The sequence below is a fragment of the Sprattus sprattus genome (genome assembly GCF_963457725.1).
Source record: "Sprattus sprattus genome assembly, chromosome: 19".
NCBI classification, from domain to species: Eukaryota; Metazoa; Chordata; class Actinopteri; order Clupeiformes; family Clupeidae; genus Sprattus; species Sprattus sprattus.
In genome coordinates, this window is record NC_137917.1 from 19,880,636 (window position 1) to 19,952,724 (window position 72,089).

Genomic DNA, 72,089 nt, shown 5'->3' on the forward strand with positions numbered 1-72,089 from the left:
GGCCATCCATCCAGGTTATGTACAATTCTGTGTAGATGACGCAGTATCCTTATCCAGCAAAGTGCACATAGTGGTTGAATGTAAGTTATTTTTGTTTTTAAGTTAAAAGTCCTGCTGGGAGACTTAAGGGAGTGATTTGGGCCAATATGAGACTGGGAAACAAAACGATACTCAAGCCAGTTTGCCCTTCAGAATGCCTTTTGTAACGTCGTAAAGCTTAATTTGTGAACAGACTGTACTAGTGAGTCAACCCGGCCTTCAACTGTTTTTGTTGCTACCGTGCTGTTTTCTTCTATGCCTTCTAGATGCATCCATAAGCCATGGTTTATATGTGTGTGTGCGTGTGTCTGTGTGTGTGTGTGTGTGCGCGCGTGTGTGTGCGTGCGCGCGTGTGTGTGCGTGCACATGTGTGTGTGTGTGTGTGTGTGTGTGTGTGTGTGTGTGTGTGTGTGCACTGTACAGGCAGGAATAAAGAAGTGTGTGTACTGTGGGAGAGAGTGAATACACAGGCATAGGGAACATGCTGACTCATCGTGCCTGTTCTGTAGTCTCTACAATGCTAGAGAGCAAACAGACACCATCATCACCACCATACAGGCCATTTTAATCTGACCAATGCACTCACAACCGCCAATGGGTTTGAGAGCACATATTGGCAGTATAGAAACACATAGCACTTACAGCACTAACAGATTTGGCTTATGGATTACCAGCCAGGATTTTGTCTAGTCAGTGGGTATGTAAACTGTGGCAGATGCTTTTCAGATCTTTTTGATGGGTTTCAAGCTAGGAAGGGAGGCATCATACAGTGGTAACATTATTATGCCATACTTTAATACTACCACCAGGGGGCACTGAGTAGACAGCGTTTTAGCGTTAGTTGTTGAAGTGATTGCCCTCTGATATTGTTTCCACTAGGTGTGTTTAATCATCTCTTGCATACAATGAACATTGACATTGGCATTTTGTTGCCCTTTAAAAGTAGTTAAGCAGGATATGACACTACTCAATGTCATGATGAGGGGTGCCATTATTCTAAACCACTTTAGTCCACAAAGGAGCTTGAAATCTCCACATGCTCTTGTAGCTTTATGCTTCTTTTATGCACTTTATAAACATGTTTTGACATAGTACTATAGTACCCGTTTTGACCAAGTGCCTATTATACACGTTTCTCATTTCATTGTCCCCGACAAAGGTTTAGGATGAGATGCTTGTGGCAGTAAATGACTGTAAAAGCGGCGGCCATTCAATCCAGGCTTATCTATTTGTGTCTAAAAGGAGGAGCAGGTGTCCTGCGGTGTGGCTATGCAGGCAAACATGTGCCCTGTTGTCTGTTTTAATCTCTACCCATTCCGGTTGCCTCTGCAGGTGCGTCGCGCTGCGCTGACAACCGTCCTGCAGCAGGAGGAAGAACAGTACAGCAGAGAGCTCCGCCAAAAAGGCATGGCTGTCTACCAGCAGAGAGTTTAAACACACACACATACACACATACACACACACACATACACACACACATACACACACACACACACACACACACACACACACACACACACACACACACACACACACACACACACACACACACACATGTAGATTTGAACTTTTTAAAAGACCCTATCACTTTTCAATTAAAGATGGGTCATCAGTTGGTGCATTACCTAGAAGTGTGCTCAGGTTGACTAAGGGAAGGTGTGTCCACTAGCCTGGATACCAGCCTGAACTCCGCCCACAAAATTTTTGTTCTGGGAGATTCAGTCTGGAATCGAGTTAGTTGGGAAGGATTTAACGTTTCAAAAAGGTTGAAACGCAATCTAAACCAATCAAATTGTAAGGGCGGGCTTTATACGTTGATGGACAGATATAGATAGAATATACCGGAATATACATCGAACAAAGATGGCGCCGTCTCGGGAGCTTAGTGGGACATATTTTATATGATTTAAGCTATCTACACGACTTTTTTATGTCTACATTGACTCGGTTAGTTGTGTATACGCAAAACGAGTGTTGCCGAGGATTTTAGGTCCTAACTAAAGCACTCTAGACCATTATTGATCGGTTATGCTAACGCGTTGGCCAAAATAATCGTTGAAACTAATGGTAGCTTCTAGCCTTGAGTGCTAATTAAGTAACGTATTGACAGCGCATTCATTTTGAAAGAGGAACAGAGAAACGCGATCAAGGCATTTGTCGATTGAAAAGATGTTTTTGCCGTCCTTCCTACGGAAGCAGGTAAAAGTTTAATCTGTCAGATGGTAATACTACGTTGCGCTGATTGGTTCTAGGTATCCAATTCAGCGAAGAGGAATTTTCTTTCCTGGTTCGTTGAAACACGCCCCATAATCACAGCCCAATTGTCCGATCTCAGACTCATATTCTGACTAGAATTATGAGTATGACATCGTCAGGCTATGTGTCCACATCACTGGACAGGAAATGCAGGATTCAGTCACGCAAATTCTGGCTGTGAGGATTTATTCTGTCTGTATTCCATTTAAAGTTGGATATTTACCCACATGCAAAACTAGCAGAGCGCTGGTTATGTGTGAAGAATATCCCTAAAATAACTCCTGAGAAGCATTTTCCCAAATGAGCTTCCACAATTCCAGCTCCAATAAGCTGATTGCTAATGCAGTGTAACTTTTTTTTAATCTATTTTATTTTGTATTGGTTTAAATTACGGATTACAATATTTCATACATTCTTATCAAGCATATATGCCATAACATATCCCAAACATGTCATACCCCCCCCCCCCCACCCTAAACGCTGATTTACCCTAGATTAACATGATATTCCCATAAACATGAAGTTCATGCATGTTGTTCTAGGGGCACACATCCCATGACTCCCATCATGAGCAGCTAGTGGCAGTGCACCAGTGCTTCTTTAAGCCGTAGCCTAGCACTAGACTGCGTCACTAAAACTGTCAGAGGCAGAGACTGCCCAGTGAATAGTAGAACCATGGCCTACGTTTAATGTTTTTATATACCTACAATGGCCCTATCTTTGACATCACCAGCATATAAGTAAAACAACTTTTGTGAGTGAAACCTCCGGGTCTCCACCTCAGAAACAGGATTCTGCAGGACAGAATCACCTGTTGTACTGCTGAAGATAAGTCAACCATGTAGGGCGTGTCCCCCGTGAAGTCCCCAATTCCTTACGGACCGGCCAAACCTGTGAGACTGCTGTTCTCACCTCCAGCCATAGCACAAATCACACCTAGACTGAGTTCCATAGTCATGCGCATTCCTTTACAGAGCTTTCACCCTGTTACATTCAGATCCCAAGCCAGAGGATTTGCCAGGGGCCAGGGAACATTCAGGTAAAACATTAGTGAACAAAACTGGTTTTCCTGCTTGTGTTGGTAAATCCATCATGTATGGCTTGTGAAGCACTGACATTTCCTAAAGAGTGCCACGTGAGACTCCACTCCACTGCTTCTCATAGCATCAAATACAGTACAAGTGCATAGCGACCTCTTTAACAGGTGACCTAAGCATAAGTGATTTCCTTGGGCTACCAACAGTATGTTTGCTAGGTAGGGACTCAAATACAAATGGGCTTCCTTTTATTGTCTGTTATTTGTATGGTTTGTGTATATTTGTCTTATATTTGATTATGAATATGTACCCACAGACTGGCTTCCCCCCCACAGAAGGTAATGGGCATTGACTTATTGTTTGTAATGAAAAGGGAGGATAGAGGCGAGTCTTTTGGCCGCCTGAGGAAACACTGGTTTTGTCTGTCAAAGCTGTTGACCCCTTAGAATCATCACCACATTTCACCACACCTAAGTCGTTACAACACAGATTAAAAGTTAAAACACATCTACTCTATTATGAGCAGTTTTCTCCTTTTCGTGTGTGCGAGTGATATTAGTTCCTGACAGACTTAGCCATCACAAGAATCAGATCACACACAGGAGAACGTTATTGACACAGCTAGGATTGCCTCCAACTAAACAGACCTTCATAAATGCTCTGATACCTTATCTTAAGTACACTATGGTTATTATCCACCACAAACTATATTTGGAGGAGCATATTGATATCTCAGATCACACATTTAGTTTGAACTTATTTGGGAACAAGGTGTTTTCATTTTTGACATTTGATTTGAGAGACCTCAAGAAAGTGGTCAGGGTATTAGTATAGTAATAGTATATATAGCATAGTATTCTTATCTGTTGACATTTGCCACACTTTTCACTAACTTGGTCCTTACTTTCATTTTGAGTGAGGATGTACCTTTATTTCTGACTGTTCTCTGTGAGATACACAGGCTATATTTGTCTTGCTCATGTCCTCAAGGGGTATTGACCTTAGTGGCTATAAGAAATGCAATATAATACATAACATAGTACATGACTGACAAGACTTTTAAGAAGAATACAAACAAATGGGTGTAGTTATTACAGTTACTAATTTATTAGTAGTCATTTACAGTTATTCATTTGTCATGTATATGCTATGTGTTGTCATCAGTGTAATATTACATTATACTAAATTTAAAACACTTTTTGTTCAGCTGCATTTTGCTTGACACATTTAAAGATAGCTCTCATATCTGAACTAGCAGTGCTTGGTGAGCTACAATACTTCGGTGCAGAGCAAATCTTTAATTTTCATAATCTGTTACTACTCCACTGTGTATAAAAATGAAACAAAGGAGATGAACTTGAAAATACAATATGAACATAATATTTGTGTGTATTTGTATGTGTGTGTGTGTGTGTGTGTGTGTGTGTGTGTGTGTGTGTGTGTGTGTGTGTGTGTGTGTGTGTGTGTGTGTGTGTGTGTGTGTGTGTGTGTGTGTGTGTGTGTGTGAGTGTGTGTGTGTGTGTGGGTAGGTGGGTGTGTGTGTGAGTGTGTGTGTGTGTGTGTGTGTGTGTGTAAGAGAGCGAGTGTGTGTGTGTGTGTGTGTGTGTGAGAGAGAGCGAGTGTGTGTGTGTGTGTGTGTGTGTGTGTGTGTATGTGTGTGTGTGTGTGTGTGTGGTTATGGGTATATTGAACAGGTGGCTTTGTAGTGTGACATCTACACTCCACACAATCTCCTGAAAAAGACACAAAAGGAGGCATCTTAGTATTGTAAACATTACAATGTGCCAGGCACACACACACACACACACACACACACACACACACACACATACACACACACAGTCTCATCTTAGTATTGTAAACATTTCAATGTGCCAGGCACACACACACGCACACAGTCTGAACAGTTATAAAGAAGGACATCCTGGAAGATAGACATATGCTAAGTATTTGTATAGCTATATTTTATAGTCTTCTCTGTGCTTGTGAGACACCGAAAAGGTTTTATTAAAGAACGGACTACAGAAGCCATGTTCAAATGGCTACACTTTTGACTGTGCTGTCCCAAAGTGCTGATCCTCAAAAATTATATTCATGCTGTATAAAATGGCTTTGATAATATCTTATCAAGACAGAATTAGCATAAATGTATCTAAGCTTTTTTATTGGCTTACTGGTAGTCTACAGCTGATTCAACGTAAACACAAAAATATTATCTAAGTAATAGGCAATCATAATCAAGGACAGAGACTGGAGCATTTGTACAAATTCTGTAAATGCACTTTGGATTCTGGATTTAATGGAGTTGCACACACTCACACTCACACACACACACACACACACACACACACAAACACACACACACACAGCTCTTATTTACACAAAATACAGTAGTGAAAGTCCTTACTTTCCCTCTTCAAGCTTTGGGTCCACAAAGGCACAGACGGCCTTATCTCTGTCCAGTATCTGCTGTTTCAGGTTCTGGACCTCTTCCTGGGCCTTACTCCTCTCTGCATCCTGTGACTCTACATACAGAGTGAAACAAAAGAGGGGGATTTGGGTGTATGTAAAACAGAGAGAGAAATGGACAGGGAGAGATGAACTGACTAGAGAAAACGAACCTAGCAACAGGTTTATAGGTCTGACAGTGCAACTCTAAGCCACAGGAATGAAGAGCTATAACATGGATGGAAAAGGTGCAAAGGTTACCTTTTATTTTGATCAAGAGGTCAGACACCTCTGTCTTCTTCTTCTCCTTCGTTTCCTGTGATCAGAACAGAGCATTTTTGAATGCAGAACACTCTTAATGGAGGAGAAAATCATTAGAGTTGCAGTAAGATAGAGATACATGTCAGGAGAGAGAGATTTACAGACAAAAACATGACAATGGCAGGGCGACGATGATTATAGGAGTGTTTACTAATTGCTTATAAGCTTGATTGCATGTGCTGTTCAGTTAAACTGTGGAAGAAGGACCTGTGCGGTCGAAGTGTCAGCCTCTCAACCTAAAGACATTCCAGTATTTATCCCTTTATCTGTCTACCTGTGCTTTTGCCTCTAGGGCCTTGCATTCCTCCCTCTGCCCTGGTGAGACCTCATTTATTCTCATCTTTCAGGAGTGTATGTATCACCTTTGGGGGCAAATGTGTAGTTGAAACCAAACTAACAATTTCAAGCATAGAAAAGCCTTGATGACACAAAACAATGACACACAAACAAGTTTTTTTTACGACAATCGAATAGGGATTGTCGCACTTTAAAAAGTCCTAAAATAACCAACTCACTAAGGTAATGGAAATGATTTAGCCAGGATCAAATTAGCACATTGTGATACAGAAGGACAGTGTTCCCTATAAATATAGATGTTCAGTTAAAATAATTTTTTGGGGATTATTACATCTATATTGTCCTACAGGCGGAGATCCAAGCCTGATGGCTAAATGTATAGAGATGAACTAATCTTTTATCTGGTCATGTTCCTTGGGGAGGTGCAAGGATATCTCAGTGTTGAGTAAAAGTCAGCCCATGAATCTGTCGTGTTTAGGGAACATCGCAGGGTTATCTTAAGTCAAAATAACACCATATGATAATCATAAGTCAAGATGACATTCTAGGGCTTGTGACTGCTGATGGATCTCTGCTGTAACCCTTATTTTGACGATTTCGTAATTTTTATCCAAAGCGACTTACAAGAATGTATACACATTATAGCTTACATTTTTACACTGATGGCACACTGCACATCAGGAGCAATTAGGGGTTCAGTGTCTTGCTCAAGGACGCTTCGGCAGGGAATCGAACTAGCAACCTTCTGATTACTAAATGACCTCTCTACCTTCTCTACTTCTCTACCTCACTGTCGACCCATATCATCATTCCATCCTCATCCAACAGTCAAGTTCAGCATATTGCATAAAACAAAGTATGAATGTAAACTGCCATGAACAAAGACTGTTTAATTTCTAAACTATTATTACTGTACAAAAACAGCAATGGTAAGTTTGAACTATATTATGTGTATCTATGCATGTATAGGTATTTCAGCTGGGTACCTTCTCTTCCAAGCAGCTCTGCAGGATTTTCTCAGCATCCGCCATGGTATTCTTTGTCTTCTCAACTTGGTCCTTCAGGTTTTCTTCGCCTGTCTTCAGGGAGCTAATCTCACTGTTGATCGCCTGGAGCTTCATCTTCACGGTCACTATCTCGTTTTCCTTCGCCTGCACTTGTTCCTTGGCCCGGCTGAGGCGAGTCAGGTAGGTGCGGACGACCAACTCCTGCTTAACGGCCAGGTACGCAGTGAAGACAAACAGGGAGCATGTGAAAAAAACCAGAGCCGAAATAGCCCTCATCATCAAAACACACAGCCCAGGCAGAGGAGAGATGAGAGAATGAGGGAAAGAGAGAGAAAGAGGTTCCCCTCAGAGACCTGAGATATTGAGTCTAGAAGTGATTTGGCTGTAAGACACTCTCTCGCTCTGTCTTGCTACACTTTACTGCCTTTATCTCAGCTGATTAGTGGTAGAAGCTCTCCTCTCCGTGTCCGTGGAATCTGCTGTGCTGTTCTCTCCTTCGCCTACCTCTCCCTCTCCAAACAAACTAATGAGCCTGTTCCACCTGCTAGACAGGTGAGGAAAGCCAAGCCTACTTCCTCATCTCTCTCTCTCTATCTCTCTCACTCATACACACACACAGTAGATGTCCTTCTCTTGCTATCTGTCTTTTTATGCCCTTGTATTTGGTTGACATAAACATGATGATAAGGAAATGTGTCTGTTTTATTTCACGGATATTTCCACATGCACCAAATAAGCATTGAACTATAGCCCTTTGTTATGCTCTTCAACAAACATGTATTGTGAAGTTTAAATGCAGTCACACACATGTGCTACTTCTTCCCACAATCTGGGCCACAAGAAATGCAATGCAATTTAATGCAATCCAAATGACTCAATTGGAAGGCAATTCTCTTGCAATTTCTCTATGAATGAAACTTAATACAAATATGTTTTGTCAACACAAACTTGAAAAAGAAATCCCGAAGTATTCAACAACCGATCATGAAGTCGTTAAGATTTAATAATCTCTGAACATTGTCCCGCCATAAATTGAAAATCATGTAGCCTACTATTGTTCTCAACGTAATGAATGACTTATAGGCTTACAACAGCATTGCTGTTCAGATGCTAAATACTATTAGGATACTGCCATTCCACTGTAAATGTTACGAGAATGAAGCGTAATAATGTTATATAGAATGCTATTGTTGTCGTTAAGGAATATAGCTATGTTCTTTGAGGTTTTGATAAAAGATGACCTTCTCATTACTTGATGAGAATACCATAAGTAATGTCAGTGAAAAGGCGTGGACAGGTACATGAAGGTCACACCTCCAATAGCTTTCTTACCTCTCGTCACGCTTGTCAGACGCCGAATTCCACTTCACTCCGGTCTTCTACAGTTGGAAGACGAGACGACAGTGAAATGATGGTATCGTTATAGGAAAGAAAGAAAGAAAGAAATACAGTTTAAATTAAAGCGACATTTTGGGCAGAATTCAGGAAGTAAAGTACTGATCAGTTTCAGCGAAGATATTTCCGTTGTATGAATTAAGGCTTACCTGGCATTGCAAATACCAGACAGACAGTTGCTGAGAATAGACTTTTCCAGTGAATGAGACACATTTACTGAAGACATTTTGCATTTTTGCACATTCTGCATTTTGGGAGAGTATAGAAACTAAGGGCTTACAGCCTTTCTTTTCAGTGCCATGAATTTTGCATCCATTTGCTTTTGTGCGGTTGTGACGGGGAGCCTATGCTTGGCTACCTTCACCCATATGAGAAGAAGGGAAGAGACACGTCTGGCCAAAGAAGCCAACTTTGAGGACATCAAGAACACAGTGACCAAAGATGTCTTGAGTGAGACCATACAGCAGCTGTCCAAAAGCCAAGACAAGCTGGAAAAGATGAAGACGGATCTAGTGGCGCTCAAAGGAGTATTTGAGTCCAAGAACAAAGAGGAAGAGAAGATGAAACTTGATGTAGACGAGTGCCAAGGAGATGAGGTGAGAGAGAAGGGGGGGAAGGGGGATCCGGTATGGGAAGTTTTAACTGAGGGTGGCAGAGGCTGAAGTGAAGGTTGATGGTGAAGGAAGGCAGATAAAGCTGGAGAGACAGTGGGAGACATGACATGGGAGATGGGGTTGGGATGGGAATAGGTGGACAAATCAACAGACAGATAGATAGTAGGATAGGATGGTAGGACTAGGGTAGTTGGTGTGAGGAAAGAGGTGGGTAAGAATGCAGGATAGCATTAACCCTGACATGCCAGAGCAGAGTTTGGTTTAATCATTAATGAATCATTTTAAGTGGAAGGTAAAAGACAACAACCATTGATGCCAGTGAACAGGAAATGGATTAAACAGTTGAACTTCCCTTTTCTTTATACCTGATTGTTTTTTTAAAAGTTTTTTTTTTTATTTATAACAGATTTTTTTTTTTAAATACAGGCCTACATTTTAAGTAATTAGATAGAATATTTGTCGTAACTTTTTGATATTTTCAAAGCATGTGCAATTTTCATTGTGTATGTACATAAATCTTCCACCTTCTATTCAAACTTGTTGACACCACAAAACTTCAGTTTCTCTCCGCTTGCTTCCCAGGGCCCTGTTTTGAAACTAAATCAGGGTGAAATAATTTGTCAGATGACATGCTATAAAATATCTGAGGAGCTAGATTTTCCCGTCCTAGTTTTTCCACTCTGGCATAAACTCATTTAAGGACATCTCAGCTCACATATGTGTCTCAAAGACTGTCTAAATAGTCCTTATATGGCAGTCTCTACCTCGTTGATTTCCATTATAGTTCAGTGTTTGATTGTATTTTCTCAGTTATTCTCATTCCGATTCACTCTTTGGTCTTTTAATTGGTCTTTTTGGTTTCAACAGAAACATATCGCTGATGCACTTGCTGACCTAGAGGCTCAAATAGTCAATGGGAGAAGTAAGTCTGAGATCATCTGCAGCCTGACTGTAAAAAAAAACCTAACTTAATTTCTCTTAATGTGATGCAGAAAAACCTGTAACGTAGTCAACAGTTCCAACAGGATTAGATGTGTAATCTCCTCCAGGACTGCTGTGTTCATAGGTATAGGAGACTTGAGAGTGACATCTTGTGTCAGGGAACAGTCATTACAGATGTGAGTGCACAGTGTGACTGTAATGTAAAGGACATTATTTGCATAAAATTAGCTTTGCTGTGTTAACACTTGTACATATAAACCCTCCAATGTTAGTACAGGCATTCACACACACATATTTTTTTCACACAAAGTTAAACAATTTAATATGTTATTTTATTTATGTGACACAGATGAGTTTGAGAAACAGAAAGAGGACTGGAAAAATGTCTTAGCTTCTGTAAATCAAGAGGCGAGCCAGAAGAGTAAAGTATGTGAATACATCATCAAGACCGATCCGGAAGGAATGTAAGTGAGCCTGTAGTTAAAATTGCCCATAATATGACATCTCATTTTCAGTTTGAATCAAAATGTGGGTTTTTGTCATGTCATTTTATTTTCTTGCTGATCAACTTTACCCCTTTTAACATGAATCCACTGAGTTGGTAAATGTATTATAAACAGTATTGAGATGCAGACATTTAATTTAAGCTAATCAGTGAGGTTAAAGTAGCTTCATTAGATAAGTTGTGCTGTGTTATTTACAGATTTATATCAGTGCTGACCATATTAGTTTCACGCTCTATTAGTATAGAGGACCATTCGAAATTCTTGCTAACTACTTCAGTGTTCTAAACTCTCCATTTAGTGTGCTATGCAAAATCAAAATGGTGGAAAAGTAGGGAGATTACCTTGGGCAGGGCTAGTTTGCTTAGAGCTATTTGGTGGGGTAACTTAACTGATATAACAAGGTGCCTAACTGGTTGAGCAAGGCACTAATAGCACCAAGGTAAAGGAGGCAAAATACATAATGATGAAAAAGACTTAAATCACTAGCCTACAATACTAAAATGTATATATCTAGGCTACAAACTTTGGATAGAAGCATCTTCTTAATGACTTAATTTGAATGTACATTAATGTACTTAATGTCTCTAATTCTCTCAGAGTTGAATTTCTATGTTTAATACATTTGATCAGAGTTGAAATGTTCTCCCTAGATACTAGTCACCACATCCAGGAAAGCCTCAGAGAGTTTTTCTTAGAAAATCAAACGTACTGTGGACAGCTAGCTTACTCCAAGAAATTGTTGCTTACAGCAACAGAGTTGCGTCATCAGAAAGAAATGCTCTTCCATGAAACATTAGATTGGGATAAGCTGGGTAAATGTCAATATCTGTAACACTGTGATGCCCCTGTAGGAAACTGTGTGGGATAAAACCAGTCGTGCCAGCAGTGGCAGCTGTTGCAGCCGAGGCAGCCAAACTGGAAAAGGCGGAACCACAAGTAAAAGAATCAAAGGTCATGAACCTGGAAGGCCCCAAGGGAAGATGAGTGGCTGCCACCACCTCTGGGGCGCTACGGGAGACGGACTCCATTCAGGTCTGTAGGTATGGGAGGCCCAACTTGAGTGGGTGTCGGGGGATGAATGTAGGCAAACCTGAATCTCCAGCTTGTCTTTATGTCTTTCTTTTCAAACTGTAACCTGTGGGCAAGTGTGCACACACACGCACGCACGCACGCACGCACGCACGCACGCACGCACGCACGCACACACACACACACACACACACACACACACACACACACACACACACACATGTATAGAGTCAAAGAGAGAGAGGGAGAGTAGTTTGCAGAAGATGGTCATGTTTAATGTGCATCATGGTTCATGGTAATTTTCCTAGTCCCTTGCCCAGCTATGGGGTGCAATGTACTTGTATTATTTTAGTTTAATTTCTATTATTTAATAATCCCCCTCTCTGTCTCTCTTCTTTTCATACTTTAGACATTAACAGTCTGTTAAATCTTCACTTTTCTCTTCAAAGGATTCAAAACCATACCAGAACACTCTAGATAGATTCAATTCACAGACTATTGCGACCTGGTAAATGTGGCCTCAAGCAAGTTTGTGTGTTCTATGTGTGTGAGTGTGTATGTTTTTGTGTGTGTGTGTGTGTTTGTGTGTTCTATTTAGGTTTCACACATTGCAAAGCAGGAGCCTTCTCAGTGACATATGTGCGAAAAGTTCATTGCATGCCAATTCATCTCACACACACTCACACACACACACACACACACACACACACACACGCACACGTACGCACACACACACACACACACAAACACACACACTCACACATACACACACATACACACACACACACCCACACACACCCACTCCATAACCCCCCCCCCCCCCCCCCCCCCCCACACACACACACACACACACACACACACACACACACACACACACACACACACACACACACACACACACACACGCACACTCACACTCACACTCACACTCACACTCACACTCACACTCACACACACACATTCAACAGCCGACTGCATGTGAGAGGATACTTGCAGTAATGGTGTGGAGTGTGGCACTCACAGTTGTGGCTCTTTTTTTCATCTCCCTGTGTAGATGACGAGCAGAGTAAAGAGGACGAAGGAGATGACCTGAAACAGAAGATCACAATGGAAGTGGAAAAGGACTCCAGTGAAGTGAAACTGAACATGAGAGGCAATATTTATATTTTCACGTTTCTTTTTTTGTCAATGGCTGGTCAAGCCAGGCTATCTTAGCGGTGTTGAAGCACCACGGTTTGCATAAATAGTGTCCATCTGAATGAACTTGTCCCCCTTCCCTCTCGTTCTCACAGTTTGTTTGCGTACTGACAACACACACTGTATATAAACAACAAAAAAGTGTTCGATGTTGAATGTTATGTTGTTTGATACATTAATGGGATTCGTATGTTAAAGAGGGAGAGAGAAAGACCCATTCACACTTTACCTTTCAAAGTTACTGTGCGCGTTACCAACTGCCAGGTGAAAAAATGCATTCCTGTGCCTTGTTGCGTGGCTGTATCTGTGTGTGTGTGTGTGTGTGTGTGTGTGTGTGTGTGTGTGTGTGTGTGTGTGTATGTGTGTGTGTACATTACATGCAACGATCTGTAGATTGTCCATATAGCCCACTTAGTCACTGCCCAGTGTCCACGATATATCTTTGCCATGATGTACAGTATATTGCTGCAAGAGCTGTGGTATGTATTTTTCTAGTATTTTCCTTATATTTAATTTTTTTTTGGGGGGGACAAAGCAAATCATTTTATTAAATGTGTGTGTCGTATATTTAACCCAAATATACACATTGGTGCCAGTCTTATCTTTTGTGACTTAATAACTGTGATTTTCTGACTCAGCCTATTTCTGTTGTTTTAAAGTGGTCATTGACCCCGTCCTTGCTATGGTCAGTTCATACTTCAGCTTCACACTTCTCACTTGAGACATCCTCTTTTTTAGGAGCTGCACTCCAAACCTTATTCTTAATATTCCTGAAATCGCTTATTTCATAACTTGATGACCTAATTGGTGTTTGGGAATTTGGGTTAGTCTGAGTTAGTTTGTGTTACTTGAGTTTGTCAGGTTCAGTACCAGCTGGTTCCCTCTCTCTGTGTCCAATGTCCACACGTTCACTCGTATCGACAGATCATAGGCCTCGACCTTCTCCCTGTCATTTCTCATCATCCTCACTCCGTTGCCTCGGTGACCGTTGGTGTGTAGTCACGGCGACCCTATGGCTGACCAATCAGGGAGCCACTGGAAGACAAAAGCAATTGGATGCTGTTTGCCAAGAAAGGAAACGCCACCAGTCTCTTTTGTTTTGTTGAAGTAATTGTTTATAAATTGAATGTGGTTTTTGGATATATTTTGTTCTCACTTTTCCTTATGATTGTAAAACCTGAAGAAATAAAGAAATATATGGAGAAAATATGGAGATGCTACTTACTTTATATAGAAACAAAAACACTGCAAATCAAATCAAACCTTTTTAGAAACACATCTATAAACTTCTCTGTAAATCACAGATTTCCTTATCAAACATGTTTTCACTCATTCTTATGATTATGACTGGTTTTACTGAATACATTGACGTGATAAAAAAATATCATCTATATTCTGGACAGTGAAGTATCAAGGACCAAATATGCACACTTAACTGGCAATGATTTTGATACGCCTCCCATTGGTTGAATCCCAGATATTCTGATATTATTATTTCAGCATTTTAAAGAAATAACTATATTGGCATTTTTTTCATATACTTACTTACTTAGTATAAGTAAGAGAGCATGAGTCAACATCATAAACAATTTTATTTAAAGAATAAAGCACTGCAGAGAAGCATTTATATTTGCATTTTTAGAATTATTCAGTTAACAGTTTTATCAAAAGCAACTTACTGAAGAGTATACTCCTATTAAAAATGCCAACTCCTAACACTGCAAACATTTAAATCTTGTGTTTTGTCTGACAACATATTTTTTCTTACCGGGATTTTTTTATGTTAGAGCATTTCACTTGTTTCAAGTGTTTCAGTCCTTAATTATCTTAATAAGGTATAATAATAATAATAATAAAAATAATGGATTTTATTTGTATAACACACTTTAAAATACAAAGAGGTCTCAAGGTGCAGGCAATCACGACAACAATAATGCAAAGTAACAAAAGTGCTAATGAAGTGCAGAAAATAGGATAATATCAAATACAAAAAAGATAACAAATGAATTTAAAGTAATTAGTAAGATTATAATGGGATTGAATAATATGTATTAAAAACAGGGTCATTTCGGACAGAGAAATTAAAACAATGCATTCTAAAAACAACACAGAAAAGAAACTAAAACAGAAACCAGGACTTAAGGTGAAGGCAGAGATAAATAAATGGGGGTATTATAACTTTTTACTGAGATTTTATTACTGGCTTTGAGCAAGTTAATGCTTGAAACTAGTTTGATCACCACTGACAAGTACACAAAATCAAGATAAATGTACTTGTTTTTAGTCTGGGTTCTTTTAAAAGTCAAATTTTCCTGTTCTATTGGCAGAGAATTTAGCTTATTGTAATATATCCCCCATTTTTTTAGTATTTTTCCATGGATATTACATTTGATGTGTGTGTGTGTATGTGTGTGTGTGTGTGTGTGTAAGAGAGAGAGACATAGAGTGAGTGTGTGAGAGAGAGTATGTGTGTGTGAGAGAGAGAGTAGGTGTGTGTGTGTGTGTGTGAGAGAGAGAGCGTGGGTGTTTGTGTGTGTGTGTGTGTGTGTGTGTGAGAGAGAGAGAGAGAGAGAGAGAGAGAGAGTAGGTGTGTGTGTGTGTGTGTGTGTGTGTGTGTGTGTATGTGTGAGACAGTGAGAGAGAAAGTGAGTGAGTAAGTGTGTGTGTGTGTGTGTGTGTGTGTGCATGTGTGTGGTGTGTGTCTGTGTGTGTGTGTGTGTGTGTGTGTGTGTGTGTGTGTGTGTGTGTGTCCTGCTCCTGTCCTATCCTCGTTCTTACCCCACCCCACTTCATTCCCCCATGTTTTCTCTCTGCCGATGACAGTGCTACCCCCAGGCTGGCAATTAGGGCCTGGATCCGAGGCCCGCTCTTCCGCCCTAGCTCATCCAGAAGGTCATCCAGAAGGGCGTCCATTACAGTGGGACTGTGGGTTCAGGGCAGAGGGAGGGAAAGAGGGAGGGAGAGAGGGAGGGAGAGAGAGAGGGAGGGAGAGGGGGACGGAGGTTTAGAGACAGAAAGTCGTAGGGGGGGGAGAAAGTTTAGCCCATCACCGTTTGGCTTCTACTTTCACTATAACACTACAGCGCTTACATAACGGTCAAATTTATCTGATTATGATTTCGGAAATGAAGCTTCAAACCGTATGACAGTGATGAGTAATTCAAATAGATGTCCCTGAGCCGATGCTTAATGCTTTAAACTTCTTTCAAAAGACAATCCCTTACCAAAAGTGAGTTCTGCCAAACTGAACTGAGGTGAAATTGCCTCAGTGAAACAGCAGTGGAAAGAGGACTAGACTATTGGACTATTTAATAAAATGATTTGCTTTGTCCCAAAAAAAATAATTAAATATAAGGAAAATTCTAGAAAAATACATATCACAGCTCTTGCAGCAATATACATCATGGCAAAGATATATCGTGGACACTGGGCAGTGACTAAGTGGGCTATATGGACAATCAACAGATCGTGACTCATTGCATGTAATGTGCGCAGACACACACTCACACAGATACATCCACGCAACAAGGCACAGGAATGCATTTTTTGCCACCTGCTGTGTGGCCCAGGGAGTAACACTCAAATAAAACTCAAAACGACTGATGTCTTAGAAATCTGACAGCAGTTTTAGACAGGCAGACTCACATACAAAGAGTTTAATAAAACATTTTAACAAGTTTAGATGTTGAAACTTTTCTTTCTCTCAGAGCGTTTAATATCTAGGCACTTGTTGCCTTATATGTGTGACAAATATTTCTGCCGGTGTCAAAATAAAGATTTAATGGCAGTGACTCAGGAGTGATTCTCGACACGATCACGGAGCAACTTTTGGATTGAGGGAAAGGACTTGAGGCCTGTGTCCATTTTTGAGTCTCTTTTTCTTTCTTTATGTTATTCCTAATAAGATCTTGTTGTGGTGGATACTTGACAACAGATACAGTAAGAGCCACCATTTGCCCTGTAAGAATGTAAAATGTTGATCCTTAGTGGCTGGCAAAGCAGCATACACACTTACAAGGTCATATTCATAGTCTCAGTCTTAGTCATAATTTTACCACTGTTATACTATCAATACTGTTCATACTCCATATATCTTATTTCATATATATATACTTATTTATATATTACCACTATACATATGTACATACTCTGCACTTTACTGCTTTTTTGCACTTCTGGTTAGATACAAAACTGCATTTCGTTGTCTCAGTACTTGTACTCCATGTGCTATGACAATAAAGTTGAATCTAGTCTAATCTAATAACCTCATAACCTAGACACAGCAGTCTTCCTGGCATACGTTGTTTATAAGTTTATAAGGGTTGGTCTCATGCTGATGTTTTTAGTTGGAATTTAGTTATACTGTTGGAATTGGATTGTATGGCTGTTTAAAGGTCTGTACATCTCAATAAATGTATGTTAATAAACCTGCAACTTAAAAGATTTTTCTTATAATATAATAAATAATAATAATTTCGTATAAATGATGAAAGTGAATTGAAGAAGTGAAGTAACTGGCTGCAATAGATGGTATAAAGTCTTATCTCATCTTGCATACAGACACAACTTACACCATACAGTTTAACTTTGTGTTTTAAAAACATTATTTTGAAATGGATGACAACCTTGTAAATCTGAAAAGTTTTTCCATTTAGTTTTGCTTTGTTTCATTTGAAGGATGTCATCCTAAACATAAGAAAAACATCTTATGTTACACTGATAAAAACAAGGACAGGCAGGCATATTTCAGACTTTTGAAAGCAGTTATTATGATTCTGACATTTTAAATATTTAGATATGATTTGTTTTTAATTAAATATTTTCATGATGCCTTCACGAAAAAGACATTACAATCATTGACAAGGTGACAAAACCAGTGTCTGTCTTTACAAACAGAATGTTATACTAAATAAAAGAATCTTATTTTTAATGTGTATGTAAAAAAAGTATGGGCTTTGGTGCGTAATGTGCTTATGTGTGTGAGTGGAGGGGGGCATTCTGACGTGTGTGTGTGTGGGGTGGGGGAGGGGGGCGGGGATTCTGACATGTGTGTGTGTGTTTGAAGAGATTGTCCTTTTACCCCAAATGGGAGCTGGAGCACATGTAGTAACAAAGGTCACCTTCAGAGCTGCATGGGGTTTCATGTCTGTATGGACGTGCGTGTGTGAGTGTGTGTGTGTGTGTGTGTGAGTGGAGTATCACCAGATCAGGACCCTGTCATGGCCAGCCCAATTTCGAGACCTGAATCCCATAAAAAAAACTCTGAAATGTGATCAAGAGGAAGCTGGGTGGTCACAAGCCATGAAAAGAAGCCGAGCTGCTTGAATTCTTGCGCCAGGAGTAGCATAAAGTCACCCAACGGCAATGTGAAAGACTGGTGGAGAGCATGCCAAGACACATGAAAGTTGTGATTTTAATTCAAGGTTATTCCACCAAATATTGATTTCTGAACTCTTCCTAAGTTAAAGCATTAGTATTGTGTAGTTTAAAAATGAATATGAGCTTGTTTTCTTTGCATTATTCGAGATCTGAAGACACTGCATCTTTTTTGCTATTTTGACCAATTGTCATTTTTCTGCAAATAAATGATCTAAATGACAATATTTTTATTTGAAATTTGGTAGGAATGTTGCCAGTAGGTTATAGAATAAAACAAAAATGTACATTTTACTTTAACACATACCAATAAATAGTAAAACCAGAGAAACTGATCATTTTGAAGTGGTCTCTTAATTTTTTCCGCAGCTGTATATGTGGTCTGACATTTGACAAAATGGTATGTCTATTTAGCTTTTACTCTTTACAAGACATGTATGTAACATGCCTGCCCTAAACTCTGTCAAAAACGATTGCTTTCACCACATAGAAGTGCATTAGGCGTAAGCAACAGATACAGAAAAAAATGTATAAGCATCATTGCTCACCAGACGTCATCCCTCTCACTGTATGAGGGCACTGTCTCCGATGACACACTGGTAGTATAGGATGACATTACTGACGTGAATAAGCCAGCAAAATGATAACACATCGCCCTGTTTTCCTCTGTATTCCTACTTTCTTGTGAGTATTAGCATTTTTGGTCAAGGCATCTGACTGGAAAAAAATCTAAAAAATGCCTTTGGGGACAAATAAAGATATATTTATACTCTATTTATATCTATTTAGTACTATATGGTGTCTTAAGGGGACTGGATTTTGGTGCATCAGTGGGGTATGGGAGACTTGGCAGAATGTCCAATTGACTCATCACCTCATCATAAACCACATTCAAAGACAGAGGACCTGAAGGCCTTCTGAATGTATGACCATAAACATTTTATAAAATTCCTTCTTTTACTTCATTTAATCAGATGATGGCGTGTATATGTAGTGTGTGCTTATATAAACCATAAACCAAAATGCTAATCTCCACTAATCTACTAATCTACTCCGATCTGCTAATATACACTAATCTAATCTACTAATCTTGCTTTTCAATACATGGCTTCGATATGCTTTCAGTGCAACAGTTAACAGGGCAGGTGAACTGCTGTAGTCGGAGTGACCACTCATAAAAAAACAAACTGGTTAAAATAATAATAGTTGTTCACAGTAATGATGAAGACTAGATACAAAGATTAACATTGCGATACTTCTGTTAAAACCTATGAGGCCTATAGCTATTACTGTAGTGTTGCTACAGTATAGCCCTGATATAATATGGCAGAGCACACACTGACATTGAAGACTGAGTTCGGCGAGTGACCGACCCCACTGTGTCGCTCAGAGCATGGGTGAGTGTCAAATCAGTTCTATTGATCTGCCTAATGCGAGAGGAAGGGCTGCGGGCACCGTGATCAATACTTTCTTAATTAGCCCATAAGCGAACACGAGCGTGTGTGTGTGTGGTTTGAGAGTTACCGCTGACAGGGGTGTATATATATCCCTGTCCCATCTCTAGCTCTTCACACACTTACATGCTCAGACTCCACTCATACTGACACTTGACAGCACATTCACACTCACACACACACACACACACACACACATACACGCACTCTCTCTCTCCAGCACACATACATACACACACACACACACATTCACTTAGACCTCATAACAGTGTGTTTAATAATACAAACACACACTCTCTACATACAAACATTAGTGTACACATACTCTTTCACAGTGTAGAGGACACAACCTAGAGCTGTGACAGGTTCTGGATATTTAAGTCAGTTTATGTATTAGATCAGATCTGATTCCTAGCTCAACAAACGAGGGGGACTGAATCATTGTCACATTGAGGCACTGGAGACGGCGGTATAGAGTCCTGGACAAGCTGTAAGTATTTGCTTAGTTTTGTTCCCATCTGTCTTTTGAAGTTTTGTTCCTCTTAGTCAGGTTCAGCTGTGGTGTATTTCTAGTTGTGTTTCTGTGACCGGGCATCAACTTCCCTCCAAGGAATTCAACATTTGTTTTTTCTTCCCTCCAACAAATTGAACAGATGCTCTGTACCGTTATAAGCGACTTGGTATTTTCAGTGGAGAGGAGGAAACTTTCCTCTCGTTTCTGAGAGCGCCAGTTTCCACACTGGTTCTGATGGACTTGCTCTTGTCTTTCAGGTACAGACGTGTACAACTGTGTGTGGGGTCCATCAAACTGGCTGTGCGCTGTGTGATATGTTTGATATTCGGTTGTTCTCCTACATATCAAGTCAACTAAATATCAAACATATTCTTACAGAGCCCAGCATCTTTCTACAAGCCTCACCACCAAGAGAGGAAGAGAGAGACAGAGAGAGGATGTTGACTGTGAAATCTGCCATATTGATGTTAAAAGTGTTTATCTTTCCAGTAGAAATATGAATCTCATGTGTGTGATTTTAAGAACTTTGTTGCACGTGGTCATTTGCCAGAATTATAGCCATCTTGGCCTACCAGCGATGTCAATAATCTGCCAGTAATGCCTTGCTTTGGCCCTTTGTCTTTTTGTGTATTGGTGGAAGAGGTTAACATTTCTTTGATGATCAATAAATGTACAGAGAGATTAGTGGAGGAAGGCATGCTTTCAAATGATCACTTCAGCTGAGGCCTGGTGAGTCAAGCAGCCTCTCTGTCTCCCTCTACCTTAATGTTTCACTGAAACAGGAATTTAATTTCACAGTCAGTCTAATTTTATCCACAGTTACACACTTCTAATGTTTTATTGGTTCACAGAAATATATAATGTTATGTAAATCTTATTTGATTCTGTTATTAAACATTAGAAATACAAATGTATTTTATTATTTGTCAGAATATTCTAAATAACCGCAAATCATAAATTGAAATTAATAATCTCAAACACTTCACTATACTTCAATTCCTGCATATGGAAACATGTATATTTCAATGACTGATTTTTCTAGCAGACAATCCCCTACATGATCTTGTCACTCCTGTCTCCTGTTTTTAACCCTTCGTCCCTGCTTTCAATTCCTTGGCGTCATGCTATCTGTCTCTCTTTCGCTCTCTGTGTGACTGTCTCTCTGACTGTCCTCATTACCAGTGTCCCTTAGTCTAACTTAAATGTATATCTGCTGGGAATACTACCTTAAAGGATAGGGAATATCTGCTGGGAATCCTACCTTAAATGATAGGGAATATCTGCTGGGAATCCTACCTTAAAGTATAGTGAATATCTGCTGGGAATCCTACCTTAAGGGATAGGGAATATATGCTGGGAATCCTACCTTAAAGGATAGTGAATATCTGCTGGGAATCCTACCTTAAAGGATAGTGGATATCTGATGGGAATCATACCTTAAAGGATAGTAAATATCTGCTGGGAATCCTACCTTAAACTATAGTAAATAGAAGGTAATATCTGAATCAACAAGATTGTGTTTCTGTGAGTGCTGTGCTCAGTGTGCAAGTGTGAATGGATGTTTGTCTGTGGTGACTCACACATACAGTACATACATACATACATACATACATACACACACACACACAACTATCTATACACACAGATACAGACGAAGACACACACACAGATGCACATATTTGCTATCCATAAACACAGACACCAACAAAGACACACATATACACACACACACTTAGACAAAGGGTCATAACCTGGCCCTTTGCCCGCCGGACTCCTGGGTTCCTTCAGTTCCTGTAAAACGGTCTATTTATTCCACTGTTACATGTCTCACACAAATGTTCATCATACTAAATCGAAAAACCTCAAGGCAGTAAATGCTGCGTTCTCGTCTTTCCCCCAGTCTTTGTTCTAATGCGACTATGATTCAGCTCGCCCCCTGCCGTGACCTAACTCAGTGTGTAATAATACGCTTCGTGCCACACACGCCATTGAAACTGTTGCATAAAGGCGCAAAATGTGAATTTACACTAAGACACTTCATTTACATGATTATGGTGACTGTGCAGTCAAGCAAGCCCGAGGATTCGTTTCCGTTTTGTTAATTCATAAGAGCACGTGTAAAAGAGAGAGAGAGAGAGAGAAAAAGAGCGAGAGAGAGAGAGACAGACAGACAGAGAAAGACTTCTCTTTCCCTCTACAACTAAATATCATCATGGCATGATTCAAGTTTTCACTTTTCACTTGGTTGGAGTGGTGTCTCTTGGCAAACTCCTAATATAAACATAAATCTGGGGAATCTGCACTGGTAATTGGTTCTGAAGTTGATCACCAGGGGGTGCTATAACAGATGCCTGGAACATTAAGAGCTTTCAGGCTCTTATCACTACCCACAAGGTAGAGTTTACAAGTGACGGACAGGAAATGGCAAACACACACATACACACATGCAGAGTATACGCTGCAAAGTAATGCAAACACAGAGCTGATGAGAAGATAAAGTTCCCCTTTTGAGTAAACAGGTAAACACACGCAATACACCTCCTGTCACAATGAACACATTAATGCTTAAATAGGGGAGCACACACTCTGCAGATAGTCTGATAAGCAGTGATTACGCATATTACACAGTGATTTACATGGATAAGCTCCTGTTGAATAGATATGCAGACATGGGCTTACACACCACACACACACACATACACAAACACATACACACACACCAATTTAAAATTTTGCTAATGAAATCACTCAGTCCAAGCATTAATAAGACGTATTTCCTGTTAAATTAACTGCACATGATGTTAATTTTTATAACATTTGTTTAAACAAAATGTTATGTAACAACTTCAAGCCACATACACATCATTTTTTTTGTTCTATATGATTTTGATAATACTGCTAGACTTGCAGAAAACAACAGAAGACACACACACACACACACACACACACACACACACACACACACACACACACACACACACACACACACACAGCAATAAGGCCATTCACCCATTCAATCTATTCAGCTCATCAGGCTCACATTATCACTCCCAAACACACTGTGTACACAAGCAAACAAACACAGTGCTTTTGGGTAGCTGGAGTAGTGGTGTGTGTGTGTGTGTGTGTGTGTGTGTGTGTGTGTGTGTGTGTGTGTGTGTGTGTGTGTGTGTGTGTGTGTGTGTGTGTGTGTGTGTGTGTGTGTGTGTGTGTGTGTGTGTGTGTGTGTGTGTGTGTGTGTGTGTGTGTGTATGTGTGTTTGTGCGTGCGTGCGTGTGTCTGTGTGTGTGTGTGTGTGTGTGTGTGTGTGTGTCTGTGTGTGTGTGTGTGTGTGTGTGTGTGTGTGTGTGTGTGTGTGTGTGTATGTGTGTGTGTGTGTGTGTGTGTGTGTGTGTGTGTGTCCAAGTGAGGGAGGGGGGCACAGACACAGAGGTATAAATATGGAAGACACTAGAGGAAATCATCACATCACAGCAAGAGAGGGGAAAGAGCAGAAGCGTGCGACAGAAAGAGACGGAGGAAAAAAAGTGTGACCTTTGAAGGACACGTGGAGGATAGAGAGACGAAGAAGACGACCAAAGAGAAGGACGCAATAGAGACAGAGGGATCAGAATAGGAGGAGAGGGCACTGAAAGGGAAGACTTACTGCAATCAAATCCATCTTAAGGTGAGACATGATATTCACACCTCACCCTTGTGAGATCAAAAGAAATGCATTTCCTTAAAAATAAATGATGTATAGAATATCTGAGTGTTGAGGTAAAAAAAAAATCAATTTGAAAAATGTGCTCAAATTATTGCACATCCAAAAATACTCTCACTGTTAAGTACATTCTTCTAATTTTGGGGGATTAAGGTACTTACCCAGGACAGCCCAACCATTTCTTCCTCTTTGTGTTTTTATGAATTGTGTGTTCTGCTTTGTCAGGTAACCATGTTTGGAGCTCACATAAACACGGCAAAGGACTCTCCTATTTGGTGCCCTCCTTGTGAGTGTGCTCACGCCATGCCTCTCTGTCTCTAGAGGAGGAGAGTGCTACTTCAACACCAAAGGTATTAACCCACACACACACACACACACACACACTCATAGATTTAATGTGGCTCCACAGGTGACTTACCATGTAACAAGTGAAACCTTTCTGATTAATTCCTAGTAAGAGTTTATGCTTTCCTGTGTGTGTATGTGTCTGTGTGTGTGTGTGTGTGTGTGTATGTGTGTGTGTGTGTGAGAGAGAGAGAGAGAGAGAGAGAGAGAGAGCGTAAGTGAGTGTGTGTGTGTGTGTGTGTGTGTGAGTGTGTGTGCTAGAGAGAGAGAGAGAGAGTAAGTGAGTGTTAGTGAGTAGGAGAGAGAGGGTAAGTGAGTGTGTGTGTGTGTGAGAGAGAGAGAGAGAGAGAGAGAGTAAGTGTGTGTGTGTGTGTGTGCGAGAGAGAGAGAGAGAGAGAGAGAGAGAGAGTATTGTATTGTATTTAACAAAAACCCTGTATTGTATGTGTGCTGCAGGAAGCTGTGAGTTCCAGGGAAAAGAATATGGTATAGGAGAAAGCTGGATTAATACAGACTGCTACCAGTGTATATGCATGGAACCGTTTGGAGTTGGCTGCTGTGAAGAGTGAGTCCTCATCATCCATCAATGCATGCACAAGACACACACACTAAACCACTCATAAGGTCTTGTGTGCATTTGATTTGATTAATATAGAGACTAGAGATTAATATAGAGACTCAGTTTTAGGAATGGTGAACAAGAGTGCAAACATTTGTGGATTCTGCAAGCATATTTCCATTACTCCATTGCATTACATATTAACCTAAGTGTGAGCTTTCCTTTCCCCCACAGTGGCTCACAACCTGTGGACTACCCACACTGGTGTGAAGTCATCAGGAAGCCAGACTCCTGCATCAGTGTGGCAGTGATGCGGGCCAATCACAAGCTTCCCTGCCTCTTCGGAAAGTGGGGTAGACTGCGAGGTGAGAGCTGGAAGACAGACAATGACCCCATGTTCTAAGCTACTCACACCTGACAGCCTGTGATACAGCCAATACCGTCAAGATTCGTGCAAGAAGTGACAAGCGCACAAGAAAGCCTCGGATGAAAAGATTTGCACACACACAACTGCAGCTATTTGTTGAATATTTTACTGGTTGTCATAATAATATTTTCAGTGTAACATGGCTTAAATGAATCACTATGAAATCCAATGTGTCCGAATTATTGATTGGTTAAATAAAAAGATGTTTCATTACTAAGGAAATTGCTACTCTTTTACTCCTTTGCTTTTATTTTGTAATGAAATATTTCCAGGGCCATGCTAGGGCTTTTACTTTGAAAAAGTTGTAAGATCCGTAGCTCTATTTCGATTGAAAAAGTGTCCTTGGTAAGTGTGGGGAAATTACACAGGGGCAAACTGTATCTTTCTCGGGGTAATACACTTACATATCTTAAATGTTGCCATCCTATTTCCACCAGACCAAGAAATGATCTAGCCTGTTTGTCTGGAGCTAGCCTACTTTATAAAGCAGTTTATACCCTTACAACAACTGCAATCATAGATTTATTAAAACGGGATTCAAATCAGCACAATGCCGTACATGCGGCAACTGTGTCCAATGGATACATACCGTACATTCATAATACAACAGACGTTGGGGGGTGTGGTTGGGTGCCGTCTAGATGTTTTTAACATGTCAGCAGAATCAACACCTGGCTGACTCTGGTTCAGTCCTTACACGAGCACGGGCCCTGGAAGCTCAAAGGCTTCGTGTCATTCTGGAATAGAGGAGAGAACGATGTAAAATAAGTTATGAGAGTCAAGGAAAGCACGCATGTAATCAAAACAGGTAGATTAGCGTTGAGCAACTGGTCACATGAACTCTCGTGTCACGTGTCAATATTCAGGTTTCAGAGCCTTTTCTCAGGAAAAGAAAAGAACTGCCCCCTACCCGCCTTCGTTTGGTTGTCATTGGAGGTTACCAAGAACATGTTCACTTGGATAGGACTTACTCTTTGTCACTCACTTTTCTTATCATCATACCACACCCCCCTTTTTTAACCTGGTTAGAGTAATTGAGCCTCAGTGAAGTGGAACTTTCTTAGGGAACTCAATCAAACTCTACGAAACGTATGTGATCAGAAAAGTAGAACAACTCAAAGGTGAGTTGACGCGTCGAACAGTAAGCTAGCTACATGCCTTAAGGAAATCCTTAAGGCCATTTTGTAAGAGAAGTGAGCTGAAGTGGTAACGTAACTAGTGTACAGGGAAATGTGTTCCAGGTGTCTGTTCACGTCAGTCAATCGTAGTTATTTCGGTCTCTCCATTGCGCCTTTGTGTGCTTTTGCGGCTTGGCTGTTGTTGTTATTGTGCCGATCACAAGCGAACGCTATTCTGTCAAAGTCTTGAGGTTGAGACAGGGAGTGTGTACGTTTCGTTTTCCAAGGCAAGGCAGTGTCAGAGGAATTGCTAGCACACCACATGAATTTAGCCTGCAATATGATCTGGTCAGCAATTGCATTATTTACTAAACGGGATTGGTACATGCTGTTCAGTTGGTCTGGTGTTCATGTGGTACTTTTCAAGCACAACTGTGTTCATTCATTTGAATTTGTCCCGTCGCTATAGCCTAATAAACTTATTTTGCACAAACTTGTAGGCTACTTCGACCATAGCATGTTCGAAAAATGTTAGTGATATACAAACATCGCAAGTGGCAGGATTAATGAAACCTCCAAAACTGTCAACTGTCAGGTTAAGGTGTTTTTGCATGTGCAGAGCAGGGGCACCTGACCAGGGTTCCATGAGTTTATGTGCCTCACACAGAACGGATTAAAGAAAAAGGTCACATCTGTTGAGCCGTGTGTGTGTGTGTGTGTGTGTGTGTGTGTGTGTGTGTGTGTGGAGTCTGAGTTATAAAGTAGCTTGATGGAGGGAGTGGGGGAGGTTCTAGGTTAGTAAAGGTATTTTCCGATCAAAGAATTATGTCCGTCAGCTTACTGCTGCATATATGGTAACTTTGTGTCCATGACACTGCCACTTTGGGGTTGTGAAAGGACACATGCCACGGGACAGCTGTCATTTAAACTGGTTTTCATTGTATTGTTTAAAGCCACAACATCTGATTTGTCTTTCAGAATGGACACTAAAACACCCCCAGACATCAGCTAGATGTCACTTACACAGGTCTACATTTTTTTGCCTCAAGTGGAGGGTTCTGAGTCAGCCATGTAAAAGACAAAAATGGATGAACAAGAAATAGGCAGCCAAGTGAGAGAGGTTGTAGTGCTGCCTGGGTAGGTAATCATCATCATTAAGAAAAGGCCTATTTACAAATACTTCCCACACACACACACACAGGCCACACTTACACTGCTCACACACTCGGTGCCCACACTTACACTTTGAGTTTTTAGCGGTGAGCAGCGGCAACATTTTTTGAGGTAGTGAACTCAAGGGAGGCAAAGAAAGATGGAGTTTGGAGAAAGTGTCCTCTGTGGAGGGGCTGAGCTGGAACTTGACCCTGACATCGTCAGCGAAGAGGCAGGCAAACTCTACTCAGAACTCCAGGTAACCAATCACGATACTTACTTACCCATGGTGGTCAACGTTCTGCAAACTTGCTTTTGACACATGATTGACACAAGTTCCTCATTTTATAAATAATCGCATATCCTGTTTCCCCACCTGCGTATCTGTCTCTTAATTTGCCCAATTGTTAGAAGGGTAGCACTGCACTACTGTGATGATCTTTGTAATTAACACAGAATTTGGTAAATCTCCCCAAGATTGATTCCATGCCTCTGAAGCATGTCTTCATATCTGTCAACATATCTCCAGATATAAAGAGTTGGCTAAGAATATGATATTGGGTTTGTGGTGATCATACACTTTATGTTTGCTTTGTCTACATCATTTCTTTCTACAACTTTATCAACTTTCTGTTTCCTACAACCTCACACACTTCTCTTCCTTCTCTAATTCAATCTCTTGTCGATATCTTATTTTTCATTTCCCTATCCATCCTTTACAATCACCCCCCCCCCCCCCCCCCCCCCCATCTAATCTCTCATCTCTTCTCTCTTTCCCGCTCCCTCTCTCTCTCTCCAGACGGTGGTGGAGACCCACGGCTCGGGCGTGGTGGAGTCTCTGGTGCCGGTGATGGTGTGGGTGCTCGAGGGCCTGGCCAGCTGTCGGGCTCAGCTGCGAGAGAGGGAGGAAGAGGCAGAGCGAGAGAAGATGGAGAGAGACGAGCTGATGGAGAGATACCAGACCGAGAGAACTCTCAGGAGAGAGAGCCAGGAGGTCAGAGGTTATCATTACAGAGACTTCAGAGACATTTCAATTCAATTCAGTTGTATTTAAATAGCGCCAAAACATTAGAATTGTTTCAAGGCGCCCAGTCCCTGGACATTCACTGACATTACAGAGACGTTACAGTGATGAAGACAAAAAACTGAATGCAGACATAACCTCCTTGGCGGTGGTACTCATTCAAGAGGGTGAATATAAAACCCTGGATCAGTTTGAAGTAAAATTACGCCACACTCTCCCTTTTATTGCCTACAGAGGACATGATAGAAATAGATAAGCAATTGGTGGCTTTATAGCTAGTAAATAGATAAACTATATCAAGCTTTATATAAGATAGTCTTATAGCTTGTAAATTGCAATCAGAAGTGCTGTTTTTTGTTTTTGTTTGTGCATGTAGTGGTTATTATTATTATTATTATTATTAATAACGACAGAAGCGATTATTAAATAAGTATGCTACATGCTATGCTAAGTATTCTTTAAGTATCCTGACATATGTAAGGAATAGCTGCAAGATCTTTAATTTTGTAAAGTTAGTCATCTAGAGCACAGTACATCATATGCATGAAACACTGCATCAGCTAATACCGTCACCCAACACTAATAATCTCCATGCCTCTCTTTGTGGGTGTCTGGGACTGTTAGCAGATAGCCAGTGATGCTAATCTTTACCCCTGGGCTGATTTGTGCATTTCCACACCATGGATACAGTAGTCTGATACTCTTATGTTACAGTACAAGAGACTGGCTGATATGTATCAAATACTGTAACATTTTGTAGTTTTGTCCTATCACAACAGCTTGGATTCGAGTTACATCAAACGCAGTCTTGACCTGTTTGGAACATTTTGTGCAGTTCAAAACCATTGTGAATCATTAGTTTAAAAGCGCCGAGACTGATCGGACCTGAGCTTGATTCTTTTTCAGCCTTAGGATTTATGAATTTGCTTTTTTTAACGGGAAGTGTCGAGTCAAGATGCCATATAAGTGTTAGTTGTGCACTATGTGAGCAAATCTAATTATCTCCTGTAATCAACCAACAGTGACAGCCTCCTCTGTATAGCCTTGTGAACTTGTGTGAATAGAACTAGTGTGGTATGATTTACGGTGATAATAGTCATACTCACATAGTCATAGATCATACTGCAGAATGCTAGAGACATTTTGGTCCCCAGCCAGACCTGTAATTAAAGGTTGGCCTTGAGTTAGTTAGTTTCTCTCGAAAGGTAGTGTGTTTGGCCTGGGGTATTTATGGCTGTAATTTGGTTTAATCTGTAAATCATCCTAAATGTTTGTGCGTTTAATTCTCTCCTCTTTCACCGCGCCACCCTCCCACCCTCTCAGAAATATCTGGAGCTGGATGACCAGTTTGAGCAGGAGCGCAGGGCCATGAGAGGAAGAGAGAAACAGAGAGAGAAGAGAGAAAGAGAACTGGAGAAGAAAGCCAGGGAACAAGCTGACCAAAGTGAGACTGCACCCACAGCTTCTGTCTCTTACAACCACACTTACCGCTACCCTTTGCACAGTGTAATTTGAACTGTAAACATAACTTCTTATTTCAATCGGTTTGATGTGTTTTAATGTTTTGATTGACCGGTTTTGAAGTGTCTGTGTAGATATTGGTTGTGTGTGTCTCATTTGAAACAGTGGGGGCCCTGGAGGAGCAGAGGATGGGTCTTTCGCGAGAGCTGAACACGCTGAAACACACGCACAACAAGGTCAGCCACTGCTGTAAATATGATGGCTAATATCTTTGTGTGTGTGTGTGTGTGTGTGTGTGTGTGTGTGTGTGTGTGTGTGTGTGTGTGTGTGTGTGTGTGTGTGTGTGTGTGTGTGTGTGTGTGTGTGTGTGTGTGTGTGTGTGTGAGAGACAAAGAGAATGTGAACAATGAAACAGTTACTCTCCTTATCGGTCTCAGTTTATGCTGACGCATCGGGAACTACTGGAGAAGAGGAAGGAGTCTGAGAGTGAGGGGTCCCCTGGAAGGTGACTTGCAGTGTTTTTCTCCTCATTTATTTTGTCATGACTTTGCAAAACCTCAGCAGACCTGATGAACTGTGCATACTGTGTACTGTAACACATGCTGGGCATTTTACGATGAGTTTTACTACGGCTAATGCGTGGATAATGATAATGTGTGTACCATATTATTATTATATTATTTTACTATCGATGAGGTGTGTACCATAAATAATTTAACTATTGATAATGTGTGTACTATAGATCATTTTACTATGGATAATGTGTTTTTGTTTCTCTGTTCAGGAATCACATTCACTTAAAGAGTGTGGGGCATGCTTATGATAATATAGAGTCCAGACTGGGTGAACAGGTAAGCCTCCATCAGGGCTGTCGGCTACCTTTATACTCTGAGTTTAATCAGAGACAGCCCACTTGAACACACGCACACACACAGACACACACACACCCACAGACAGACACGCACACCCACAGACACACACACACACACACACATGCTCACAGACACACACACACCCACAGACACACACACACACACACACATATGCCCACAGACACACACACACATATGCCCACAGACACACACACACCCCCACAGACACACACACACCCCCACAGACACACACACACCCCAACAGACAGACACGCACACCCACAGACAGACACACACAGACACACACACCTGCTCACAGACACACGCACACCCACAGACAGACACGCACACCCACAGACAGACACGCACACCCACAGACAGACACGCACACCCACAGACACACACACACACACACACACCCACAGACACACACACACACCCACAGACACACACACACACCCACAGACACACACACACACACCCACAGACAGACACGCACACCCACAGACAGACACGCACTCCCACAGACACACACACCTGCTCACAGACACACACACCTGCTCACAGACACACACACCTGCTCACAGACACACACACACCCACAGACAGACACGCACACCCACAGACACACACACACCCACAGACACACACACCTGCTCACAGACAGACACACACACCCACAGACAGACACACACACACACAGACAGACACGCACACCCACAGACACAGACACACACCCACAGACAGACACGCACACCCACAGACACACACACATGCTCACAGACACACGCACCCCCACAGACACACACACACCCACAGACACACACACATGCTCATAGACACACACACACACACCCACAGACACACACGCACACCCACAGACACACACACATGCCCACAGACACACACACACCTGCTCACAGACACACACACACACCCACAGACACACACACACACACAGACACGCACACCCCCAGACAGACACGCATACCCACAGACAGACAAGCACACCCACAGACACACACACATGCTCACAGACACACACATACACACACACACACAGACACACACACACAGACATACCCACACACAGACATACTCACAGTAACTTTATCTTATGGCAGAATGAATCGAAATCCAATGTGCGTTCCATCCCCATTCTACTGGAACCTCCAATAACCAGGGACGACCAAGCGACTGATGATGCCATGATGAAATCCATCAGCGACCCTTCCTTCATCAATGACATCATTAGTTCGACCCCAGAGTTGAGCCATCTGGCCCAGTTTATGGAGTCAAGGTGAAGTTCTCTCCCACCGCAGTTACCCCTCCTCATGCACAGCCATCTAGAGCAGGGGTTTTCAACTGGTTTTGTCCCAGGGACCACCATTCTGACTAGAAAGTAATTTGTGGCCCACTGATATGCCTGCACGCGTGTGGTCTTTGTAACCGCCGCCGCCACGGCCACAACCCCTGCACAGATATCCTGCCTATAACACAATATTTTCACTATATTCAAGAGTAATCTGGAAATGTGTTGAACTATCAAAGCAAATTCATAAAAATGGTCAACAAAGGCTCATGTCGCGGACCCCCTGCAATGCTGTCGCGGACCACCAAGGGGCCACGGACCCCCTGTTGAAAACCCTTGATCTAGAGGCTACTCAGCCAGTGCCCTCATGTACACTTCATAGGAATAGTATAGATATTTAATTCCACACAGCTGTTCCAAGGTGATGTGTGAACAACTGTATACACACACACACACACACACACACACATACATCAGTCTGACCTCAACGTGACTGTAGTCGTGTGTGTCTTGTGATCTCACAAAAGTAAACAAAAAATAAACAGTAAAACGATATTCCATGTCACAACTTTAAAGCCTAAAAGTGTTCAGCACCATCATGCTGTTAGGATTTTGCCTACTCTGGGCTTTTGTTAAACAATGGAGTGACCCCACTTATAACGTTTGGGATTAGTCATCCCATAAATAGAACAGAACAGAATAGAATAGAATAGAACACAATAGAATAGAATAGATGGAATAGAATTCAGTGTTGTATGGGCGAGGGGTGAGAGTCTTGTTCTCCATTCCGTTACCTCATGGCTCTGTCTGTGTGTCTGCAGTACCCCAAAGCACAGTGTTACAGAGAGCAGCACAGAGAACCACAACACCAGCCTGGAGGACGAGATGATGGAGAGAAAGGATGAGGAGACCACAGAGGAGAAAATGGAGCGTAATGGAGAGAGCAGGGAGGAAAAGAATAAGGAGGGACCTGGGGAAGAAAAAGAAGAAGAAGAAGATGAAGGCGGCGGAGGAAAAGGAGGAGGAGAAGGAGAGGCCAAGAAGGAGAAGGAGGTACTGGAAGAAGTGGAGGAGGAGGTGGAGGAAGACTTGGAAAGTCTGGAGTGGGAGCTGAGGAACACGGACTCTGTCTTCTCGGAGCTGTCTGAGCTCAGCAGGGAATACCTGGAGAGCGTGGACCAGGGGGCCAGCGTCCGAGGTGAGGGGGGATCAGAGAGGTCTAGGAGGAGGATGAGGGAGGGAAGACAGACAGTGATTCTGGTCAAAGTGAAGATGGAAAAGATGTGATGAAAACTTAGAGTTAATGTCTAAAACTAGTGAGCTAACAGCCTGTACACTTGACTTGTAAAGCTGGCCTGCAGTACAGTGGTTTGAGTGATACATGTAGTGAGAGATTGCAGTAATTACATTTTATTACATTTTGCCCTGGTTTGAAAGTCAAAACTAAATGGTGAAAAGCCCTTCACACTTGCATGTGTCACACTGGCATCAGATATCAGGCTTTGTGGTGTGTTTGTTCATATTGTGTGTGTGTGTGTGTGTGTGTGTGTGTGTGTGTGTGTGTGTGTGTGTGTGTGTGTGTGTGTGTGTGTGTGTGTGTGTGTGTGTGTGTGTGTGTGTTTCATTGCAGGCAGCACTGACCAGTTTGATGAGATACTTTCTCAATATGAGGAACTAAAACGTACCCAGTAAGATTCTTCTGTTTACCTTCGAGTCTGATCACTAAGGAATGTCTTATTGTTGCGACACTTAAAGCAACACTGCAACAATTTACCCCTTTTTGAGGTGTGTTTTGTTTATGAAAAACCACGTCTAGCATAATCTTCAGATTCATTTTGTTTGAATATGCTCATGTGTGAGGCAGTGGTGCCTCTTAGATCACTGATTAACTATTTAGAACATATCAGCCCCATATCAGTGCTTTTTGTGACACAGATGGTGTTCAAAGGAAGTCCCACGATGGACAGTTATGACTGATAGTTTTTAATTTTACTTATCTATCCAGCCATCCATCTGTCTTTTACACTTACGCAATCTCGTTTTCTCTCTCTCAGTGAAATGGTGGACGCGGCTAGGAAGGCTCTCATCTGTCGTGTGGAGGAGCTGACCAATGAGAGGTCGGCTCTTAACCTAGAGGTCCATTCCTCTCAGGAAACCATCGTGCGATTGGAAGGCAGGATGAGGGAGATGGAGGAGGAGACAAAACGGTGAGAGCAGAAAGAAAGAAATAAAAGGGAGGAAGGAAGGACGTAGCATTTGCAATGTGCTGATAAAAGGAGAATGTGAGCATCATCACTTTCTAGCAGATCCTGGTTGATCTCCTCACCGTGCACAGGAATTTTGAAGGGCAGTTGCTCTGCCATGGAAAAAAGGGGCAACACGTTCATTTTTGTCACCGCCGCTGCTCCCCACCAATAGGGGTGTGAAGTTTGATGTGCATAGTTTTCCAAATGGTCCGTTAATTATCCCAAAGAAGCACAGCCACACAATGATGAGAAGATACACTTGGCGATAACTAGTTAGATCTATCGGGATCACTCTATCTCTCTCTTTCCGTTTATAGATGCTTAATGAGTTTAATGATGTTCTCCAGTGTCCTAAAGATGTTGTCATTATCTCATCGTATTATCTCATTATCTTGATTTCTTGTCATGCATCGCCTCAACTTATGTGCCCATCTGACATGTTGTCATAAGCGACTGACTCTGGCGTCATGGTAACCTCCCGCTCCCCTAATAATTATCTCTGTCCTGCAGAATTCGCAAAGAGCTTGAAGCAACTCAGTCAGATGACCCTGAGGTAAGAGGTTTGTGTGTGTGTGTGTGTTTGTTTTTGTGTGTGTGTGTGTGTGTGTGTGTGTGTGTGTGTGTGTGTTTCTGTCCATTCTGAATGACAAATCGTACATGACTCAGTCATATTGTTATATAAAATACCTCTTGTAATTATATAACTACCGCTATGATGTTTATCTCTCTTTTCCTTCCGCCCAGTCCGTTCCCGTGTCCCTGCGGAGGTTCTCTCGGTCGGAGATGGCGCGGGTGGTCATGGAGAAGAACCAGTATAAGGAGCGTCTGTTCGAGCTGCAGGAGGCTGTGAGGCGTAGCCAGTCTCTCCGGTGGGCTGGGCGGCTCTTGGGCTGAAGTCTCATTCTCTTTACTATCTCTAACTGACCCCTAGTATGTACTCCACTGAGCTTAGTATGTACTCCACTGAGCTTAGTATGTACTCCTCTGAGCTTAGTATGTACTCCATTGAGCTTAGTATGTACTCCACTAAGCTTAGTATGTACTCCATTGAGCTTAGTATGCACTCCACTCTCGTGTTACTAATGCAAGTAGTCAGTCGTGAAATGGTGCAGGCAGGCATTCTAATCCAATACGCTTTTTGGCAAATTTCGGTGAATGGCTCCTCATGGTCCTCTAGCTGTGTGTTCTTTCTGTGCGCTCAAAAAAGGAAAACTCTGATGATTGTACATAGTCTTGGCTCTGTGAATTTGTCTGGGAATTCCCTGCCCCTTCACTGCATTGCATTTGCTCAGTTAGTCTGGCCAACTATCATCAGCGATCCACTTCACTCACGTAATTGGACACGCCTTTAACCAATCAGACCAACGATACTATACAACAATACAACGATCGGTAATAAAGCAAACACATATTTTTTCTGTATGAATTGTTCCAGGGCAAGTTTCTGTTCTGTTTTCAAAGAAAACTTGCCTTATCGAAGTTTTGCGGTGCTTCGGCGGCCACCATGTCCAATGTTTAAAAACTCTCCGTGCAGTAGAATTTGTAACGTAGCCGTGGTAAGTTTAAATCCGCCAATGGCGCGCCAGGTAGCCAAAAGCCAGTTTGTGATTGGCTCCAAGGATTGTGGAAATCTTGAAATGAACGGGTATCCATACTTGGCCAGACCCAGTTCTGAGGCAAAATCAATTTGGCCGGAAGAAGTGGGGCGGGACTTCCCAGACTATCTGTGAATGGGAAACAAACGAAAATAGGGGTTTTGACCCTACTGAAAAGAAGGGTGTAATTGTGTAAATTGTTAAGGTCAAATATCCACAATCATTCGCCAGAATCGCAGACTCCCCCTTTAAAGGCACCCAGTGCAACTTTATAGGCTTGAGACTCGAAAAATAAACATTCAATTTCTAGTCTTTTTTACACGTAGTAAGTTTCAATAACTCCATACCATTACATATCGACATTCAAGGAGCAAAGATGAGACGTTTTTGTGTGGTGAGAACTGATAGAAAATCATACACAACAACAATCGCTGGTGGGGAGAGGCCATTTTTCCATTGACTGGAATCCTGCTTTATTTATTGGTGGCACCAAGATTTGGGGGAAAAATGGCGGCGATAGTTGTTGTTTACGATTTTCTATCAGTTCTCACCACACAACGACGTCTCATCTTTGCTCCTTGAATGTCGATATGTAATGGTATGGAGTTATTGAAACTTACTACGTGTAAAAAAGACTAGAAATTGAATGTTTATTTTTAAGCCTCGAAAGTTGCACTGGGTGCCTTTAAGTCAAAACAAGGGTTTGAGGTGCTGCCCGAATCAATTGGAAAGCAGTACAGTACAATGTGGCAGCAGGGCTTCAGTCAGGTGCAAGAGGGCTTGAGTTTCATGGAGTGAAGCACAGCGTTGCTGTCTCTCTGTCAGGCCACGTCTCTCAGTACCGGTCCTTTGATGATGGGCTCAACAGGGTCAGGAGAAGTCTCAGTGAGTGTAGCAGGTTAGAGCCAGGGCTCTGGTGTCACTGCAGCCGTCAAGTTACAGCAACTGATGACCCACAAGTAGAAGTAAAGCATGATGCATCACTAAACCACTTCAGAGGAGGCTCAGCCATAGAGCTTTGGTTGCTGGACAAGTCCGGCACTGATTGGTTAACTACTTTGTGAACACATTTTTTTTTTAGTCTGATCTAATGACTGCTCTCTGCTGTTCTAATGACTGGTCTCTGCTGGTCTCTACTGGTCTCTACTGGTCTAATGACTGGTCTCTGCTGTTCTAATGACTGGTCTCTGTTGATCTAATGACTGGTCTTTGCTGCAGTAGTGATGCCCTGTTCTCTCTGTCTGCCATTAGAGTCGCCAAAGATGAGCGGAGTCCTATTGAGGAGGGGAAGAGCACTGTCTGGAAGAGGTGAGGGAACATTTATAGTATAAGGGTTTGTCTTGCATGTCTATATATTCATAGAGCTTCTCACGTCTGTTTTAAAACTTCATTAAAGCTTCTTTAAAACTCTCACCGTTAGTGTGTGGAAGGTTGTTAACGTGCCGTATGGACTGAACCATAGAACCATTTGGTCAACAAAAATTGAAATTTGGCACAAAGTATTCCTTTATGCCTTTTTTTCTGTGCAAACTTTACCAGTTGTCTTCAGTCTATTGTCTACAGTCTATATCATTTAATATTCCTGAAACTGTCCTAAGTGCTCCTGACCACTGATGTCTGCATGTCTTGCTTCATTTCAGGTTCAACCGTCTCTTTGGCCTTGTCTCCCCGCCCGCTTCTCTGGCAACCAGTGTGCCCAGGTTGACGCCCACCACTCAGTCGCCCACAATGTCTCCACGGCGACTGACTCTCAGCGACACCCAGACAGAGTGAGTGGCTTTCTCTCTGTTCCAGGTGCATCCCACTGAGGGGTGATGGCCATCAAGGGTCTCTTCTGAACAGATATTCAGACATAAACACCATAAACAGCTAATGATCTGGGGCCGTATTCACAAAGAATCTTAGGGCTAAAAGTAGCTCATAAGTGGCGAATTTAGGAGAAACTCCTAAAAATAATGGGCGTGTCAGTCTTAAATTTAGGACTCCAATTTTTTTTTACTAAGCGCAATTCACAAAGTATTTTATCCCTAAAAGTAGCACCTAAGTCTAAGACAGCTTAAAACTCCTCATGAGGACTCCTAAGTCACTAAGACTTATTCACAAAAAATCGTAAGATGGCTGCAGCCGACTTGGAATTGATAAAAGACATTGCTTAAACCGTGAAGGTATTGATATTGTCGTAGAATTAGCGCGGGATGCAATGACGCCTTTAAACAACGATGTGTCCCGAAGTGAAATGTTTGGAAACATAAAGATAGCCTATTTGGCTTCGCGGAAAACGCAAATGACGACACTGGGAATCATCAGTCAGCCGTTTAATTCATCAAACTATCAACGCACTGTAGACCCCACATCATCCAACAGTTTATCCAGTTGCCTTTGGACAATCGCTTACACAAGATCAACGTCAATTGCATGGCGTTCGCAGGAATGTCCAGTGACGGGACACACATTACAATAATTGCCCCATCAAAAGATGAGGACGTTTTCGTCTACCGTGGCCTGGATGTACCGATGACTCGTGCATTTCAACGGAGAGCTGTCTGCAGCAGGTTTTTGAGAACTTACCAGCTGGATGCCGCTGGGGTGACAGTGGCTATTGGTCCTGGGACCAGTAGGCTTTCGCTTAGGCTACGTTTCACGTTCGTTTCGCTTTGATCAATTAAGATTGGAGGGCTTGAAGGGCCGTATGTGCTGATATTTGAAGTGGTCAAGGGCTGGAAATATAATAGCCTAACAGTTTGCTGGGTGCTTTAATTATTACTGCCTTGATTACATGCAATTGCCATATTTTATATTGATCGCTTAATGTGCAAAGTGTCATTCCCGTTGGATGCACAAACTTGTCATCATGCGTGTGCATTCTGCTAACTGCACTGTCCATAACTATTTAATATGACTTAATTTGAAGCCTAGGTTATTCTCTTATTTTCAGTTGATATAGTGGGATTGTTAGAGGGACGTCACAAATTAGTTTTTAATGAGAGAGCCTGTCAACAACCAATCACCGTCCTCACCCCTTCTAAACTCGTGCATGAGAATCAACGTCATCCATAGCAACGGTGCTTTTATCTTAAGCTTAGGAGTTTGTATTATCCTTAGTATGAGTAGGTCTCAGAGTCGTTGTGAATCACTTTTAAGAAATTACTTCTACGTAAAATGTTTTAGCGCGAGTTAGGAGCACTCTTAGTGGTAAGATAAAAAGCTTTGTGAATACGGCCCCAGGCAGGCAGATTTTCATATATAAACACATTAACAAGCTAATGATCAGGCCAACAGCTCAACATACATAAACACATGAAACAGCTAATGATCAGTCAGACAGATATTCATACAAAAACACATTAAACAGATAATGATCAGGCAAACAGATACTCTTACGTTAACACATTAAACTGCTAATTATAAGGTAAACAGATAGTCATACATGAACCCATCAAACAGCTAATGATCAGGCAAACAAATACTCACACTAAACACATTAAGCAGCTTACAATCAGACAATCAGATACTAATACATAAACACATTCAATGCCCAGCATTCAGGCACACACCTGCTCTTGTTTCAAGCACTAACATGGCCTGCAGACACACACATACTGAAACACATTAAACACCCAACATTCAGGCTCACACACATACTCAAACATCCTAATGTTCAAGGACGTAGGAACACATACTAAAATACAAACTGGGCTACACTGGCTAAAAGTGACTAAATTAAAACTAAGCTAGAGGGGGGTGGATTAACTCCCTTTTGGCATCGAGTATAAATGCAACTACTGTAGGGTTGATGGATTTATATACACATCAATGGGGATTATTCACATCAATGTATACTGGTTGCATTTCATTAACGTGTTTCTGTTAAAGTTGCCCTGACAACCTTTCTTTTGATCCCACAAGACAAAAGACCTTGCAAAAACCCTACCTTCACTGAATAAACATAATTAATGAACCACAGTATTTACATTTACATTTAGTCATTTAACAGACACTTTTGTCCAAAGCGAGGAACAAGGGAGAGAACAGTCAAGCTACGAGCAATAAAGACCTAGTGTAACAATAAATACTACTTTACATAACAAAAAAAAAGGAAAAGAAAAAGAAGTGCAGGAATGTAACTGCTATAAGCACAGTGTGGCGCATTGAGCATAGCGCTTAACTGTTGTGTTTTTAGAGGTATACTCTAAACAGGTACCCGTTTGGTAAGGTTACATTTGCCATAGGCCACATACACAGGCATGACAGGGCAAGCCCAAGGTGGAGGCACGTAGCCTGGGGAGACCCCTCTTCCCCGTTTGGTACTGGTGCCCTTTTCAGACTGAGAGCCTTGTGATCGACTCTCAAGAAGGGCCTCAAAACAAATCAACCAGTGTCATACAGGTGACCAGCAACTGGTCATAGTGACATTTCTGCAGGCTATTATGGCCTTTTGTTGAATAATGTACAATGTTATCTTGCGTATTACATTCATTATGTAACATTATGACGTAGATTGGAGGTATGACCCGTGGAAGGTGATCTTTCTAGGGGAACTTCCGAAAAAAAGATCTATCAGTTGGTGCGTACAACCCATCTGTAGCCCTGTGTTCTGCTGCTCAGTCAGTATGAATCATGTGAACTACATTCAACATCAGCCATGCATCAGGAGCTGGATTAAGTTTCTAGACTTAGTACAGGATTCTGGGCTCCTTATGAAATACTAAGTCAACCTTCTCTCCCCCTCCCTCCCTCCCTCCCTCCCTCCCTCCCTCTCCCCTTCCTTTCTCTCCCTCCCCCCTCTCTCTCCCCTCATTCCCTTCTCTCAATCTCTCTCTTCTCTCTCTCTCTCTTTTACCTGTCTGTCTGTCTGTCTGTCTGTCTGTCTGTGTGTCTCTCTCTCTCTCTCTCTCTCTCTCTCTCTCTCTCTCTCTCTCTCTCTCTCTCTCTCTTTGATCCAGTTGCTCCTTCTCTCCGCGCGTGAGGAGGAGGGAGCTGTACAGAGAGATCCGCTCTCACGTGTGGGGAACTCTGGGTAAACGACAGGTCCATGGGTGGAGCATGCCTCTATCCCATACCAACATACAGGTGTGTTCTCACACACACACACACACACACACACACACACACACACACACACACTCACACAAACGCTTGCTCTCATTTCATAAAGATGATTTATGAAACACACAATTATGTCTCTTTGTCTGCTGTATTTCAAGGGCATACACACACACACACACACACACACACACACACACACACACACACACACACACACACACACACACACACACACACACACACAATATCCACCTCTCAAATAACTTCTGAAATGAGCTCTGTGTGTATGTGCATATTTACACATACATGGAGAAAATGAAGCCCAGTTGTTGAACTAAACTCTGCGCACACACACACACACACCCCCAGGACCCTTCTGCGCCTGAGCCCAAAGACGTGCCTGTCCTGGTACAGCTGAGACTGCTAGACCAAAAAGACGCCACAGCCAAGGTAACACTGGGCCGGTCCTTTGGCCCACCTATTCACAGCTGATGAATGATGGGGATGAATAGAGAGAAAAGGGTGTGTGTGTTGATTCAGGAAATACTTTGGTGAGGTTGAATACGTGTTTTTTTGGTCTTGTAGAGAGAGTGGGCGAATAGAATGTTGACTGTTATGTGTTATGTGTTATATGTATTTTTTGTTTTATGTATTCAGTAATATGGAATAATTATTTTGTTGGTGGCTTTCCTCTGTTTTTTTTACAAAAAGCCATAGATTAAAAATCTGTCACAGACTTGAATTTACTAACTAACTTACTCCTCTCTCTGTCCATAGCTAACATGTGCTGTTGCAGTCACCCCTGAGGTCGCCAAAGAGCAGATAGTAAGATCATCTCGCCAACTGTTCCATCTGTCTGTATTTCCTCAGGAATAGAGCTGCCTGTCCTAGATTAGTGTCTGTCATGACCTGCCTGTCACTCACGCAAAACATTCAACTCCTGCATTCAGTGTTCCGTCTGGACTCTCTCTGGCCCTGCCTCCAGTAGTGATGTCACAGTCATTGACCCGGCTCGGTCCAATACCATCCTGGATCAGTTCAGCCTCCCGCCCACCTCTCCTGCTCTGTGTATCTGTGCAGTGCCCCCTACAGGTTAGTGCAGGCATCAGGGCAAATACTGTGTGTTCTCAAAATGAGATCCAAAAGACAGATGCGCTTGCAATTAGTAAATCTCTTGTATTACTGATTAAGTCACTCTTAGCAAAAACGTAACACAGCACAACACCTGACAATGAATGTTTCTGGTCATTTACAAATCTATTACCAACTGTTAGTACATAGGAAAGGTCCATGGATAAAGGCATGACATGATACAGCTGGATGATGGTGTGATGTGTTCACATAAATGTATGAGATATTTCCACCCATTATGGTTTCCTCATATTGTCATCTATGGATAACGTGCGGTATCATTTCAAAACAAAGACTACAGCGCAGAAAAGGACGTTTTTCAGGTTTTATTCTCTTGCACTGACGCTCCGGTTTTCTTCCTCTACAGGAGAGAGCTCTGGGACTGTCTGGATAGGAACTCAGGATGGGGGGTGAGTGGCTAGACTCAAATAATGGACAAACGATCATAACTACACTCTTATTATCAAACTATGAAATGAAACGTGTGTTTGGGTCCTTCCTGTCCTCTAGTCTCCTGGTGCATTCGGCCTCCACATCTAGACGGAGGTGTCTTCAGTCAGTCACTCTTACAGAGGGGGTACATTCTCTGACGTGAGTTTCTTTACAATTTTCAGAAATTCAGTACTCAATTAGCCCTTAGCTGTTTTTGTCCTCAGCTTATTCTGACCTCATTTGACCACAGAAACTGCTCTAAGGAAGTGTGTTTGTGTGTGTTTGTGTGTGTGTGTGTGTGTGTGTGTGTGTGTGTGTGCGTGTGTGTGTGTGCCGCGCGCTGTTTAAATAATGGGATGTATCTCCTTTCTCCGATCAGGTATTCACAGGGTAAAGTGATAGCTGGATTAGCCAATGGAAGGCTGGCTTTCTTCAGCCACAGCACAAGTGGCTGGGATCTCCAATCAAAAGAGGAGATGTCTCTGGGTTCACCACCTGTGCAACCCATTCGCTGTTGCCTAGCAAAAGGGGAGGGATTATGGGTCGGTTACTGGAACAAGATTCACATGATCAATATAACAAGTCAGGAAGTAGAGGTGAGCCTTAAAGACACAGACAAAGACAGACATACACAATTCCCTTGTTTTTGTTCTTCTGTTCACTCCGTTGTGTCCTGTCTCTCTCTCTCTCTCCATCTCCTCTCTCTCTTTTGCGCTTTCCCTTTCTCTCTCTCTCTCTCTCTCTGTCGCTCTCTCTCTTTTTTTCTTTCTGTCTATCTCTCCCTCCCTCTCCTCTCTCTCCCAGAAATCATTTCCAGTGTCGGAGCGCAGTGAGCAGCAGGTGCGTTTCCTGTGCGCAGCAGGAAGTGGCGTCTGGGCTTCCTGTCGGCTGGACCCCACCCTCCGGCTCTTTGACTGGGCCACCGGGCGGCCGCTTCAGGAAGTAGATTTGTCACCCATGGTGACCAAAGCTCTAGGTAAGAATGAAAAGGCAATGATTTTTTGCCTTCATTTACATAAATATGTTGTCTATCACTGAGGATACTGAGGTCTGTGCCATTATGGGTAACTTTGTAATTTGGAGTAGGCCAGCTCACATCCTCTCTCCCATCCTCGGTCTCCTGTCAGGTGCTGGTTTCCGGTCCCTGTCTCCTCTCCAGGTGTCTGCGCTGGCCGTGATCTGCAGCCGCCTGTGGGTGGGCACGGGCAGTGGAGCCATTTTCTCTGTCCCCCTCACTCTCAGTGAGTAAAAGATTTTGATATAATTTGACCAACATCTTGGAGGAATGCTGAAATACACACAAACAGTTAAACATTAACTCATCACTGACACTGACTCCATGCTATTCTTTAAAAGTTAGAAAGCCTTATCCAGTAGCACCCCACAAACAACAGCAGGCGTCTATGTCAGTCTTTCCTTTGAAGCAATAGCTTTTTCCTCTTTTTCCTCCATTTTTTTATTTATTTATTTATTTTTGGGCTTTTTGCCTTTGATTGGATAGGAAAGTGAAGAGAGACAGGAATTGAGCTAGAGAGAGATTGGGAGTGGGATCTGGAAATGACCACAAGTCTGAGTCGAACCTGGGTCCCAATGGGTATTCAGGCCCATCCATGGTACGGGGCTGCTGCCTGCGCCACAGCTCCCTCACAAATGGCTTTTTATTTGTCAGTGTGAAGATGTCAATTAATGAGGATGAGCCCAGTTGCCTTAAGTTTGTAGTGGGGATTCCATTGGAAACAACAGAGGGCTGTTTAGAACTTGCTTACCTAAGAGAGTTACTCTGACCTCTCCTCATTATGACCTCCTTGTTAGGCTCCGAGTCATCCATCCCATACTGCACTCTGGCCTTGGCGCAGCTGTGTTACCATGGCCACCGTCAAGCAGTCAAGTTCATCATCTCTGCACCTGGTGAGTGATGTCACCTCAGCTCATAGCACCATTAGTGTTTACACGAGCAGACAGCAAATAATACGTCTAATACCTTTTCTGACTCTGGTTTGTAACCTACCCACTCCTCTCCGTCATTCCCTGCCTTCTCCGTCAGGCTGTCATACCTCCTCCCCAACTGCAGAGGCCGAAAATTCATCTGCTCAGCTTATTTTGAGCGGGGGAGAGGGCTACATTAATTTCCGCATTGGTAAGTGACCATCAAAGTCTGACCATCCTCTCCCATGGATGCTGCAACACGTTTTTGCTAATCAGCACCTCCTCTCAGCACCTGACAATGAAGTCTTCATAGCATTGATATATGTATCGCCTTAATGGTAATAAGGTTTGAATAATGACAGACGTATTGTTTTTTTCTTTCCAACAGGCGATGACGCGAGTGATGGAACACCTGAGAATTCTCCTCAGCGTTCTGAACGCTGTCACATGATCATCTGGCAGAGTGCCAGCCCTTCAGTACCCAACCCTGCCCTCTGACCCTTTGACCCTAACCTCTGACCCTTTGACCCTAACCCTAACCTCTGACCTGCTCCTTCTCCTTCAACTTTGGGTGGGGGGGGGAGCTGTAAAACATCTCAGCCTTACCATCTCTGTTGCCTTGAGGTGGTGGGAGCGAGCTTTATGACCGCCCAGCTGCACAGTATTCAGGGTCACTGCCTTAACTGTTAACTGGGGACTTTAAATACACGACCTGCAATGAATATGCAGTAAACCTACATCTCATGGCTTAATACCTTACAGGTGGAATAATTATGCTTTTAAAAGCACCATACATGGCTCTCTGGATTCTGGAGGATCTCTATTCTGTTGTGAATGTGTACTATCTATGCTGGTCTTAAGCTGTCACCCAAGTGTAGACTTCCAGGACAACCACAGGTTTTGGCATTGGTTGGAACCGGGCCCTATGCTACGCATGTTATGTGCCTTTTTAATTTGTTGTGATGCGAGTTGCAGTGAATTGGTCAGTATTTACGTTTTTTTTTTCTGTTTTTCTCACACTGATAACCAGTCCTTATCTGACCTCATGCAAGACGATCAATGTAATCCTCTCATGTGAAAGTTTAAGAGTTGTGACCGACAGTAATAATCCCCTCATGTTCTTCATCGTTGCGACCCTCGTCATGTTTATCCCTGCCCCAACATGTGTCAGTTAATGTGAGTAAGTTCATCTTTAGCCGCTCAGGTCGTATCAGTTACCAGTGACAGTTGCTCCATCCATCCTTCCCACCCTAAGCGTCCGTACCTTGTACGAATAGCTAAGTGATTAAGTTTGTGTGAGTGAGAATTGCTTGAGACCATCTGACAATCATCTGAGTGTGAAAGAAAGAATTAATGAATGAGTCCCCACTGGTTGCAGGAAGATGGAGGGAAGAGAGAGACTCAATTGAGCAGTTGAGGTGTGTGGTGGTGGTGGTGGTGGGGTGTGTGTGTGTGTGTGTGTGTGTGTACCTGAGATAGAATCTGATGAAATAGGATGAGGGCTGTCGTTCACTGGACCTCTATGCAAATGTCAATGGAATCCAGTCATCTCTGTGCTTTGCATGCAGAGCAACTGGGTAAAGGCACTTTATTCTTGTCATGCAGATAATGTGACCATTTATGCATTATGGTGTACAACTTCTCTTGCTGTCAAACTCTGCCAGTCGTCACTCTAGAAAAAGGCTCAGCACTTGTAACCATTTGTTTTAAGAGCCTTCGTGTAGTAATATACTCACCTCTACATATCTGAAACCAATGATCAAAGTGATATTTAATTGTGTGTCTGCTACGAATTGTGTCCTAAATTTATGTAAGAGATTTGGGGTTGTAAACCTCTAGTTTTGCAGTATTTTCCAGTGTATGTGGAGGGTGATGGAGTATGTTGTGGAATGGTGACCCATCTTTTGTGATTCAGATTTATCAAACAATGAATGACCGTAAAGAAACTATGAGATGTATTAAGGATGGAAAATTGTTTCTGTGTATATATATATATTCTAATTAAACCCATCTGTGTTATGGTGACTGGTATGGTTAAATATCAGAAGTTGTGCAACACAAAGCCTTTTTCTTTAATAAACACACAATTTTAAAGTCTGGGTTTTTCTACATTGAAGAAATCAGGTATTTTACAAATTGTACACAAGCTTGAAGAGTTTGAAATTGTATACACTAGGACACATTTGGCACTGATACATCCAAACAGAAATATTTCACACTCCGCAATCGCACTTCTATAACTGAATGCACAATAAAATCATAGTTACATTTTTCTATTTAATCTCAAACACCCCCAATGTGGTCGCCCGGTCCTGGTCGGTGGCCACGCTGATATGAGTAGGTTGTCTGCCTGGAAAGGTCCATAACCCCTCCGCTCACGCTTCGCTACGGCTCCTGTGAGGCCTACGTATCCGGCGACTAAGCGAACGGGCGATGCGATCCACTGCGCTTCGTTTGTAGGTCAACTTTTTGCCAAACGCCAGACCCTCGATGTTTCCGCTGTACCACATCACCCAGCCACCCATAGAGAGAAGAATAAACAGCGCGCCAGAGTACACCAGTAGGTCGCCAAAGTCTCTGCCTCTGATCTCCAGGGGCGCGAAGACACCGATAAGCAGGGATGCAACGCCAAGCAGGTCCATCAGCACGGCGAATACCAGCACAAACTTACAGTGAGTCAGTCCACTACCATCCTCGGACGTATCCTGTGTGAGGAAAGAGATGACATAAAATAGACATGATGGGACAAGTGCAGATTCAGGAAAAACAGGGAACTTAATGACAGGATGGAGATAACAGGTGGACATGCAGCATGTATGAGCATGCAGAGGACTTCAGCAGATAGCCTATATTTGTTAGTTGACCGAATAGCTGTTCACATTCTCAGGATGTTTTTTTGAACAGCATAACTCTTGCCACTACAGTTGAGGCGCGTCTCTGGGCGTGGAGGGTGGCGGTTGAGCTAATGCAACACTCCCGGGAGTAGTCCGAGTAGGCTACTTCAGTGACAACCCCGTTGACAGTAAACAAACCTGGGTTAACTCAGAGGAAGTGGTTAACGTCATTAAGGACGAGTCCTGTGACTGTTTCGTTAGGAGAATTGGGCTCATACCTTAACCAGGTTAATTTGCCCAGGTTTGTCACAAAGCCCGTCACGGCCGATACCTTGAAGCGGCGTGTGTGCAACTTGCACATGGGAATATTGTCTTACATTCTCTGCCCTTTACTCTATTTGACCCCACGAAGTGTGTACTTCATTAGTTGTAGTAATTGTGTTTTGTTGTGGAAAAAAACGAAAATGTTTAGACATTTGGCTAATGCTGAAACTGTTTGTGTCTTTTGCGCAGGTTGATTGGAATCACATGGAATCACACTTCTTCTTTATTTTAAGTCCAGAACAGTATTTTGTCAACAAACTAGGCTTCTAAACTTCCTTATTTGACTATTTTCTACTGTATTTTAATGATCAATTTTGCCTCAAGAAAATTACAAAACAACACGTCCACCCCGTCCTGAAAGACTGGTTATATCTACCTGCCTAGTGTTGCGTAAATATAGACGGTTCATTTTGACATACTTCTGAAAAACAGCAACAGGACTATGCGATTCGCGATCTATGACTTCAAAGTTAACCTATTTGCAAATTGATTTGACCCAAGATGTAGACTAACATGCGAGTATGAAATGTAGAGAAACACGTTGAAAGTGTTTAATTAAAAAGTTAGATACCCAACCCTCGCCTGTGTATGTAACATGTTCATGAGAGGTGATTAAATGTCACCTGTCTTGCATTGCACCTGGACACGCTCAACAGGCTGTTTATTCTAAGTTCTCTCAAACTTAATCTAAAAGGCGACAATGAGAATAAGTGTTTAAAATGTTTGCTTACCTTGTCCATCTTTACTAATTCACCAATTCCGTCGGTCTACATCCCAGCTCGTATACGCACACTGGCCAGTGTTTTCCGGGTCCACGTTTTCAGGTGCAGTCAACTCGTCACTAACAACTCATCCTTGCTATTCGATAGTTCGAACTCCTCCTCCTAAACGCTACCGTTGGCTATTGTTATCCTAAATGATCAAAACACTTGTTCAATATATTAATTATACTCAAATCCATAATGAATCATTTTCCCAGATAATCTATTTGCACGAGTGGGTAAAGAGTTAAATTTTGCCTTGAAGCCCAACTGCTGTTGAGCAAGTTGTATCCAAAATAGGCTTATGTTCATACAAAAAGACCATCAATCAATCAATCATCGATTTGTTTATTTGATCAAGAGGGCGGTGTACATTAATAAACATTAAAATGGTAATGCACCCAATTATAGCCAAAAGGCACTTTTGATCACATTCTTGGTTATTTATCAACCATGTTTTAAGATGTATCCTATGACGCTGACATTCTCTTAGCCCAAGGTTCTTGAGTAAAATTGCCTTTTCCCTATAGCCTCATAAATGTGCACGGTGTTTGTGGTCTCAATATAAATAGGTCTAAATTGAGATGGTGCGTTATCCCATAAACCATCCTTGTAGTTTGTATTGTTTACTTTTTCTAGGAAACCACCTAAAACATTGTTGGTGCTTACATGCGCACCACATGAGAGATTAGAAGTAGAATAGAAGTGCCCGCATGAGAGATTACATCCTGAATGTTTATACTACACCATTCCAGACTGAAAAGATAAGGGTAGTGCGTGATGGTCCCTAAAAATCCTTCGCTTTGCAAATTAAATGATTATATGCAAACGGTTTCTCACCTGCTTTCCTCTACCGGAAATGCGTCATAAGAAGACGGCACAGTGAAAACGTTGATTATTGTTATTGTTAGCATAGTTATTTAGTTAATGCAAGTGGATGGTACAATTGTTCATCGAAGGAAACGATTCGTTTTTTAATGCAGTGCTGTGCGAGCTGCAAATAGGTTGGTACACGACTACATTTTATTGTAGGTTACAGACCTGGCTGAATTATACTTTGCAATTTAGCTAGCTAGATAGCTTGCTTGAAAGAAAAATCACTAACTAAGCTAGTTATCAGACTACAGGAAGAGCTCAGAGTCGTTTGGCAGTTACCTGTTTCGATAGCTATCGTGTTCGTATCCAGTCTGCGCTTTAATTTCAGAATAAATGATGTCCCCCAAAATGTCTCAGAGAGGTAGCCAACTTGCTCTTGATTTATCACCATACTGACAGCAGCGTATATAATGTGTTGTGCACGTACCCTATGGCTAGCTAGGTGCTTTAGTAAGGTCCCTAACTTGCTAATTGCTCAGAATGATGGAAAAAGGGTTGTATCATGTGCAATGCTTCAAAGCATTGGGTGAGGCTTTGCCGCCACGGCACGTCAGTTGGCTTTTGATTGCTAGCGGGATTCGCCGTCATATGTGCAAGAAACTGTAGCAATAGTTCTTAGCCTAGCATAGCTATCGTAACGGGGTTAAATACCGACCTGTGTGGGTTATCGGCTACGTTCGCGTTTGTCATGAAATTAGAGGGTTCATCTATTATAACACTAAGCGTATCGATTGTTTAACAGAACTGTCCCATAACTGCCATAGCTTCGCTAGCTTGCCTATCAGATTGATTTACCGTTGTAAAGCTTGTTTGGTTGCAACTGTGATCGACAAGGATCATTTGAAAACGTTTCATTCTTAAGATCTGTGATGGTAGACTTATGTTGCGACCCCATCCAACACCAGGCTATTGAGTTTTCTTTTCCATTTTCTCAGTATAGAGACCCTCGCAACAGAAAGGAAATATGAACACTGCAGAGACCTCCACGACTCGGAAGCATGGAAGTTCACGCGAGCTCCAGGGTAAGTTTTACAGTTGAGGCTTTATGTAGTGAAAACTCGTTGCTACACTGGTGTCGACGGACTTGTGCATGGTTTTTTGACACATCGACTTCAAACCTTCTTCTTAAAGTCACCCAGCGCAACTTTCGAAGCTTAAAAATAAACATTCAATTTCTAGTCTTTTTTACACGTAGTAAGTTTCAATAACTCTGTTTGAACATCTGAACATTATTGGTAGTGCAACCGTCCCCCCCATTGCTGTAGCAAGTATATTGCTAAGCTTTAGAGCATGTGTGTGATGTTTCTCCCTGCAGCTCCAAAGAACGAAGACGCCTATGAGATCTCCATCCCGTTTGAGGAGAATAACTTTGAACAATCTGGCAGCTTTTACAGTCAGCCCGAACAAAGCTTTGAAGGTGGGTATTAGGCATACCTAGGCCGAGAGCTCTCAGGGAAATTAAAGATATTGACTGTGAAATTATCAGAAAATGGCAAGATCACCTTTTCGGAGTCGCCATGGCACCTTCAGTAATAAAATTGTTTGGGATTGTCAAGCACGTTTTGGCATTCCATTTGACACTTGTAGGAATTGCTTGTAGGAAAAGCTATGCCTAAACTAGTAATTTCTCAAACTGTGGAGCTGTGCAACTGGAATGCATGTGGATGACACAAGATGTATATTTTTCTTACTTAATACGGTAATGTTTTTAAAGACCCCCTGAACATGTGTGTACACGTGTGTGTGTGTCTCTCTCACATTTAAACCCTAATGAAACCACAGTTACCTGAACTGTGTGTGTGTGTGTGTGTTCATGTGTGTGTGTGTGTGTGTGTGTGTGTGTGTGTTCGTGTGTGTGTGTGTGTGTGTGTGTGTGTGTGTGTTTGCATTTATGTAGGTGCTGAACCCCCAGCCCCAGGCAGCTCCTACCTGTTAATCACAAACCTGCGCACTCAGCTGCAGATCTCCCTGGAGAAGAACTCCTGGCTGCAGAAGCGCATAGAGGACCTGGAGGAGGAGAGGGACTTCCTGCGCTGCCAGCTGGACCGCTTCATCTCCTCCACCAAGAGTCAGGAGAGCAACGGTGAGGGCTGGGTTTGGAGGGAGGGAGGGTGAGGAAGGAGTCTCCTTTATCTCCTCCACCAAGAGCCAGGAGGTTGATGAAGAGGTGTATGGGGTGCCTCCTCCTCCCTCTCTCTCCTCAAGACCATGCCAGAGCCTCCTCTACTCCTTCACTCATCTCTCTCTTCACTCCTTCACTCATCTCTCTCTTCACTCCTTCACTCATCTCTCTCTTCACTCCTTCACTCATCTCTCTCTTCACTCCTTCACTCATCTCTCTCTTCACTCCTTCACTCATCTCTCTCTTCACTCCTTCACTCATCTCTCTCTTCACTCCTTCACTCATCTCTCTCTTCACTCCTTCACTCATCTCTCTCTTCACTCCTTCACTCATCTCTCACTCCACTCCTTCACTCATCTCTCACTCCACTCCTTCACTCATCTCTCTCTCTCTTCAGTCCTTCACTCATCTCTCTCTCTCTTCACTCCTTCACTCATCTCTCTCTCTCTCCACTCCTTCACTCATCTCTCTCACTCCACTCCTTCACTCATCTCTCTCTCTCACTCCACTCCTTCACTCATCTCTCTCTCTCTCTTCACTCCTTCACTCATCTCTCTCTCTCTCTTCACTCCTTCACTCATCTCTCTCTCTCTCTTCACTCCTTCACTCATCTCTCTCTCTCTCTTCACTCCTTCACTCATCTCTCTCTCTCCACTCCTTCACTCATCTCTCTCTCTCTCTCTTCACTCCTTCACTCATCTCTCTCTCTTCACTCCTTCACTCATCTCTCTCTCTCCACTCCTTCACTCATCTCTCTCTCTCTCTCCACTCCTTCACTCATCTCTCTCTTCACTCCACTCCTTCACTCATCTCTCTCACTCCACTCCTTCACTCATCTCTCACTCCACTCCTTCACTCATCTCTCTCTCTCTCTTCACTCCTTCACTCATCTCTCTCTCTCACTCCACTCCTTCACTCATCTCTCTCTCTCACTCCACTCCTTCACTCATCTCTCTCTCTCTCTCTCCACTCCTTCACTCATCTCTCTCTCTCTCCACTCCTTCACTCATCTCTCTCTCTCCACTCCTTCACTCATCTCTCTCTCTCTCTTCACTCATCTCTCTCTCCACTCCTTCACTCATCTCTCTCTCCACTCCTTCACTCATCTCTCTCTCTCCACTCCTTCACTCATCTCTCTCACTCCACTCCTTCACTCATCTCTCTCTCTCACTCCACTCCTTCACTCATCTCTCTCTCTCTCTTCACTCCTTCACTCATCTCTCTCTCTCTCTTCACTCCTTCACTCATCTCTCTCTCTCTCTCTCTTCACTCCTTCACTCATTCACTCATCTCTCTCTCTCCACTCCTTCACTCATCTCTCTCTCTCTCTCCACTCCTTCACTCATCTCTCTCTTCACTCCACTCCTTCACTCATCTCTCTCACTCCACTCCTTCACTCATCTCTCACTCCACTCCTTCACTCATCTCTCTCTCTCTCTTCACTCCTTCACTCATCTCTCTCTCTCACTCCACTCCTTCACTCATCTCTCTCTCTCACTCCACTCCTTCACTCATCTCTCTCTCTCTCTCTCCACTCCTTCACTCATCTCTCTCTCTCTCCACTCCTTCACTCATCTCTCTCTCTCCACTCCTTCACTCATCTCTCTCTCTCTCTTCACTCATCTCTCTCTCCACTCCTTCACTCATCTCTCTCTCCACTCCTTCACTCATCTCTCTCTCTCCACTCCTTCACTCATCTCTCTCTCTCCACTCCTTCACTCATCTCTCACTCCACTCCTTCACTCATCTCTCTCTCTCCACTCCTTCACTCATCTCTCACTCCACTCCTTCACTCATCTCTCTCTCTCCACTCCTTCACTCATCTCTCTCTCACTCCACTCCTTCACTCATCTCTCTCTCTCTCTCTCTTCACTCCTTCACTCATCTCTCTGTCTCTCTCCACTCCAAGGTGCTCTCAACCAACAGGAAGGTGTCGGTAGTGGCCAACAGGCCTTTTGTGACACCGATGTTTACTCATCTCTGTTACTTCAGTAATTTGTTTCTGGGAACAGGACTGGGACAATGTCGGGTTGGGATGTTTGTGCTGTTGGTTAGAGAATACAAGGCGGCAGGGTTATGTACCATGAAAGTCGATGCTCAGGTGTCTTCAGGTGATCCTAGAACCAACCTCAGGAGGCTCAGCTGACATGTGGCAGAGCCTGACGTAGTCTCTCTCTTTTGGCAGGTAACGATTCCAGAAGCTTCTCCTGGAGGCGACGACGAGAGAGTGATCGAGGTAAAAAAGCACTCAAATGGATCATTAGATTATGATGTATAAATCGCAAAAAGTGAATAACTCTTTGGCCAAATGTGCATTAATGTTGTTGAATCTATTAGAATCAGAATTCAGCCTGCCGTGTTGGATTGATTGATTGATTGATCTTGGTCATTCACCATCTCTCAATCCCACAGACCAGCAGTCTGATGGCCAACGTTCTGCGAGCCGCCAATCATTCCAGAGGCCCTCCTCCCTGAACTCATCCAACTCTAAAAGTGGACCTGTCAATAATCAGATGGGTTCTCTGTTTGGCTCCTCCCACTCTCAGTCCCTCAACAGCAGTAACAACAGAACGATGAGTGACCTGCCAGGTAAAGATGTGGTGTCTGTCTGTCTGTCTGTCTGTCTGTCTGTGATTGAGTCTTTGGTGCTATAAAGGTAATTGACCATATGACTGGTTGCAGGCCCGGTTCTGAAGGGGTAGCAACGGGAGCAATTGCACCCGGGCCCGTGTAGAGGGGGGCCCGTTCTCTTTGATCCTTTCTGATATACCGAGTGTGTCTCTAACAGCACACGTTGACACTGTGGCCTGTGCAACGCAATCTCCCTATTGGCTGTTAGCGATTTTTTTTTTTTTAAATGTATCAAAACACATGTATCACACCCCCCTCCCCCCGTGGGAAAATCGCGACGCAGGCTGGTTAGTTAGACGCGAGCCTCGCAGCCTGCATTCTATCAACGAATGTTACGAGATGAGGTTACTAAAATATTCTGCATGTCTACTCAGTTTAAGAAGTGCTTCCCAAGTAAAGGTTTGAAAAGAACTTCAAGCTTCAGACTTTCTGTTAGGGAAGCTGTTATCTATCTGCAGAGCAAATGTCAGGCTCATACAAAAACATTAACGTGAATTAATTGATGCTAATACCTAGCACGGTGTCTATAGGATTTCCCATATACGTTTGCATTAAGCTAACGTATTTTCTACCACAGTAAAACATGCAATACTATGTGATTGTTTTTAGAAAACGAATGTTACGTGATGAGATTACTAAAATGTAGTCTGCATGTCTGCTCAGTTTAACAGTGCTACCCAAGCAAAGGTTTGAAAAGAACTTCAAGCTTCAGACTTTCTGTTAGGGAAACAGCTTTCTATCTGCCAAGCAAATGACAACACGCGCAACCTTTGGGAGCATGAACTGCACTGAGTTTTTGCGCAACAATTAACCCCAACCTGAAGCAAGCAGCCGCCTTTAGTAGGCTAAAATGTCGGGACACAAATCCGGTTCGCTGAAGAGAAAGGAAAGTAAACGGAGGAGCGAAGGTACAAAAAAGGAGGCAGAAAATGCGAATTTATACATCTTGGCTGAGTAGGCCTAGTAGACAAACGGCAGAGGATACGGGCCCTGAGACAGATGTTGACGCATCCACTAGACTGTCTGCGTTGGCTGTGTTGTCCATCGAAAACCGCACGGCAAGACAAGTGGATTACAGTGACATAATCGCAAGATTTGCTGCGGCCAAGACACGACGCATACAGTTTTAAGGTAGGGCAATGGGGAATCGAGACAGTCCGCTGCGGCTGCATGCTTTCAGTTCAGTTGTGTTGATGTTGTTTAATTGATCGGATTTAGACTAGGTTTTTTTTTTTTGCAGGGGGGGGGGGGGGGGTGTCTGGCTGTGCGATGTTGCACCCGGGCCCAGAATAGCGCCGGACCGGGCCTGACTGGTTGTATGTAATAAGCGATGGATATTTTCATCATTATTCTGGTTGTTTTCTGAATCTCTCCTCCTCACAGAGGCCCTTTCACTCATTGGACATGAGGAAGAGGAGTTCCTGGAGGACAATTATCTGGAGGAAGAGGAAATGATGTCAGGACAGGATGTGATGTCAGAGACCATGACTCTGCGCAACATGGGAGCAGGGGGGCACAACAACAGCGACCTTCCCGACATGAAGAGGAGGCGGGTGTTCCGCATCTCCCGGGGGAGGGAGCGACAGAGAGGTGAGACTGGCTTTAAAAAGAAAAGGAAAGTGGGAAGGGGGGTAGAATAGAATTCATAGTTCACAATTACTAAGAAGAAACATGGAGACGTTGACATTTGCAAAGAGAGAAAGATGCCAATGGACATCAGGTCCATCTTCATCATTCACATGGTGAAAATCCAGCCCGACTATAAACCTTTCAGCTTCCTTTTCTTCATTTGTTTAGCACTTCCTTTACCAATGAGTATAACTGCATTTGAATTCACAGCCAAAGATCCTTAACAATTCAAAATTACGAATTGATGTGTATATGCTGGAAGAGGTAGATCTGATCGGACAGCGTAACTAGAACCCTTCCCCCCTTGTTTCTCTCAGTCAAAGATCCCACTGGCGTGTTGTTCCGCTACAAGAAGATCCTGGTGACCTACCAGCGCTTGAAGAACATGTCCAAGGCCTTTCAGATCCACGGGGTGGACCGCAACACGGTGGCGTCCACCACCCCCATCGCCGAGTTGCTGCTGGTGGCCCCGGAGAAGGTGGCGGAGGTGGGCGAGTTCGAGCCGTCCAAGGAGAAGCTGCTGGACTACGCCCGGCGCTGCTTCCTCGCACTGGACCCGCAGACCCTCAGCAAAGTGCAGGCCCTGAAGAAGAACAACCTGCTCCTGCCCATCTCCTACAGGTGACGGAGGGGTGCTGGCGCTAGCGCTGCTAGGCTTGTATGAGCCCTGTGCTGTTAAATAACATGGGCCACATGCTAGCTAAGGGTGTGGATGGATAACTGATTGGATGCTAGTATCCCTATTTGATTCATTGTTTTTTTATGTACATACACAGAATCATGGGAAGATATCGAAACATGGGCTGCTTTGTCAAATATCCACTTAAGATAATTACATTGCTCATTTGTGGAGATGATATGCACACTCCCAGTAGTTTTAGTGTTCACTTGAGGAGTGAGGCATATTTGAGGCACTATACAAAGAAAGGGGATTAGTGCTTTCCCTTTTTTCCAGTTAATTACACTTCTGTCTACCCCCACAAACATCTGAATAACCATTTGTGGATACTGTTGTAGGATATTTGCCAATTAAAAATGGTTAATATGTACTCATATGTATTAATATGTAAAGAAAGAAAGAATTGACAGACAAATTACGTTTTTGGTCTTAGTGTGTAATGTTTATTTAAAAAACAAAGGCAATTTCATATTTGGTTACTAAAAACAAAATACTGTGACTAAAGCCATACATCTAATATAAAAACGAATCTGTGCTCTTTTCTCCCTCCCCAGGTTGAAAGGCGCAGACCCACGGTAGTGGAATCTTGTAGCTCCATGTCCTTCCTGCTGTTCTCTAATGCATCACACTGTATTCTAATGTCCCATCATGCACCTCTTCTTTCATGTTTTGTACCAGACTGACACAGCCCGCAGCCGTGGAGGCACAGAGCATAGATGCTGGACTCGGTTGAAGCGTCTGCTCCCCGGTGTACTGTGATGTACCCTCCCACTGTTCTGTGTGTGTGTGTGTGTGTGTGTGTTTCCTCAGTGGAAGCTATCGTGTCCCATAGATTTTACCAGGGGCCTGTGTTTGCGGTTATGGTCCCCTTAAAACACTGGTTAATACACCGGCCCCTTGCCATGGCAAATTTAGTAGAGGTAGGCTTTTGGAAGAGCTTCACCGTTCTGGTCCATCATTGACCGATAGAATGCCTAGTTTTAATGTACCTGTGTTTATGACGGTAACGAGCTTAATGTCGAATGTAATATCACACGCAGTCTCGAGTGAAGTTTTTAACGTATTTTTTTTTTTTTAAATGTGTTTTGTTTTTATTGTTTTATGTTTTTGGGACCTATGTTCATTGAAACATTTCCAGTGGACTAAGCTGTCCAAGTGTAGAGTTGGAAGGGTACTTTCATCAGTTCTGTACGTGCAGCCACTAGACAACCACAAGACTACTCCTCTCACCTAACTTTGGCCATTTTGAAATACCTCAGTGTAAGGTTGATTTTTATGTTTATTTTACTCTGGGACCTCTATACAGTTTTATTAGTGATGGGATATGGTTTTACAATCTCTTCCTCTGCCACAGGGAAGAATAACAACCTCAAACCTTTGTAACCTGCCATGCTAGAAGCACCAGTTGACGGCGCTGCAGTTTGTGTGATGTGGTATGACATGAGCTAATAAAGATGGTGACTAATTTAAAACCTCGTATTTATAAACCTCAGATCCGGAGGCACGGCTAACGACTTGGCTCTGCTCAGTGGCATTAATGGTTAGGAAGACACGCTCAGGTGCGCTTATGTTCGTGATTTTCCTCAGTCATCAACACCAAGTCGCCCCTCTAGACCTGTTAGCATGTCATGACTTCATAGCCAGCAGTGATCCTGCCCTCTGTTTTAGCACTGCGTTCGTGAGTGACTGTGTGAATGTAAGCAGTGTTAACTGAGTAGCTGGACTGTTTTAGTTTTGCAGACTGTCTTTTGTACTTCTTCTTTTTGAGAGAGCGAGAGAGAGAGAATGGAGGGAAGCTTGCTGGGGGGATAAAAATAAACAGCTACTCTTAAATCAACTCTGGCCAATCATGGACTGGTTCATCCTGTCGCCAGGAGAAAAGAAGGTTGTTTGCTTGTATCACTGATGTCCTTTCAGTGTCTGCCATTATTGATTACGGGTCTGGGACTTTTTCAGTTCTCCTCAGGAACGAATCACTTTGGGAAATAATCAAGAATGAAGCAGAAACACAAGAGTTTACCTTGATACTCCTCTACTAATAAAAACAGTCCTTTCTGCAGAAACAAAATCAGTTCATGCCTTCTCCCCTCCTCTATTGAATTAAGAAATTGCAGATCATCTCCTCAAGAAGAAGATGGTTGTCAGAGTGGGGGGGGGCCTTTCAATAACATGTCAGTTATAATGATCATTCTGACACTAACGTCTCTATATGGCCTGGTTGTCCTATCCTTCTGACTAGGGTTGCAAAGGGGCGGAACATTTCCGGAAACTTTCCATGGGAAGTTAATTTTGGAAATGTTGACCTTTTTTTTGTGTGCAAAAGTAAGCCTATAACAGTGAACTTAAATGTAGTTGAAAACAAGACTAGGCAAGCCTAACTCATCTGGACCCTAGATGCAGCTAGTTGAGAACATACAAAAAAAGTATGACTTTCTGTTGTTTTTGAACGTCTTTGTCGTTACCTAGCATATTGATTATTTGTTACACTAAAGCCATGTTCATTTTAATACCAAGTTTATTTGTATGCAGTAGACTAGCTTTTTACAGCAGTGATAGAAGGATGTATGTCCACACAAAAGTACATCATCACCTTGATTATTTGCGGATGTTGTGGTACATCAAAATAGTGCAAGTTTGGCGATTTTATCGAAAATAAAAGTAATTGCTGCAAATGAAAAGCTTAACTAAATGCTTTCATTTTACATTTAGAATGGGACTTTTTTTGAGTGGGGATCATAGGGAATACATTTTTTTTTATTCAACACATGTTTTTGTTGTTTAATAAAAGAATCCATTAAAGTTCTACTCACAAATGGATTCAAAGTCAAAAATGTAATTTGTAAAATGTATATTAGAAATGTTTGCATGAATGTCTGCTTATTTTTTGTCATTTATGACTAGGTAAATATAGTTAATATAAATTTCACAAAACAGTATATTTTTGTTAATTCCCATGGAAAGTTTCCAACTTTGAAAATTCCTGGAAATTTGCAACCTTACATGTGCAACCTTACTTCTAACTGATTTTGCTGTGTACTTGTGTGGTGGACGCTGTGCTGGCCAGCCTCACCTGTCAGGAATGTATGTATTGTAACCTTCTATTCATGTTGTGAATTTTTTGACCTGGTGTGATGACCATTATCTCCATGTCTTACTGAATTTGCATTGAAATTCCCATTAACCACATGCACAAGGCCAGCTCTCGGTGGCTTTCAGGAGCTTGTTGTAAATAAAAAAAAATGCATTGAATGCAAAAACAGACCTTTGAGGTTAAGAGTATTGTTCCCATATTTTATGTTTCCTAGGTTTTTCACGGTACATTTGTTCTAGTGTGTCAAAGGGGAAGCCATGGCAACTGCATATTGATTGTCCGCTGTTCCACAAGAACATTACAAAAGCTTTAAAATATTTAAATATGTACAGTAAAACATTTTGAGGGTTGACTGATTATGACACAATACAGGTTTATTGCCATGTCCATTTCACATCAGGCAAGGCAGTATGTTCACCAGCACTGCATGTTTACAGTTCAATAAAAATGTTCACAGCGGTGAAGCAGAAGTCTAAATCGGTCCTTTTCCTTTAGTAAACCATAGCCAGGATCAGTGTGGTGTGCTTATATGGAATTTTTGTTAAAAGTAAAACTATATTGTTAATTACAGTTCAAATATCATACAAAGTTCACTCCCAAGGAGCAGAGTTACAAAGTTCACAACAACAAAAAAAGCTTAGCGATGCACCTCCCATTTCTCTCTAACCTTTAAACAGCTATCTTACTTGCAAGTCGACTTACAAGGCCTAGGAGCACAGTAAGACAAAGTGTCTCTTGGCTCCACCATGTTTCGGGCAGCTGCCTCTTGCTTTTCCAGCTTGAGTTCAACCATATCCCCACGTGACTTGGAAGGTGATGCTGGAGCTGCGGTCTGGCAAAGCTTGCCTCCAGCTGTGCTCTCACCGCCCAACGCTCGTCAGCTTTTGGGTTGCAGAGCGACAATAAGGGCTCCGTGAGCCAGCTGTCCGGGCCCAGGTAGTCTGGGGGTTCTCCAAGATAGTCTGGGGGGTTCTCCCACGGGTCCCAGCAAAAAGCCCAATTAGGTTGAGAAACCCTGACAATGCTCAGGGGGGCTACATCCAGTCTGTGTGTCTGGAGGACAGGGTGTCTTGAAGAATCCAGTAGTGTGAAGTTAACCTCCCTGAGTGAGGGTGCGTGTGTGTGTGTGTGTGTGTGTGTGGGGGCACTCAGAGAGCTGCAGTCGCTGTGGTGATTTTATGGGTGTCCATGAGGTTACGCTGCCGTGCTTTTTCATTGGTGATGGTCTCCAGGTGCGAGATAGGGGCCCACCCTCGATGTCTGTCCGACATCCTTGTTCCCTCCACCCAGCCTGCATGAGAGGGGAGGGAATCAGGCCAATGTTCGTGACAATGTTTTTTTTTGTTTTGAGGTTGTTATGACACCCAGAGACATTTATGCTGAAATTGGTTAAGAATTAAAAAAATCTTGTGTCCTCAGACATGAGAACCGTTGTGGGAAACATTGTCCAACTTACCATCACTGCTATGCTGATGTACCAATAGGACATCTGCTTTCTCCAGACCAAGTTCATCTGGTTGCTGGGTCATGTAGGCACGTATGCACTGCATCTGAGGAAAATCTGGGTGTGTGTGAGAGAAAGAGAGAGAGTGAGGGAGGGAGAGGCTGCGGTCAGAAAAGTTAAAACATTTTGGGTTTTGTCAACAAGAACCAACATGCTTCCTCTAACATCTCTGTCTGGTTACACAACTCTCTTTCAGAGAGAAGTGTCTGTGGTTGACGTTCCAGCCCTGATTAAACACCTAATGCTACTAATCTCATGTCCCTCGGTGACTGAACCGTCATCTGATCTGTTTGTGTGTGGCTGGAGTTGAGCTCTTCCTGTTTTCAGAAAAAACAGCAGAGGGCGCCACACCCTCCTGCCCCCCCTGACACTGGTGACTTTACTGGAACCGCCTGAGCGCTGGCCTGTTTACGACCAAGCTTCCTGTGGAAGGGGCGGTGAGACACATACCCTGGGCTGCGGTGAAGTCGATCTCAGCGTGGGGGCTGGAAACGGCTGAGATCCAGCGCAATTTATCACTCCTACACACAAACACGGACAGACGAGAACAAGTTTACCTACTAGTAAACAGGAAGCAAAGCTATCCATGTTATCACAGTGAATGGACTAATAGGATTAGCTTGAAGCTGAATGTAAGCATGGCCAGTCATCAGGAATAAACGGAAGTGTAACAAAACTAAAAAAGTCCATTTAAAAACAGACTGTAGACATTGTGTGTGTTTGTCACACACCCCGACTCTCCCACTTACAGCGTATCCGTCCTCAGCAGTACAGATTTTTTGGACAAGTAAAGGCGGAAGACGTTCTTCTTCAGGGAGTGCAACTTGATCCGACAGTTTTCGGCGCGCAGTTCCTTCACAGGAGCATGATCAATCACTGTAAACTTCCCACCCCTGACAGAGAGAGAGAGTTAAAAAAAAAAAAAAAACATGAGGCAAAAAAGTTGATCTAAAGTGATGAGTGAAAAACATACCAACTACTGAAAAACACATTCTTCACTAAAGAAAACACTGAGTCACTTTGCTCCATTTAAAACATGGGCTGTGGCGGTAGTGCAACAGTAAGCGGACAAACTTGTCTATTTTGATCGTGGGAAACGTAGCCTAGAACTTGAGGGTTTGCTCCACAAACGTATTCATCCACCCATTTATTCATGCGTTTCCTTTCTGCTAATCCACATACATTTGTCATCATTCAGAATTAACCTCATCTTTTCAATTCCTTTATAACTCAACACCTGTGTCCTATGGCACCACCATCAATTTCAGTGGTTCTTTGGTAAATTATAAATTGTGCATAGCCTACTCTGTGCTACAAAAGTGCACACTTTCATGACCTGTAACAGTTGGTTAGAGTGACAGTTGTGTGATTCACATAGACGCAAGTCATCTCCAGACTGTAGAACCCCATTGTGGCAACATTTCCTTCAGTAATGATTCAGCTATGGTTGTGAAACATGTCTTTGGAGCTTTGGATCATTACTGCAAAGGCACAATCTTCAGGCTGATATTTGAAAAAAAGGCTATCTGAAGTCTTTTGCCAACTGTATCCCTGGTAGCCGAATTGAAATGTTCATGGTCCGTTGTCTACAATTAAATCAAGTTAATTACAAACCTACAGTGTTTTCACAACAAACACAAACATAAACATCAATGGTGGGTACATGCGTGTATGTGTGTGTGTGTGTGTGTGTGTGTGAAATCCACAATCCACTCACTCTTTGGGCAGTGAGAGCAGCAGGTGATCATTAAACAGATGCATGTAGATGCTCCGCTCCGTCTCCTTCATGGAGAAATCCATCAGCTCCGTCACCAGGCCCTCTCTGACCATGCGCCGGGACTGACTGATCAAGGGCAGGGTCTGACAAACAATAAACAAAACAACATCAACACAATACTCTAAAGTTAATATAATCTATATCCCATTGGGTCTATATTTTTATCATAGCCCCTTCTTCAAACAGTTTGGTGGGTAAAAACAAAACAACATCAACACTATAATCTAAAGTAGACGATATCATTTATATCCCATTGTGTCTTAATTTTCATCATAGCCCCTTCTTCAAACAGTTTGGTGGGGCAGTCAGATGATCAGAGAGACATGTAAATAGAAAAGATCAGATTATTTATTTCTTTGTCAGTTGTTTTATTTTAGGTCTCACCTTGCATTCAAAGTCCACCTTGGCACTAAGACACACCAGTGACTCTATACTCTTCATCTGAGTAATGCTGTCATTGCTGTCCTGAATCATCTGCAGAGAAAAGAAAGACTATTTGACAGACAATTCCTGAATTTTGTCGAGAGATTGAAAGGGAAAGATGTGTGTGGTTCTCACCTTCTCTAAGAGCTTCATAGCTTTGCTGGCTTGAGCTTCCTCTTCTGTTTTAGGAGCCGTTCTTTTCACAATGTTCTAGAGAGAAAAGAACAACCCGATGGTAAATACAAACGTTTACAAGATCTACTCTGCATTTCAAAGGAGGGTAGCGATGGAGAGACAATGACACGTGTCATGGAGGAGAACGGTGTGTACCTGCACCAGTAGCTTTAGACGGGTAATGCGCTGGAAGGGGAGGATGAGGAAAGAGCGCAGAGGTAGTCTCTGACACACCGGGCTGCGCTCCAGCTTCTCAACATAGCGCTTGAAGCTCTGATTCTCATCCCTGACGGAACAGAGACACAAGACGCAACTTTGATATGGATTCATTGATTTGATCAGGCTTGAGAACCACTGGAGTAGACCAGTATTCCATATGAATGAGTGGGCACATGCTAAGAGTGAAGTGCATGCTGGGAGTAAGTAGATGGACAGAGACACAGTACTTACATGAGCCGCTGGTAGGTCTTGTCCTGGTAGGACTGGTTGGTGAGATACGGCACGTACACCATGCGGAACATCTGGCAGTGCTTCGAGATGATGTCACAAACGCCAAAGTGCAATGTGTCTTTCTCCACGCGTTCCTCCAGCTTGGTTAGGAAACTGGACATCGCCATGGAAACGAACAACAGTCAGACAAATCATAGTAACCAGATTGTGGGGGATATGATTAGGTTTATCGGGTTTATTTTGTGTGAACTCCCTGAAGATAGTCGGTGAATTGACCTTTTTATATTCTTAATAGCACTTTATTCTTTTTTGGTGGAAGACAAAAAACAGCTGAGTACATCTTGAACGCAGTGTGATTTAGCAATAAAACCTGCTCCTTTCAAACCTTGGGTTTGGCTCAGTGGAAGAGATGAAAGGTTATCCAAACAGTTCAATTGATTTTCCCTTTACCACAATGTGGTGGCACATTAGCACACAGCAACTGAGAAACCATTAGCACACAGTAACTGATAAACTGTTAGCACACACAGTAACAGGCCATAAGTGACACATAGTAACTGAGGCCTGATCCTTTGAAGCGCTTCACTGACCTGTGACTGATGGCCCTGACGTCAGCCAGGCGAGAGAAGAGCCAGTTCCTGTCCTGGGTGGTGAGCAGGGGGTTCAGGTCTTTATTCTTGACAAAATGCTCGACTACGATGTCCAGACTGCGGCTGTATGATGCCTCGCTAGTCACCACCTCAAAACGGACCTGCCAATCACACACTGGCTTTTAGCATGCATGTTGTGAGGTTAGATAGTAAGGACAAAACAAAAAACAAACCCCAAACCACTCAACACTGATGCTCTTCATCAGTGCTGAGTGGTGTGGGGTTTGTTTTTTGTCTAAAATCACATCTCAGGTGCCTAGGATCCTGCAACATACACTAGTTTGCTCAAAGGTAACAAATATTTTCTTGTCCCTGGAGACCTATGAAGAGATACTGCTTTTCAGCACAACTGTCGTGTTCTTGACCAAAACCGACTTGTCAACAGAGTTTTATGTGACTTATCTGAAAACTACAGCTCCCCTGAGACTTGCAAGTAAAACATTCCTCCTACACCCATAATTTCCAATGCACACTCAGGTCTATCCATGACATGATGGGTGATGGGAAATGCTGTTCTGTACCTCCTGCAGCCTCCTCTGGTCCTCGTTCATATCCTCTAGCTCAACGCTGTTCCTCACGCTAGGCAGGTCCTGCCACAGCGACTGCGTCTGGGCAGAGATGGAGACGCGGGGCGAGGGGGGCCGAGGGGGTGGAGGGGGCACGAGCAAGGTGGAGGTCCCACTGGAGAAGGAGCCTGAGGAGTGGCTGAGAGTGCTGGGGTGGGGAAGAGGCAGAGGCAGCGGGGGCAGGGGCCGCTGGGCCGGGCTGGGGGTGGGTGCCGCAGAAGAGCTGGATGCTGGGATGGCAGGAAGCTCGTCGGACACGGAGAGTGTGTCGGAGTGCGACTGCCGCAGGATCTCCCTGTTCACAGCAACTTCACTGTACTGCTGGTAGAGCTGAGAGTCTGAGAGACAGACAGAGAGAAGGAGAGTAAGAGAGAGAGAGAGAGAGAGAGAGAGAGGGAGAAAGGGAAAAAAGACAAAAATGAATATATGGAAAAGGTAAAAATAAAGAAAAAAGTGAAAATGGTATTAGGCCACGGACAAAAAGGAGAGTGGAGGGCGGGACGACATTAAAATCCCTAGTGGAGTGAATACAAAACAAAATCATGTAAACAAGACCAAATTGAACTTCCATTGAGAGGAACAGATATGTTATGAGAAAAATTCCTTCCTCAACATACTTGTTTGAATGATAAATAAGCAGAAGGAGCAGCTGTTTTTTTCCACAGAAATCGTCTGCCTGCTGTAACCTGTCCAAAGGCCCGGGGCAGAGGCAGAAAACAGCCCGTGTCTCACCATAGCTCGCTCGCTAAGCTTGCACTCTTCTACAGACACAACTTCAACTTACAGTGGGCATCTAGCACGATAGATATAATAGCTGATTAGTCCGTTAGATATTTGGACGTGTTTAGTTAAAGACATGATACAAGGAGGAAAAGGGGTGAAGACAAGAGTGAGAAAGGCGTGCTTGTGGGAGGGGAATTGGGACACCTACTGAAGAATTTAGAGTTCCTTTTCTTCGTCCTCCCAACAGTGTCCACCGCTTTCCTGGGGGGGTGAGGAGAAAGGGAAAAAACAGGGAAGAATGTTTGTGTGTATGTGTGTGTTTGTGTGTATGTGTGTGTGTGTGTGTATGTGTGTGTGTGTGTGTGTGTGTGTGTGTGTGTGTGTGTGTGTTTGTGTATGTGTGTGATAGAGAGAGAGAGAGAGAGAAAGAGAAAGAGAGAGGGATATGTGAAGAAAAGCAGAAAGTATGTTAAAGGTCAATGTTCAACAGTGGTGGACAGTAACGAAGTAAATGTAATTCGTTCCTGTACTTAAGTAACATATCTATGTATCTGTACTTTACTCAAGTATTTCTATTTTGTGAGACTTTATACTTTCACTCCACTACATGTCAAAGTGAAAACTCGTACTTTTTACTCCATTACATTTAGTAAAACCTCTCGTTCCTTTATACCAAAGCGAATCAAATAATGAAAGGTCAAAGTGAGTTCACAATTACACCAATCAGGATTAGCGCTATTTGCTCTAAAGTCGTTTCGGTTTGGTCAGTTTCGTTCGTTCGTTGAGCGCGAGCTACGTTGAATTCTGCAGCAGTTTGAGGCTGTTTTATGCTCAAGCAGCCTACGTAACGCTACATAAATGTGTAAGAAACATGCACAATCAACGGTGTTTCTGCTCAGGCTCACATTTTAAAATGCTTGCCTTTTATCAGGGCACACGATGTCGCAAACTTTTATCATGCAGTTCTTGACTCCCTCGGTAAAGGTATCACTTCACACTTCTTTACAGTCTTCGGTGCAGACTGGTATGCTCTAATTTTGTGCAATTTATGCAAAAACTAGTTCCTGTAATGACATTTCTTTCTTCACGTTTGATCTGAGGTCAAGTGTTTTGTTTTTGTACCTAGGGTTGTGGAATATCACTGCTAACACCACATTCTCTGATTTTGTGGAACAAGTTCCTGTAATGGTATTTATCATTAGTCTTCAGCACAAACTAGTATAACACCACATTCTATGATTTTGTGGAACAAGTTCCTGTAATGGTATTTTATCATACTTTGAAACATAAATCAGGATTTATGTTCAATGTTTATGTTTAAGGGTAACACAGACAGACCGATGTGATATAGTAAAGGAGCTTATGTTTAACTCCACATTTTTTTTTATAATTAAATGTGCAACTAAGTATGTAAAATTGTATAATTGTTCTCTTGTATTTCATAACCACTTTGTCTTACTTAATGGCAATAGGTAGCTTTCAATGTTTTGTGCTTATACACTATTTAATAGACAAATGTAAGACACTATTTAAAGATTGGCATTAGTGTTTTCAGTTGATTGAGCCGGAGCTTTGATGTGAAAATGATAAAAGGCCATTAGAACCATAATTCATTAAGGTACTTTTACTTTTAATACTTAAGTATATATGAAGGCAAATACTTTTATACTTCTACTTAAGTGGAAATTCAAAGTGCATACTTCCACTTTTACTGGAGTAATATTGTACACCAGGTATCTATACTTTCACTTAAGTACGTAGTTAGTGTACTTCGTCCACCACTGATGTTCAAATCTTGCTATACCCATCTAATAAAAGACCGAAGTCCGCACCAGATGGTACGGGAATTGCTGATTCTATCTGTGCTTGCCCTGTTGCACACAGGCATAAAGCTGCCTTCCACTTTCAGGAATGTATCGGATATATTTAGTCACATACACAGGAGCAGGAACCCTCGATTGGAGGAGCTCTTAACAGTCTGCTACAGGAAATTAAGCACTTTATTTAATGTAAACTATTAGCGATATTCCCAGAAAGTCATGCGATGCTGGTCATGATATCAGAGTTCATGAAACCAGTTGTTACTTCCAACATTACGTTATTAACTTGATATTGAATATTAATATTCAGATACAATAACTTAATGTAAAGTTCTTCTCATCTTTTAACAGGTCTGACTGACTGGGAAAGATAACAGATGACAAAGGGGTGTCTTTGAGTGGCAAGATGGTAATGGATCCACAACTGCCCCTTCCTCTTACCTTAGATCTACTTCATTCCAGCTGAAGCGCATTGTATCTTCGCTTTCGTCCTCTGAAAACACACACAGAGACACACATTAACGCCGTGCTACAAGTCAGGACAGCTCCCATACAGATATCACACATTTATGTCAAGAAACACTTGGTTACACACAGTGAGGCTGGCAAGGATTGTTATTCTATACAACTGTATCAAACACATACAGTGACAGTGGACAAGATTACCATCATGCAGATTGGCATTGGAAATGGAGAGGTCCAAAGATATACCCACACTCACACAAATAAAATACACTTTACAGAAAAAAGAATAAGGTTCGATACATTCAGCAGTAGAGTGCACACACACACACACACACACACACACACACACACACACACACACACACACACACACACACACGCACACGCACACGCACACGCACACACACACACCACATCGCTTTAAACACAATACGGCAGAGAACAACCCAACACAGCCATGACCCAGAAACTAGATAGAAGCAAAATAATGCCATACATGCAGGGCTCTCTCCCTCTTGATTTATCTCTGTCTCTCTCTTTGTGTGTGTGTGTGTGTGTGTGTGCGTGTGTGCGTGCGTGCGTGCGTGCGTGCGTGCGTGCGTGCGTGTGTGCGTGTGTGTGTGTCCAAACCTCCTGTTAAACTGTTTAAAAGCCTCCACGTCTCTCTGGTCTGGTGTTTGCTGAGAAGAGCTTCCATTCAGTCTGAGCAAGTCTGAGCTGAGCACCTGCCTAGCCAGCCCCCTCTGACTTTACAGCCTTGTATGAGTAACAACACCCCGCACTATCCAGAAGTGGGAATTCCAGCTTTACCCAACCAAACTGTGAGAGGCTGCCGGGGTGTCATCCTCCTTCCTGGTAGTCTACTACACGTAGCAAACTAGTCTTTCTTACTACGCAATACATCAACGGCTACCGAGGCAAGAAACTTTAATCCGTATCTGTGACAGGATATTCATTTCATTGTGTACGTTTATTGTTTGCACCAACGTACCGCAGACAATCCCTGCTAGGTGTAAACCTAGTTGCCAATATAAAAAAATTCTGATTCTGATTCTGATAACCCATGGAACTATGTTGATTATTGTCATGACTCAACATTATGGTGGGAATACTGTATATAATGCATTTCCCACTATGAAATGGATCTTTCTGTTTCTGTTTCATTCTTTCTCATGACAACTAAAAGCCCTGAGGAGAGAGATCCCATGGGCCAACCTATCTTCACAAAGAAGTATAACTAGAGCACAGTATTAGGGCACGTTCATGCATGAGACGTATTAATTGTGATAGACAATTCATAAATTGTAGCCCTTATCACTGATTCGTATGAACAGAGAATCAGAATCACAGGTATCATAATAATAACAACTGAATTAAACCAGATTCACACAATAACCTGCTCCATGGCCTCTTCAGCATGCTGACCCACAATTTGAGGTATGTTTTTAATGAGCAATTACTTGTGTTATCCTCTTCAAATTAATTTAAATGGAATATGATCATGAGAAGGACAGATAAACACACTGGCCGTTCCCACTAGCTGCCAAGGCTATGCACTATGAAGTTTTACCCCGTGAAAATTTAACAAAAGCTTTCACAGTACGACATAGTGAAAAGACACCAGTTAGCGTGTTAGCAAGCTTTTATCAGGGCCAACTGTGCTGTGCCTTTTAGGTATTTAGCGGAGTAGTTCTAGACCAGAGCTGGCATAACATGATGAAGCCTGCACTCCAAACCAAACACTACCAAAGGGCCTCCTGAGATAAAGGATTCACGCATTTGCCAGAGAGTACATGCAGATCTGACCACCCAAACAAAAGAAAGCTGGCAAAAAGTGTGATCCGTGATCAGTGATTCTTTTTTGCATGCGCTTACACACAGCAACTGATCAAGCATTCAACATTTACTCATACCCTCTCTGTCCTTCTGCCAAAGCACTTACACACAGCAACTGATCAAGCATTCAGCATTACCCCTCAGACCCTCGCTGTCCTTCTGCCTTACCTGAGTGGAATATTCTGGTCCTGCGGTCTCTAGACACTGCTTCTCCCTCCTCCAAATCCTCCTCCTCATCCTCCACCTCTTCTGGTTTGCCTTTCTCCACCGTCTTTCGGAACCCCCTTCTCCTCAGTCGTGCCTCTGTCCCCAGATCCCGAAAGCTGTTGGTGCTCTGTATCAAGACATTCCCCCTCTTGTTCGTCGGCATCACCTCCCCTATCCTCCCCTCCCCAACTGCCTCCTTCACTGTCTCCCTCTCCACAGACGAGTCTCTGGACTTGGGAACGGGCTCGGCCTCCACTTCGGGGTCTGTGTTTGGCCCTGGCACTGACCCCTCTCTTTGCCCAGCACCCAACTCCTGTGCCTCCCCTTCTATATGTATGTGTATGCCTACACTTGTCTGTATGTCAGTGTCCGCATCTGTCTCTCTCTCCGCTTGCTCCCCCATCTCTCCCTCGACATGCACGTCTACCTCCCTCTCCACATGCACGTCGGTGTGTGTTAAGTTCCCAGCATGCACCACACTACCTCTTGGCTCCTCCCAGTTCACCGGCTCCTCCTCTGGTGGTGGCGGTGGCTCAGGGTCCGTGTCCGTGTCCTGTTCTCGTGGTCTTTTCTGGACCGTGGCGTAGATTGGCAAGGGCTCCAGTTCTGGCAGACCGTCTGTGCCCTCAGACGTCGTCTGGTTTGGGTCGACAGGTGTCTCAGTCTGAGCCTCGGACACCTCCTCCAGCCCGCGGTCCTCGGAGGCCCCGAGAATCTCTCGCACCACGTTCTTGGCCCATTTGAGGTGGGGCATCTGGGAGTGGCGTTTCCTCTCCTCTGCCGTGGTCCACACCTCCTCCTCCTCCTCCGGCTGGTGGTTCTCCTCATGTTCCTCCCCACCTGGCTGTTCCGAGGAAGGTTCGGGTTCCTGTCTCCGCTCTGGTATAACTGCGTACCCATAATCCTCAAAACTAACCGGCACGTCGGTACCCATGGGAGGGAGTGGATTGGCCTCTGGTGTGGAGTTTGCATTGGATTGGATGTCTGATGATGTCACTTCGTCTTGCAAATGTTCATTAGATAGTGTATGTGTCTCAGGCTCCCTCTCGGCCTCCTGCAGGATCTGTGTTGCATCAGCAGCCTCATATTCAACCCTTTCTCCGTTTTTGGAGAGAGGTGGTTGCTGTTTGGGTCGTCTGTCTCCAGTGAGGTCAAGAGACCTACGGTTGATGGACTCTTGCTTGGAGTGTTCGGTCTGATTGTCACGCACTGATTCTAGGTTATCCAGATCAAGGTAAGCCCTTTTGATTGTTGACTCTTTTCTGGGAAGCTTGTTCCTGACCACACAGAATACAGTACCAGCTTTATCTGCCCTTACGCTCCTCTCCTCCGATCCGTCCACACTTCTCTCCCTCTCGGGAACTCGGTAGGAATGCCTGGTGGCGTCATCTCGGACCCCGCTGTCCCAGAATTCCTTGCAGTCCTCAAAGTTTTCCTCCTCCTCCTCCTCATCCCCTCCACTGGAGACGGTCACAAATCCATCCTCCACGGAAGGTGACACCCGCCACACTCCCACGCTCTCTCGGTCGCTCAGCCCCTCACTTCCCAGGCGATCGCCACTGTCACTCTCGTCCTCCCTCTCTCGGTCGCTCTCCTCTGTCACGTTCGCCTCCTTCTCATCGGCGCTCTCGGACTCCGACCCCCCCTCCCTCCTCTCGAACCCGCCCTCTTTCTCGCCTCTGTTCTCCGCAAACTCTCCAGCTCTCTCCAGTTTCCTGTACCTGTCTTCAAGCCTCTCGCTTGCCGTCTTTGTGTCTCTTTCTGTC

General features: G+C 43.0%; 2 protein-coding genes and 1 pseudogene across 4 annotated transcripts; all 3 read left to right on the forward strand.

Annotated features, from left to right (window-relative positions):
• The first annotated feature begins 24,366 nt into the window (after positions 1 to 24,366).
• On the forward strand, positions 24,367 to 25,442 carry LOC308380582 (prostate-associated microseminoprotein-like; annotated as a pseudogene). Its single transcript has 3 exons — positions 24,367 to 24,485; positions 24,937 to 25,045; positions 25,274 to 25,442. The product of its transcript is annotated as a prostate-associated microseminoprotein-like (transcript).
• Positions 25,443 to 26,473: 1,031 nt separating this feature from the next.
• Positions 26,474 to 46,878, forward strand: LOC308380565 (C-Jun-amino-terminal kinase-interacting protein 3). Its single transcript, XM_080857963.1, has 27 exons — positions 26,474 to 26,587; positions 27,563 to 27,995; positions 28,536 to 28,730; positions 30,084 to 30,204; positions 30,387 to 30,457; positions 30,659 to 30,726; positions 31,006 to 31,072; positions 32,218 to 32,393; positions 33,227 to 33,603; positions 34,036 to 34,093; positions 34,460 to 34,612; positions 35,162 to 35,204; positions 35,396 to 35,520; positions 37,498 to 37,554; positions 37,887 to 38,015; positions 41,190 to 41,316; positions 41,662 to 41,742; positions 42,070 to 42,117; positions 42,243 to 42,384; positions 42,791 to 42,833; positions 42,934 to 43,014; positions 43,235 to 43,451; positions 43,660 to 43,831; positions 43,983 to 44,096; positions 44,668 to 44,763; positions 44,900 to 44,992; positions 45,170 to 46,878. Exons 2-27 carry the CDS (start codon positions 27,897 to 27,899, stop codon positions 45,277 to 45,279), a joined length of 3,063 nt encoding a protein of 1,020 aa, XP_080714089.1. The 5' UTR covers positions 26,474 to 26,587; positions 27,563 to 27,896; the 3' UTR covers positions 45,280 to 46,878.
• A 2,691-nt stretch (positions 46,879 to 49,569) lies between these two features.
• ccdc106a (coiled-coil domain containing 106a) lies at positions 49,570 to 59,862 on the forward strand. Of its 2 annotated transcripts, XM_080857982.1 has the most exons (10): positions 49,570 to 49,704; positions 50,512 to 50,598; positions 50,892 to 50,993; positions 51,474 to 51,659; positions 53,884 to 53,934; positions 54,111 to 54,287; positions 55,713 to 55,919; positions 56,276 to 56,579; positions 57,192 to 57,212; positions 57,316 to 59,862. In XM_080857982.1, the coding sequence occupies exons 2-10, from the start codon at positions 50,541 to 50,543 to the stop codon at positions 57,368 to 57,370; spliced, it is 1,161 nt and encodes a 386-aa protein (XP_080714108.1). In that variant the 5' UTR covers positions 49,570 to 49,704; positions 50,512 to 50,540; the 3' UTR covers positions 57,371 to 59,862. The 2 variants fall into 2 exon arrangements, with proteins under 2 accessions (XP_080714108.1, XP_080714109.1); XM_080857983.1 differs by lacking the exon at positions 57,192 to 57,212.
• The last annotated feature ends 12,227 nt before the right edge of the window (positions 59,863 to 72,089 follow it).

Bases quoted from the DNA above. Each gene is read 5' to 3' on its own strand.
- LOC308380565 (XM_080857963.1), top strand. From the start codon at position 27,897: ATGGAGTTTGGAGAAAGTGTCCTCTGTGGAGGGGCTGAGCTGGAACTT. The intron at 38,016-41,189 runs GTGAGTGGCTTT...TCTTTGATCCAG, and splicing joins CTCAGCGACACCCAGACAGA to TTGCTCCTTCTCTCCGCGCG. The intron at 44,993-45,169 runs GTAAGTGACCAT...TCTTTCCAACAG, and splicing joins CTACATTAATTTCCGCATTG to GCGATGACGCGAGTGATGGA.
- ccdc106a (XM_080857982.1), top strand. From the start codon at position 50,541: ATGAACACTGCAGAGACCTCCACGACTCGGAAGCATGGAAGTTCACGC. The intron at 50,599-50,891 runs GTAAGTTTTACA...TTCTCCCTGCAG, and splicing joins AAGTTCACGCGAGCTCCAGG to CTCCAAAGAACGAAGACGCC. The intron at 53,935-54,110 runs GTAAAAAAGCAC...TCAATCCCACAG, and splicing joins ACGACGAGAGAGTGATCGAG to ACCAGCAGTCTGATGGCCAA.